This window comes from Vipera ursinii (genome assembly GCF_947247035.1).
Source record: "Vipera ursinii genome assembly, chromosome: 1".
NCBI lineage: Eukaryota > Metazoa > Chordata > Lepidosauria > Squamata > Viperidae > Vipera > Vipera ursinii.
The window spans coordinates 321,107,314-321,179,402 of record NC_139512.1 but is presented as its reverse complement, the minus strand read 5'-3'; the positions used below and the strand labels follow the sequence as shown (position 1 = coordinate 321,179,402).

The following is a 72,089-nucleotide window of genomic DNA, read 5'->3' as shown; positions in this document are numbered from 1 at the left end:
GGTTACATAGCTTGAAAGATTTCACAACAATAGTTTTTTTGTTTTTGTTTCAGGGCTTCTTCTTTTTTAGTATATTTTATTGATTTTTTAGAATATTTTATTGGACCTCTTTTGAAACAGTGAAAGCAAGAATAAGAATAGCGTAGCACAGCAGTCAACTAAAAATTCATAGAAAAGTTATGCTGAAGCCATGCAGAAAATGATCTATTAAAACTTCCAAAAACTGTTTTAAAATAAGCTATACATATGATTTAAGCATATTAATAATTAATCTGTACTATACATAATAATCTAACTTTAATTACACTACATCAGACTCAGTAAAGAAGAAAATTTAGCAATAAAGCAGACAAGGACAAGACAGACTAATAGCAGAAAGAAAACAAGTTTTTTTTTAAAAAAAAAGAATTAAATTTAATTGAAGTGAGAATGAAAGGGACCTGAAAGGGGATAAAAAGAAGGCCTGAAACAAAAGAAAACTAGCAGGTAAACTTGACAAGAGGTATTTCTAGTTAATAGGTTGATTATGAAAGTATAGAAACTAACTACTATTGACTGTTGTTAAATATATGAACCCAGACAACACGTTGTTTATTAAGCACTAAAGATTGTCATTCTAAAAAATCAATAAAATATACTAAAACAGAAGAAGCCCTGAAACAAAAACAAAAAAACTAGCAAGCAGACTTGAGAAGAGATAAATAAGGACTATACTGCATATCAGACAAGCAGACTGAGAGTTTAAGGAATGATGAAAGTGTTTGGATTTGGGAAAGATGAAGGATCACACACAGAGCAAACCAGATCAAGAAAAATCAACAGAATAAATTTCTGCCTCTCTTATTCTCTGTTTTCCAAAGTGACGCTTACTAAACAAATTTTAACAGAAGAATGAGACACAAGCCACAAATAGCACATTCCAAAATCTCTATAGGCAATGCAGAGATTATGAAGCTCACTGGGCAACTGTCAGAGAGTCTGCCCATGCTAATAAAATGATCTCACCCAGCAGTTTCCTATAGATGTTGAAATGGAGTGGGGAGATCATCAAGGCTGGAAATATTCTACAATTGAGGGGCCTAGAAAGCCATCTCTTCTGTTATGTATGCAGGCAACTGCATAGCAACAGCCACCAGGGGGCGTTGGCCTGAACGGTTTTGGCAGGAAACCCAGTTTCGGCGGGAAACCTAGGGCCAACCCCATTGGCTGTCCGCTTACCTGGCTAGGTATTTAAGGAGGCCAGGTAACCCTCATTCCCCAGTTCGCTACCCCCCTCCAATAAAGAGCTGAACTCACACACCAGCTGGCGTCTCTTCCTTGCGTTGGACCCACTACACAATATCTTCCCTCCTCCCTCTACTGACTGAAACTGCTCCCCTCCCTTAGCGCTCAGAGACAGCTCACAAGGATACCACGACTGATGATACTGAAAGCTGCTGAGAGATCAAACAGAACCAGGAGTTACACATGCCCTATCCAGAATGTATTGATTACATTCCAGAGATTCTTGGAATGTAATCAATGCTGTCTCCATGCTGACCATGAGTGAAACCTGACTAAAATGGGCCAGTAATTTGTTTTTCCCAAGGCCCTTTGCAGCCACCAGCCAATAATTTTCCCCATAACATTTTCTAAATGAAAAGTTGGAAACTAATCAATAATTGTCAATAATGACTATATTGAGCTATGGCTTGTTGAGAAAGGAGCAGACCACTACCTTCTTCAGAAAACATGGCAATGTATCTCATCAATGACACATTCACCACCTTTCTGACCCACCTTCCCATTAGCTCCCTGGAGGTTTTCACCCATCCAAAAATTTAGGTGTTTCTACTAGAGGTAGCTGAGGTGTTGCTGTAGAAAATCCCCATCTACTTTCTCAGGACTCACAGGGCCAAATTCATTCCAGATAACCTCACAAAATGAAGCCTAAGTCATCTCCTCTGGACCTGCACAGTTACCATGAAGATCTGAGTGAAACTGAATGTCTTTATCCTCCAAATACCTCAAAAACTCCACTCACCAGATCCTTAAATGGTGCTTCTGTCTACCCCAACACAAAAGATTTGGGTCATGTTCAAAAGAGCCCCTGAACAGCAACAAGTGGAAATAATAAGGGAAAAGAAATATTTACATTTCACTATTCTTGTTACCACGTGTGTGTGTGTGTGTTTGTGTGTGTTTTCAAGTCAGTGTTGTTTCCTGGTGACTGCTTGGAGTTGTCCCTGTAATTTTCTTGGCAACATTTCAGAAGTGGCTTGCCATTGCCTTCTTCTTAGGACTAAAAAAGAGTGACTGGCTTGTACCTAGCATACAAGACATCTCTTGACTCACTTCATTTCCCAGAGTTCCTCAGAAAACCAAGAGAGGCCAAGATTGGTGTACTGGGAGAGGAAATTTGGTTTAATCTGATAAACCTTCCCTATTCTAGCAGTTATGGATTCAGTGCAATTTGCCCACCATCAACTTGGGAAAGTCCCCAAGTACCCCTGGAAACCAAGTAGATATATTATACTCTTGGGGCAGACCAACCTGAGAGTCTGGTTATCTGGTCTTAGAGTTGAGGACAGAGGCTGAAAAAAGAGGGTTGTATCAGACAGACAATGCCTTTTCCCCAAAAGAGACTACCGGTAATTCCCACTTTCTCTCTCTTTTTGCCTCTTTAATGATGAAATGATGGAAGCTTCCTCAATCCTCACTTCTCCCCTTGTTCCCATTCCCTCCCATATTCCCATAGGGTTTCCTACTACTTAGCCATCCTATTTCCTCTGCATCTATCTCCACACACCCTCAATCACTTCCACTCCACTCCCCTGAACTTAATAATGACAGTGTTAATTCCAGTGCCACCGACCCAACTACCCTCTTCTCCTAGTCCCATTGTGACCTGGGAAATTTAAGAGGTTCACACTCTGGCCTTTCATTTAGCTCCATTCTGGCTCCACTCTCATTAAGGCCTACCAGGAGGAGTTTGATTCATTCCTGTCAACATCCCTTTCCCAAACAATTCAAGCACTTTTCAAATATCCTCTTCATTCTACCTTTTCCTGCTTCCCTATTTCCTTAGCATTCTGGGTAGCCAAACATACTCTCAGCTCTCCAGTGAAAGAGGTCACTAAATGAAGTTCTTGGAGAGACCTGAGAAACATGGAGAGCTGCCTATACCAAACAGAAAATTGATCCATCTATTGTCGTTGCCTATTATTTTTCCCAAACTTATGTTTCTATGATTTCAGGCAGGAGTCTTACCAGATCCTTTCTGGAAATGCCCTGAGTTGAAGCAAAGGCCATTGACATACTGTGGAAACTCTTATGGCCAAAACTCTGGTCCTTCTTCTTTGGATGTTCAAAGCCCTTGAGAGATCTGTTCTCCGCCAGCAATGTTGCAAAATTCACAAGCAATATAAGAGGGGCGATTCTTATGTAATTTTCTAAATGTTGCTGACCTTTCATTTTCTAGATCACCTGCCCTTCCTTCACACTGATTTCAACTGACAGCTTCCATGCAGAGTCTGGCACAAGTTATAGATGGAGCAGTAATCTTCTCTGTTGGATTAGTGGTTGACTACAGTCCCAGCTGACTATAGTCTTCCTTCATTACAATAAGGATATGACTACAATGTTTTGACATTTTTAAGCAATACTGCTGCTGTTCCTGGACCTACTTCTTAATCTGTGGGAGATAAATGAACAGAATTAGAAAAATCATCAGTGCTCATGAAGATGTAATTACCAGCAATACATCAGATGATCTTCTATTGTGTGTTTATAAAAGAACAGAGAAAGAGGTTATGAAATCGTCATAGTAGTTAATCCATTCTCTAAAAATGGCAAAAGAAAAAAATCAAGAAAGTGAAATCATGGTTTTGGCCTCTTATCTAGTAAGAGGAAAATGATGGGGAAAGATTATATAAATGACTGTTTTAAAAATAAATAAATGTTCTTACAGAATAGATCCACTAACACAATCTTCCCCAACCACCAGGAGTGCCAGAACTACAGTTCCCAGATTTCTCAGTCACTATGATACCTGGGAATTCTGGAGAATGTTGCTCAAACATAGCAGCAGGCTGTCAGGCTCAGGAAGGCTTCTTTTGGTTATTGTAACGCTGAAATTACCAAGAACATGGAGCTGCAGCTTTTATGTGCACTGCATGTAACATGTTATCTGGGAAACAGTTTAAAGAGGCACAGAATGGCAGCATTTTTTAAATTTCAGAAAGCTTTGCTGCATCATCCATTTTCAAGTCAGAGTCAGCGATTGCTTCTTCCATGCAATTCTGTCCCAATGGGATGGTGTTTCTCAAGCTCAGCAACTGTAAACTAAGTGGACTTCAGCTCCCAAAATTCCCCAGCCACCTGGGGAATTCTAGACGTTCACCCATCTTAAAGTTGCTGAATTTGAAAAACATTGCATTAGGCACATCTTCAGCTGAATTTCTGTTCTAGGCTTTCTCACATCTGGAGCTGAAATTGGTGCCTTTGCTGTAGAAGTACCATGTTTTATAGATTTCTCATACCAAGCCTTATAATTACCTTATCAGCACCAGATGGCAATAGCTTTTCTGGCCCAACCTTATAAACACATCCTGGATTAAAGTCATTTATGGCTTTTAAAGGTACATTCAGCTTGGAAGTGAATGTATTTATTCAGGAAGTCAGTGAAAGGTGTACATCTCCATGTGGATGTTGTACCATTGAGAATTACACATTGAGTATGGTTTGTCAGCCAGCTACAGATCCATCTGGTGGTGATGTTGTCTATTCTGCCTCTTTCTAGCTTACCAAGCAGTAGGTTGCTCCTCTTCTGGTTGCTACCAAACTCCAGGCCAAACTCTAAGCCAAGCTTCAGGCAGGAATCACACCACGGTGGGCGGCTTGCTGCTGCTTGTACTTCTGGCAATTAACTGAGAGCATTCTTGCTTGCTTGTAATAGTTCCCAGACACCACATAAATTCTCACACATCACTTTCCACATCCTTGTCTTGCTTGTTGTCTTCTCCTTTTTTTCTCCTGCATACACATACTCTTATAAGCTAAGGACTTGTGTGGGGTGAGGCTATCTATGGATTTTGGCAAGTTCATAAAAACACCAGAGTATGACTCAATTAGCATAGATGTTTGTGAGGACACTAGAAAAGGAGTGTGTGAATGAATGCATAAATGAGTCCATTTATTCTCAGGGTTTACAACCCTTTGAGAAACAGCAAGTGTTGAATTGAGCTATGCGGAGCTGAGCCGAGCCTTGGGGAAGTAAGATGGGAGGCATTTCTGCCTGGGTGCAGCTGCTTTCCCCAAATGCAGACAGTAACCTCCTCTTCATTCCCTCACAAGCTTGTCATAGTAATCTGGGTGCAATGCACAGGAAATAATGCAGTTGGGATGCTGGACAAAAGCATTTCTGCTTTTGGAATCACTGCCTGAGAATCCAATAGCAACTCATGATCCAGGAATATTTTACAATGCCTGCCTCCAGGCTAAAAAGGTAAAGGTAAAGGTTCCCCCGCACATGCGTGCTAGTCATTTCCAACTCTAGGGGCCGGTGCTCATCTTCGTTTCAAAGCCGAAGAGCCAGCGCATGTCTGAGGACGTCTCCGTGGCCATGTGGCCAGCATGACTAGACGCCAAAGGCACACAGAACGCTGTTACCTTCCCACCGGAGTGGTCCCTATTTTTCTACTTGCATTTTTATGTGCTTTCGAACTGCTAGGTTGGCAGAAGCTGGGACGAGTAACAGGTGCTCACTCTGTTACGCGGCACTCGGGATTCGACCCGCCAAACTGCCGACCTTCTGACCAACAAGCTCAGCGTCCTAACCCACTGAGCCAATGCGTCCAGCCTCCAGGCTAGACTAGCGCAAATGGAAGTCAGCTCCTCAGTGCTCTAAGTAGTAAATGGGACAGGACATCACAACTCAGTGTCTTCCTAAGGAGCCCGTCAGGATAGGATAGGATAGGATAGGACAGGACAGGACAGGATGGGACCGGACCGGACCGGACAGGACAGAACAGAACAGAACAGAACAGAATAGGAATAGGAATAGAGCTGGAAGGGACCTTGGAGGCCTTCTAGTCCAGCCCCCTGCTCAAGCAGAACAACCTATACCATCTCAGACAAGTGACTATCTAGCCTCTTTTTTAAAATATCCAGTAAATGGAGCACCCACGATTTCTGGGGGCAAGCTATTCCACTGGTTATATTCATATCTTCACTGCAGGAGTCCTTTGATAGAAGCAAAATGTAAAGCTCATAATTTAATAACAATCCACTCACTCTAGGAGCAATGTTTTATTTGACAACTCATAGATAATGTAACCTAAAGAATTTATTTTAATGTTGAACTATTGAAATGTAATATATGTTGACACGGGAAAAATAGCAATGTAAGATAAATGCCACAATTTTCTGAAAACTGCAATATATATTAATAAATGATAGTGTTATTGGTGTATCTATATCTGTCTTATTTAATGAGAGAACATATTTGAGGAATTAACAAGTTAATCTCCATTTGTCAGAATTTAGATATCAGGGTTATCCAGGGCTTTTTTTCTCATAGAACGCTCAGAACGGAGTTCCGGCACCTTTTTTGGATGGAACCTTGTACAGTAGGCAAGGTGGGTTGAATGACATGTGTGAGTTCCAGCACCTTTTTCTTTTACAAAAAAAGCACTGGGGTTATCGATTTGGCTAACATGTTGGGCTTTAAGTGACTCAGTTAAGCATCTCATAAAAATGCATCCACTAAGCCAAATCTAAACAAGCCATGCTATAACTTAGCACAAATAATAATAATAATAATAATAATAATAATAATAATAATAATAATAATAATGAAGAAGAAGAAGAAGAAGAAGAAGAAGAAGAAGAAGAAGAAGAAGAAGAAGAAGAAGAAGAAGAAGAAGTTGGAAGGGACCTTGGAGGTCATCTAGTCCAACCCCCTGTTTGCATTGGGACAGATGATGGGTGCTTATTTGGGAAACTCATATAACTGAGACTAGGAGAGATGATATTTATAGTTTTATTGTCTGTAAATATTAATTAATTTCAAGGGAGGTCAGTATCAGACAAGTGGATACTGCAACAGTAGGCAAAGAGATCTTCCCATAAGAGTTTATGTACTCCATATTAAGAATCAGCTGGAAAAGAAAGGGAATGATGAATATTGGGGATGAGTTTCATAGGAGAAAGCTATGGCCAGAGTATATCATTCTACATGTTTAGTCAAAATGCAGTTTGTTTAGTTCTGACATATGTTGTGTAAACCAGTCATTGCAGTTCTGCAATGCAACCATAGTTTTAGCCACTCAGCATGTTGTATGAACTAGTCAACTTTGGTTTTGGTTGATTCAGCAATCCGTATTTAAAGAAACCATGAGTTATCAGTAAACTCAATCTGTAAACTCTGAAACAAACTCAAGTGAGTAGTCTGGGAAGTGTGGTGGAAAATAAAATATATCCTTGCAAGCTTGAAGTATAGTCTAATAAGTCTTTGCTCTAACCTTATCTGTCAGACTTTGAAATATGGCTTCTTGAAAACTCCACCTATCAATGATGTTAATACATGTGTAAAAAAAAATTGAAATCGGAAATTTACATTTTTTTAAGCAGTACATGATGTTCTGGGATTGATCTACTTTGGTTATTTAATTAAAGATTTTATGAATGCACTTCCATTCTCTCTCTCTCTCTCCCCTCTCCCGTTCCCTCTCCCTCTCCCTCCCCCTCTCTCTCCCTAAACACACTGTTCCAAACAGCTAAGCTAATACCATTTATTATTCCATTAACAATTTGCCTTCATTAGACCAGGCCTATTCCTTTTTTTAATAATAATAAAGTCAACACTGTGTATATAAACTCAGGAAATTGAGCTTCTGTTCTGCTTATGATTGGTCCTTCATTAAAACATGTTTAAATAAGGTGATTGATTAAAAATAGTCAAGAAGAGGCAGAATATTTCTTGCAGATTGAGACTCAACCTGATTAGTAATGGATATGGCCCAGTTAATTCAACATTACTGTTGGTCTGTACTCTATAACCTCATTTATCCAAGTGGCCAGAGGAAACCTCTTATAACATTTGATTAGCCAAAGCTTGTTTACACAGTTACTCACCCTATGATAAGAACAAGCCAACCTTTGGATTTATTTTTTGAAGTATAATCAAGGAAGTGTGAAACATATGCATACATCAGGATGAGGGAAGAGAATAGAGCACCTTCCCCAATCTGACACCCTCTGGATGTGTTAGATTTCAGCTCCATAATGTTCAGCCAGCTTGGTTGCAGAAAGGTGAAATAGATGGTCTTGTCACAGACTGCTGGCTAGAGTAATTTTAAAAAATATTTACTTATAAGGACATCTCCCTGCAAACCCAAAAACAGCACAGGAGAAAGTAGACAATGATCTTTCCTCCAGCTGTGTTAAGTTTTGTCTTGTCCTTCATTGTAAAAGAGATCATGTAGAAGTCATCAAATAAAGTCACGGCCCACATTTACTACATTGCCTGATTCTGTTATATTATATTATAATATCACATAGCCCATGGCTTTTAGTCAAATTGACTGGGGATGATGAGAGTTACAGTCCAAAACATCCAGAAGGCTTCCAGGTAGTTTTGATTTGATCCCTAGGGATTCATCTTCCATTCTTAGAAGAGTGAGAGGAAGAATTTATTCAGGCAAACAATTCAAAACATGAAAATGTGAGTCAACGAGAGGCTGCCTCTAAAAGGTCTCTTGACTGGCTTGTTGACCAGGATATCCTATAATCCAGAGGCCAAGGCTACCTCTGCACAAAGTTTCTTATCCTGATCTCTGCTACTTATTTCTCTAGGACACCCTTGTGGAATGGAAATACAAATTGTATTGCTTGTTTTGGAGTTGCCCAGGCATGTTAGCACTGTCTGTTCTTGACTCCTGTGTGATATTATTTTTAAACAATGGTGAGGACAAGCAGACACATTACAGAAATAGTATCTTTTCTCATTGGCATTATTTTCTCATTCCATTGTTGAAACACAAGAACAACTTTTCAAAGCACTTCTGGGTTGTTGTTTTTTTTATCTACTCTTTCTACTTTAGGGAATGTCTAATCTGCCAAAGAGAAAGCAGATGGTACAGGAGAGGGTCCAACTTGAAGCAAAGAAGGAATTGGTTTATGGGAAAATGTGGAATTAGCTGCATGGCTAAGAATAAGAACTTATGAACCTTTTAATCCAAACTGCATGGGTAGCATTTCTGGCATATAGACTAATGAGGCATATGATTAGATCTTAAATTAAACCTGGATTAATCTCAGTTCAGATTATGACTGCACTATGTCATGTCCTTTTAACTACCGGTATTTTCCTTGTCCTATTTCCTTAACTAACCAACATCGTAGGAGTCTAAGAATAAAATGAAGAGAGAGAAAATGACCTATAGTTCCTGGTTTTCATATAAATCTTTGACATAAGTCTTGAATTATTAATTGCCTGAGTACATCTTAAACAGTCTGAGAAAGATGTTTCAGAACTGAAGACCAACACGCACAAATTACTTCTTTTCCATTGTTGCATTGTTTCAAAGTACAAAAGTGACCATATCTCTTGAACAATATTATTATTGTACACAACAAACAGTGGGGCTTCCTTCAGCCAGGAATCAACATTGACTTTGAAGGCACAAGTCAGCTAAGCAAATAACCAAAAAACAAAACAAAAACCCCATTCCCTAACATGGAGTGTTGCATCCGTCTAGAATAATTGCAACTTTCATCACTTCCTCATGTCCTTGGGCATGATGGGAGTTTTGTTCACCACATCTGCATATATGCTCTAGCTGAGTTTCATCCAGAGCTTTGAAACAAGGACATAGGAGGATTTTGCATTTCCAATCATGATCTCCGTAAGAACATATATTACATGTTTATATAGAGAACGTAATATACTTTTTTCAAAACACATTTTAGACACTCATTTTAGACCCAAGCATCTATGTGAGCACATCTCTTTAAATCAGAAAAAAGCCTCACAGAAGTAAAGTGACAGAAAAATATGTGAAAAGTCTCCTAGACTTTCTTTGGAAAGAAAAGTGGCGAACCTTGGTCCCGTTTTGCAGGATCTGAAAATGCGACTCCTTTTTTCAGAATCGGCTGGTCTTTTCCCTGTGGTTTTGGACATCATTCAGCAATGCATCAGCCTCTCGCCCACTTCACAACCAACCTCGTAAAAGGGAGAATATATATATATATAAAAAAATACCTGCCGATCAAAACTGGCAGCAGCAGCAGCAACATACAGCTTTCCCGACTAATGGGCAAGGCAGAAATAAATCTCCACCTCCTCCCGTTTTGAGCTGAGCGCTCCGCTGCATGTTCCGCAATCAACAGAATGCCGAGAAGGCAACGAAAAGGCGGAGTTGGTTATTGAACAAGTCGCAAGCTGGAGCGGCCCAGCTCCCGCCCAGCCCTCGAAGCTCAACTATAGGCGGGGACAGAGCGAGGAGTCGCGGGCGCACGCGGAGCTGCAGTGCACTATCCGTGGTGCTGAACAGCCGCACTTCCTTTCCCAGCGGTTCTCCCATCACCGCGACCGAGCCGTACAAGAAAAGGAGGCGATCCTCCCACCCTCCACCCCCCCCCCCAGCCGTCATTCATGTTTGGGACTTACAACTGCATGTTACAGAAGGACTCCGAACTGCTGTGAATAAAAGGACATGGTGTGTGTTGGCTTATGATTAGATTGAAGGGAGACGAGGTCGGGGTTGTGAGCCTTGGCGTGGGTGGCCGGGACTTTGCGAGCAAATGGCAAAATCAGAGCTACTCAAGCGGAGGTTGAAAGAAGAGTCCCAAGAAGGTAACTTCGCCTGAATCTAAAGAAAGGTTTAAAAAAGGCTGAAGAGTATGCTTTGGCAAACTACATCTTATTTATTTCATTTCCTTTTTCCCCCTATATTGTCATCTATATGGAATGAACTGATATGGGGAAGGCTATGCTGGGCGGGGTGGGGGGGGGGTGGGGGGAGGTACGATATCTGTCTTGATAAATTTCACCCTCTCATTTCACCCTGCTTTCTGTTATTCTCATGCTAAACTGTATATCCAGTGGTGATTGAATATATATGGGCAGGCAATGTTTTCCCATTTTAATTCAGATTTACAAGAGACAGGAATAACTTTACTGAGGAGGGGAGGGAGGCAAGTAATATGCAGCACAAACAAATGCCGTCTTGAATATTTCAAACTTCCAAATCTTTTATTGAACAAATATCAATTGGAAGTGTTTAGAAAAAGAGAAAGTGAGTTTATTCAGTGGAGATCTAAATGAAGTTACATGGGTGTTGTCTCATTGATTCAGGTTTTTTCAGTCATGAAGCTGATGAATACTCATCTAGTTGAAATACACAGAAAATGGAAAACGCTTGTTAGATAAAGCTATATTTAAACTGATTTGTCCAACCAGCCTTTTCCATTTTCTGTGTGTTTGTCAAGTGGTGACATTTGACTAAATGTCCTGAGCATTTACTCTCCTTTTTATAAATTGTGTTGAATGCAGCTTTCGTGCTCAGTCTTTACCTAATGTAGCTTTCCAAGTGTATTCAATATATGAGAATGCTACTTGCATAGTGTTTAAAGGACTCAGAAAAGAAGAGCAGTGCTGGTGATACATAACTGAAGGAGATTCATTGCAAAGTCTGAGGCAAGCATGAAAACGAAATGATGGGAGGTGAAACGAATATTTGGCAGGAGGAGTATATTTAGGAGGAGGAGTATCCTAGATTCTATTCGCCCTCTGTAGCATACATCAGCAACACTAATTTTGACTGATTTTTTTCCTCTCTCCACTAGACCTGGACGTCTTTGATCAGGATAAAGGCTAGACTACAAAGAACATGGACAAGTGCAACTATCTGAGATGGGAGAGAAAACCTATTCCTTACAAGCTACAGCCAATGCTTGGAAGTGGGCTTCAGGGGCAACAGAATTCCCCAAGTAGTTCTATGAAAATTGATATACCTAAGCTGATGTGGGGGAGTTCAGTGGAATACCAGTTAATGGAGGTCTGCATTGACATAAGCACGATGAGCCAATACTCATGACTCAGAAGGGAAACCCTTCAAAAGAAGGATCTTTCCCCCCCCATTGAATGCTTTAACTGGGTAATATCTCCATGCCAGTCTCCCCAATGAGGTGTTGGTCATTCTCCATCACCTCTGTGGTGCTGAAATTTGGATGATGTCTATCAGGAGACTTAAAGGCTGCTGCTGCATGTCACATTTCAATGAGGACAATGGTAGGTTTATCCTTTTAGCAGTACTCATTGTGGCATACCTGACTGCTGGAGCTACCATCTTCTCAGCCATTGAGAGCCCATCCGAAGCAGAAGCACAGCATCGTTGGAATTGGACTCTTCACAACTTTAGCCAGATCTTCAACATTAGTCTCCCTGAGTTGAAGGCCTTCTTAAGAAGCTATGAGGCAGCCATGGCTGCAGGTATTAGAGTAGATGCCCTCCGACCAAGATGGGACTTCACAGGAGCTTTCTATTTTGTGGGGACAGTGGTTTCAACAATAGGTAAGTCCTTCCTTCCTTCCTTCCTTCCTTCCTTCCTTCCTTCTTTCCTTCCTTCCTTCCTTTCCTTCTTCTTTCAAATACCTAATGTAGCCTTTCACAATTTGATATTCTCCAGAAAGTGTGAGAAAGTGTTGGACTAAAATCAGGGAGACCCAGTTTCAAGTTCACTCTTGGTCATGAAAACTCATTGGCCAAATTTAGGCCAGTCACTTTCCCTCAATCCCAAGGCTGTTGAAGAAAATGGAGGAGAAATTGCTATGTATGCTGCATTCAACTCCTTTAGCACAGGACAGATTATAAATCCAACAAATACGTAAATGAAAATATTGACCATGCTGACTAAGAATTCTATTGACCATATATCTGGACATACTGTATCCTCTTATTTAAAACTGAATCATTTCACATTTTATTTTAGAATACTAATTGTGTAGTTGAAGAGACATAATCCACTCCATCTTTGTTCTCTCCCATTTCTCTCCCATCTTAAATGAAAGATTGAATGAATTTATTTCTGTTACATTTAAAAATACAAATCTATAAGTATTCATAATTAAATGTCACTAATTCAAAGGGTTTACTTCAAAGACAATGGAAATAAATCTCAGTAATTCAAGATCTTCATATAGAGTATATTTAGAAGTAAACAGAAAGTTTTCCTAATCTAGTTTTCTCCAACTGCATTAACTCATTAGGATCAATACCATTGGCTGGAAATGCAAGAAATCGCTCCTCAGCACATGGAGGACTTCAGGTTAGGAAACAATGACAAAAACATACTTTGAATTTTGCTTTTTTTAAAAAGGGAAATAGTTATTCTTTTAAAGCCAAAGTGTCAAATCCATATTTTTTTATTCAAAATCACAGAGAAATAGCTACCCTATATTATTAAGTATACCAATGCAACAGTTTTTCTGAAAAGGGTATTTTCAGATATAAGATGAAAATCAGTATGCAAATCAGCCTTTAAAGCGAATAAAACTTTTTTAAAAATAATGCACAAATATATCCTTTTCTTTATTGCATCCTATGCCAATTAACCTCACACTACTATTGTACAAGAGCTGAAATGCACTTTTTGATAACATTCAAAAATGATGTGAAAGAAAACAATACAGTCAAAATACAAAGGAAGGCTCTACATGGGAAGGAGGAAACACATTAGGATATTTTTTGGCTTGGCTTTTTTTCTCATAGAACGCTCAGAACGGAGTTCCAGCACCTTTTTTGGATGGATCCTTGTAGGGTAGGCAAGGCGGGTTGTATGACATGTGTGAGTTCCGGCACCTTTTTCTTTTACAAAAAAAGCACTGAGTTAATATATTTGTGACCTTTCTTGATGACTTTAATTATTTTTCCAGAAAGAAACAAGATTTCAGTAACACACTATGTGCATGTTCCTTTCAAAGCTCAAGCAAACATAAACAGCTGGTATACTTTAATGAAGTAGAAAGGGCGAAGTTCAGAAGTGATGTTGTCTCTTTTTCTAGAAAGCTTTCCTAAGTTGCTATAGCAACTGAAGTTTGGAAAGTGATCTTAAAGTCAGGATGCCTCCATAGACACAACTGGTCTTGCCACCGTGGGCAGTTAACTGTGTTTTATATCTGAAGCAAGAGTAGAGAGAATGGGCTAAAATGGCCAGTTCCTCTTTCCTGCATTCCTGGTTTTGTGTCTGTTATCAATTTAATATTGCTTAAATAGTTCTGTATTTTTGATGACATATTTAAAATCAGACTGAACTAGATAGCGAGTATAGATTCTATGGAAATTCCTTCAGAATGAAATTTTATTCAGTACCAATGAATAGTACAGAATTTGGATTTTCTTCTTTTCCCTCATCACCACTTCCCATCCAGTGATAGGGAGTATGACATTTAACCTTGCATTTCATCAAAGTGAAGTAGAATTAAATGTCTATATTTAAAAGCAAGAACTGAATATGTAATAAAATGAGATATACATTACATTTTGAGGATTGCTAGGTTCCTTATATTTTAGTATCTTAGGAAAGTAGTAATGGTAAGAATTCTAAGAATTAATGTCCATAAATTACACAGAAAAATTTTACATGTTACATTTTCCATCTACATTTGATTGGTTAATTAGGTACATTAAATTAGTGTCAGTTTTTAGTGAACACATAGATTTCCTCCAGGACAATCTGTCCCCAGTCTGTTCTTCAGGTCTTCCAATAGCACACCCATTACTGCTGTAATTGAGGCCATTCACTTTGCTACTTGTCATTGTGTTCTCTTTCCTTCTACCTTTCCAAGCATTCCACTGAGAGTTAAGTGATGCTAAAAGTGGTACATAAATGATACTTTGCTGGGTGGGGCCTTCTACCTTCTAGACAGAAATGTTTGTTATATTACAGAACTTGGTGTTATATTACCAATCACATAGTGATGTACCAATAGATTCAGATTTACCTTCTGCCTATCCCTGTCCTAACTACCTACTGTACCTGGGAAGAGAATACTAGCAGATATGGCTGACTTTGTCACATACAGCTAACAAACTATTGAACCATGTTCTTTATTTTTTTTCATAAAGTATACCACTTTATGAACTAGCATAATTGCTCACAATCTACTAGACCTTCTCCCATGACTTGTTCCCATAGTGGTAATCATAATTGCTTTTTTAAAAAATGTCAATACACTCTCCTTCACAAATAAAATAATAGACAGTGCTATACTTTGAGATGTAAAGATTGGGAAATATTAGTATCGAAAGTTGCTTTCCCTGCCAACACTTCCCCTGGCCACACTTTTAACTTTAGCTTCTACTTTGTAGTACATATAGAAGAGGGTATTCCATTAAATCCACCTAAATATATAAATATTATGCTTATAGCATTAAAGGCACCTAGAGTCACCTCTGGCAAGATGGGCAGCATAAAAGTTTAAAAGTTGTTAAATCACAACAACAATTAATTCAGGGTGACGTTAGTATATGTATTGATTAACAAGAGTTTAGCAACCACTTCTTAGCAGCTGCCTCTATCTTTATAAGAAGAGATTATTTTCTAAAACCTCGTACTGTATTTCCCACCACTTTCCAGGGCATCTGCAAGGAAGGTAAAAAAGTGTCAAGATGGTTGGCAGGGTTGCAAAATCAAAGCCTTATTCTTTTTATGCATGTTACATATAAAAGAATAACGTTTTAATTGCACAAAGCTGCCATCTAGACTTTATTTTTTTAACCCTTACACCCTATGTCCTCTGACAGCCCTGAGCACTTTCCTCTTAACAATTATATTGAAAAAGGAAAGTTTTTCCAGTGCATCCTTTGGTCTCATTTAAGTCAAGAGAACACATCTTTGAATTCTTCCCTAACACCCACAGGACTGTGAAGTGGATGATAGATCACTTCTGAAGTGAGGTGGGAACGAGCATATTGGGTTAAGGCCAAGGATAAATGTATTTAAATCTCATGTCAACAATCAATTTCACTAGGTGACCTAGGTCCAGTCATCCATTATAAGTGGTGAAGAGTACCATTTGTACTACTCTGAGTTGCTAGGAGAATGATTACAATAAAATGAAAATAATTGTTGGATCCAGCTCTAAAACCTTCCTCAGTTTTGAATCAGATAGTTGCAAATTATCTTTCTGGCTTTTTACCCTAGGGAACTTCTTTTAACACCACTTTGCAACAGAGAGACTTTTCTCCCCCCCTCCCCATTTATATATTTCTTTTTCCACTTTACTTCTAGATCTTTTTCTTTTGCACAGCAACCAGCACTACCAGATACTGAGTTAACAGTGTACAACAGGGGTGTCAAACTCAATTTCATTGAGGGCTGCAACAGCATTGTGGTTGTCCTCAGGGGGCCAGGGGGCTATGACCATGGTGGGCGTGGCCTACTGGGTGAGCGTGGCTAGAGTGCATATGGCCTACTGGGTGAGCATGGCCAGCTCTACATTGTTCGCATCAAGGGTGCCTATGGGGGCCTGGGCAGGACTGGGACAGATCTGAGGGTCTCTGGCAGAAGGAGGGTCTCTGGGCCAGGGCCAAGGTAGCGGGGGCCGTTCCCTCACTGTTTCCAGGATGGCTTCATGGGCCACATGAAACCACTTTGTGGGCCGGATCCGGTCCCCGGGCCTTGTGTTTGACATGTCTGGTGTACAATATCTTCTTCTTGAGAAAGTCTGAGAATTGTAGTGTTGAGCAAGCCAGCAGAAACTCTGCACCAAGTTACAATTCCTTGGTATAGTTGAGTGAGAAGGAGCAGCTTCCTCAGCTTTAATTGGGTTCAGTTATCCACACCATCCAGTGAGAAGGATAGAAGTGACAGAAGTTCTAACAAGAAGCAGCCATCTTTGGTACCCGTATTTATCCTTGGCCTTAACCCAATATGCTCGCTCCCACCTCACTTCAGACATGATCTATCATCCACTTCACAATCCTGTGGATGTTAGGGAAGAAATCTAGAAAATACCTCTGACTCAAAAGGCAATATAGGATCCTACAATTTATTTATACAGTAAATATAAATAACACAAACAGAAGGCATAAAGGAACTGATACAACCATATAATCATGAGAAGTCTATTGCTGCTTGTATTACTATTCAGTGGACTTTTGTTAAATGTCAATTTTTGATTAAAAGAAAAAGAACTGAATGAACCCCTCAACCCACCATTTGTACCACAGCAAAATGCAGCAGTTTTTGTAAATTAATGCTTCCTGTAATATGCTCCACTAAAACTAAAAGGCACTTTTGCAGCTCCCAAAAGATTTGCTCATTCAATGCAACAATGGTTGCACATTAACTGAAATGTGCTGCTACTAATAACTATTCAAAGGAAGCAGCCAATTCAACTGAAAGGTGAATTCTGCAGTATATTCCAATTTACAGGAAAGGCAAGGAAGATTAAAAGAAGGTCGGTCAATCACTGGCTATTTGGAATGACTCCATCGCATTTTTATTTTATTCCACACTTCCCATTTTCCTGATTTCCTGATCAAAAAATAGTAATTGCTTTAATAGATTAGCCTGAAATGTTATCATTTCCACACTGGAAAGGGAATAATTTCAGAGCGCTAATATTGTTAGTTAATGGTTGTATCAGAGTATTACGGTGATTTTAATTGTTAGTTGTTTTTGATGCATGTCATTTTTTTGTTTTCATTTTAAACTTTATTGCGAATGTTTACATTTATGTTAACCTGGGATTCTGTAATTTGCCCCAAATATGTTCATATTTAGTAATATAAAAGCTTTAGTATACAAAGTATACAAAGCAATAAATAAATAAACAGACCTTTTCTTCTAAGGGTTCCTCCATAAAATATAATCACAATAGGTTGCCAGCACTCAGGAGAAATCTTGTCACACATCCTAAATTTACCTGGAGAAGTTTTAGCTATTTTACCAAAACTTCTCCCTTCAGCTCAGCTCTAGAAAAATACAACGGAAAGTTCTTTCTGCTTGAAGTCTAGAATTGCAGAATTTAACATACCTTGTGATGATCCTGAATAGCTATCTAAATATGTAGTCTTACACACACATACAAAAGTAATGGGATATTTCTTTATAAAACCAAATCTATAGGTAGTACAACTAGTTTCTAATTATCTCTTGAATAATCTCTAGGGTTTTACTCACGCTCACCTTAGAGCAGTTGGTTGGTAATAAATGAGTTAGGCATCCTATTTGAATATTCATTGGTAAGCTCTTCTTCTATTTCTTCTTTATCCTTCAATGAACATTTATTTTCGGTTTTGCATGAAAGTAAGTGTAAGCCAGTCTAATTGTTGCTTTGCTCAGTCAAGGATAATGATTTATTACTGATATCCTAGGTCTAGCCAGCCCATCCAAAATTATATTGGGGCTCAAACCTACCTTCCTTTGATGGAATAATAAAGGCGCACTCTGGTTTTCATCTGTTCTGCTTTTTTTGTAAATAATGTTGCATAGGAAACAGTCTTTGGGAAACAATTTTGAATTTCATGTATTCAGGACTCTCAGTATGCATTGTTACCAGATGCTTTGCTGGACACCATTAAACTAAACAACAAACAAGGGTGAGGGAGCACTCTATTTCAGCATTTTGTTTCCAATGTTAGTTAGGCCTTCTCTTCTAATCTTCTAGATGTGTTGGATAACAGCCTTGGGATGATGTGATCAGTGGCCCAATAACAGGAGCATGCCAGACTGAATAAGATTGGGCTAGTCAGATAACTCTAGGTGCTCAGAAAGAGGACCTGAAAGTACAGTAATAGTCTTTCATTCTGTCTACAATAGTTAATATTCAAAGCACTTTATGCCATTCTGTTTCCCTGTGTTCTTCTCTTTCTTAAATAATAGCTACTGAAAATACATAGTCTTTATTGGGTCATTGTGCACACCTCTCTATCTCTTAGGCATTTGTTCATAGTTCTGCAAATCTTGGAGTGGAATCTTATTTGAATCCTGCTGACCCTGTCCACAAGATATTGATTAATGGCCCTCCAAGAATTGCAGAAGTTAACACCTTATTCTCATTAGTATGTTGTGTCATTTTGACCACACAGGTATGGTATTCACAACCTGAACTTTACAAGCAGAAGGAATGGTGATTAGAATCTATAAATATGTAGGGATTTCATTGAAATTGTTCATATATCATATATCTGCTGGCTGGAGAATTCTGGGAGTTGAAATCCATGTAAGTTGTCAAGCTTGAAAAACACTGTTACAGATTCATTGCCATTGATACACAATGAACTTTCTTTTTTATCCACCTAAAATGCTGGAAGTTGTCCCCTCTTTTAGGAATTCTAATTCTGTGTTACCAGATGTATGGGATATGAAACTCCCAATTTTTGCATTGATTTGGAGTTCTAGGAATTGCTGAGCAACCTTATGAAGAGGGCACTAGATTAGTAAAGGTTGTTGCACCACATTTTATGTGAAGTACTTTTAAGCCTTTTGAGGGAGTCCAAGTCAGGAACAGATTCCACAACTCTGGCTGGTACTTGAAGGAGAAAATCCCCAGCAGAGGTGATGAGCGAAGACCACACAATCTGCTTGAGCCAAGTTTATTGAATTATGCAGGGACACAAAAAGGGTTCTACCCACTGAGGGGAAAAAGCAAAAGCTTATTTAGTGACCTTGTTTACATGAATAAACAATATCCCGCCTTCTTGGCAGTCCCCACTCCTTAGCCATAGAATTCCTCTTTGTATCAACCCTATATTTTTAGCCATTGGCTTTGTTTTGTCAGCAAGGTTTCAGTAAATGTCAAAAGACATCAACTTCACCTTTACCAGTAACTGATCTCTGGATTTGCAGTTTCAGACCCTTTAGTAAATTATTTTATATTTTTACTATTTTGATAATGTTGAAGCATACAGTACCTGAAACCATTTTGTTGGGCCAAACTTCTCTTGGTTGATTTTTCTCCTTCACACTAAATTTTATTGTTACAGACTATAGCAACAGAATCTTGAAAGTCTGAGTCTCCACTTCTTTCTCTTTTATACTCCAGTAAATTAGGGAGGAGTCAGTTTTAGTTTCTTTTCCATGCTATCTTTACTTCTCAGCAAAGCTTTTTTTCTCATAGAACGCTCAGAACAGAGTTCCGGCACCTTTTTTGGATGGAACCTTGTAGGGTAGGCAAGGCGGGTTGTATGACATGTGTGAGTTCCGGCACCTTTTTCTTTTACAAAAAAGCACTGCTTCTCAGCTTAAACCATGTTTTTGTAACTGCCATTTCTGCCTTCTTAGGTAATCTCTTTGGCAGAAGAGATGTCTCTGAGCAATGATGTGGAGTATTCATCTATTGCAAAACTCCAAGACTTCCAACTAAAACTGGATATTATGATTCTGTCTTGTGAATTCTTTATTTCCATTATCAGGTCCAATTCAAAATTTTGGCTTCAGCCAATAAAGCGTCATATGATGTGGGTTCTGGATAATAAAGGTAAAGATAAAGTTTCCCCCGCACATGTGTGCTAGTCATTTCCAACTCTAGGGGCTGGTGCTCATCTCCATTTCAAAGCCAAAGAGCCAGCATTTGTCTGAGGACGTCTCTGTGGTCATGTGGCTGGCATGACTAGACGCCAAAGGTGCATGGAACACTGTTACCTTCCCACCGTAGTGGTCCCTATTTTTCTACTTGCATTTTTACGTGTTTTTGAACTGCTAGGTTGGCAGAAGCTGGGACGAGTAACAGGCGCTCACTGCTACGTGGCACTCGGGATTCGACCTGCCAAACTGCTGATCTTCTGATTGACAAGCTCAGCGTCCTAACCCACTGAGCCACCACGTCCCTTATTCTGGATAATAGAGAACCCCATGATAAGATTGTCCCTAAGTGGCCTCTCTCTGTTGACCAAGTTCAAGGGATTCCTCAAAGAGCTCTAGGAGATGAAGCAGCAGAAGAGACAATGGTAGAGAATTTGTACTGGTAAAGAAAGAGCAGAAGTGAATTTGATTGAGCATGGAGATCTCTGTCTGAGCTTACACTATGGCAATAAGAACAGAAAAGCTGTTTTTTGTTTGCCCTAATTGCTACGGTAGACTATGCCACCACTATTTACTCTAACTTACTTCCTTTTATGTGGTGAGGCACAAGATCATTCTGAGAATCACTATGGAATATGCATACTGGCAAAATTGCTTAATTGAGCTCGGATTTGGAGTCTGTATGGAAGAGATCTGAGGAGGGGAAAGAGATAGCATCTTGCAATGGTATATGAGATTCATTTCAGCTTCTTCATTCTTAATTCTGAGGAAGATTATGAAATGAGCTTCCTCACTAGTGAGTTTGGCCAACTCAGCTCTTTCATGAAGCTCAGGAAGGGAGGAGTTGCAAAGGTGGTCAATCTTAGGAAAAGCAGAGCTGACCTGAAGGACTCTTAAACTCTTAAAGATGTTTTCCCTGTACATGGCCATATTGAAGAAAGGTGATGCAGCTTGTGACCTTCCCTTTTTAGAGAATTATACCTCTCTTGTCTTTCAGACTTGTAGGCAGCCTTGAATATCATTGATCCTGGTACCCTTCTGGAATGCCTGTGTGTTTGGGGGGTTTATAGTGGTTTGCTATTCCCTAGCCAGCTGGTTTCTATTCACTTGTTTTAGTTTCTGCATTCATACTAAATTTTATTCAACATATATACCTATTAATTTCTAATTTCTATTGGAATATATTTTAATGTATTGCCTATTATTCATGTTATAAATAGAACTGTGTAATAGTGAAATCTGTTTCATGAGGAACTCTAGGAACAAAACAAACAAATAATGGATTAGCCAGTAGCACCAAAGATCACTGAAAATGTACTTTTGCTAATGAAGCGCAAGAAAAGTCTAAAGCAGACATGTCAAACACAAGGCCCGGGGGCCAGATCCGGCCCGCAAAGTGGTTTCATGCGGCCCGCGAAGCCATCCTGGAAACAGTGAGGGAACGGCCCCCACTGCCTTGGCCCTGGCCCAGAGACCCTCCTCCTGCCAGAGACCCTCAGATCTGTCCCACTCCTGCCCAGGCCCCCATAGGCACCCTTGATGTGAACCATGTAGAGCTGGCCACGCCCACCCAGTAGGCCATACGCACTTTAGCCACGCCCACCCAGGCCACACCCACCCAGCCCCTTGAGGGCAACCGCAATGCTGATGCGGCCCTCAATGAAATTGAGTTTGACACCCCTGGTCTAAAGAGTAATTTTGCTAGAATGTAATCAAAACCTTTAAGGAATCCTACCAGATATTTTTACTAACTAAAATATTATTGTCAAATTGAGATAATGATGAACAGTTACAAAATTATGTTTTGACAATCCTGGGAGAGAGAGAGAGAGAGAGAGGAGAGAGAGAGAAAGAAGACAACCGTCTGCTGTTCTATTGTTTTGCGAGCTCCTGCAAGTGTTTTTGCCAATCAAGAAATTCATCCCTCAGATGCAAAATATGTTGATGATTATGATTTTGCTCATTAATATTATATCATTATTATATTCTTAACACTGCATAATTCATTTCTGTTTTTCAGCTAGATACATTTATAGCCCAGGGATGCATACTGTAAGTTAATTCCAACTAAAATAAGAGACCTGATAGTACCGCAGTAGTTAATAGCTCTACAAAAACGATCAAAATGTGTTGGTTTTATACCAATACACATAGCACCAAACTCTCAAAAAAATGTCATGTCATATTGAGGATTTTATGCAAATCCTCATATTGACAAAGACAAAGTAGTCCTGGATTATAATACATATCTAATCTAGGATTTTTTTTGTGGGGGGGGGGAGAGAGAGGAATCTCTAATGGTGTGATTTGGTTGACATTCCCGCCTCCTATTCTTTTTTTGACCCTTATTCACCTCCATTTACCCCCATCATAGAAGAATGACAACTACGATGACAACAGAACCAAAATGCTCAAGAAAGACTCTTTCACTAGTCCTTCATATTACATGGATGGGAAAAGGTTGGGTTTTGCTCCCTGACATGGCTGACTGAGAGACATTACAAAAATGACCTCTTAGGGTTATTTCACTGGATCACTTTATCTGGGTAAAAGTGTTTGCATGGTATACTAGCCCTATCTCTTCACCTAATCAAATGTGCCATGTAAACAGGACTGTACTATATTTCATTTTGATAGAGGAGGGATCCGCATTTCCCCTCCCCTCAGTGCAGGTGCAGTTCTTCCATCAATAGATGGAAGAACTGCATGGTATTTGGAAGCTGACTGAAAGTGGGTAGTTCTGTAGCATGAAGCAAGCCTGAGGCAAATATACCCTACTCTCCCTCTTTTTCACACACTCGCTTGCAAATTTATGTACTTCCTTCTTACTCACACATATAGAAAATACCAGGCTTCTCCCAAAAATGTTGTGTAGAAAGTGAGAAGCTTTCTAAGCAACAGTGCCTGTTCAAATAGCCAGGAGAGATGTTTATAGATCATGAAAATGGAGATTTATCCCCATATCGCTTTAATTTGTGTTTGGTTACTGGTGTTATTTCGCTACCTAATTACTACATTTTAAGTCACTTGATTCTCATCAACTCCCAACATTATTTAAAATTTGAAAATAAATATTCATTTTGCAATGCTACACACTGGAAGGTTTTATTTACCCCTCATTCATACATGAGTTTGTCCACTTGTAACCACTATAACTGCTCCTACCACAGTCAAGTGTTTCAGTATGTTGTCCTGTGGCCCAAATGTATAGAAGAACAAAAAATGTTGCAGCCTGGTTTGTGAATTCCCCTTGCAACGGTCCTGTGAGATATCTTTGTGCCCTCTTGCTGGTAGAGCCAGCCAGTCTTCCTTACTCAGTGCCAGTGAAATGCTGGTTGAAGCTATGGACACTTCCTGTATTCTTTTAAATGTTTCTCAGCATAGTGGTGTCCGCTGCCCAGAAACACTGTGAGAAAATGAAGAAGGAAAGACAGAGTAAAAGAGAAAGAGATGTTAATGACATTACATACACGTGATCCTAGCATTTTCCTGACCATAGTAATATTGGGCCTAACAAGACATATTTCTACCTGACCATAAAGACTGATTCTAGGAGAATATATCTTTTCAAAATCAATTTATTAACATAAAGTTTACATCAGACTTGGAAAAGAATTCAAGTGAATGGTTTTGGTTTTGAAAACTGGTTTACTTAACCCCCTAAATTCCAGAAAAAAATGATGCTGATAAATATCTAAGCTTATTCCTTCTTTCCTGTTTCATCATTTTCAAAGGAGGCCACAAAGGTATATATGATTATTCCCCTATCTTCATAAAAATCCTATGGATTTACGTAGATTAAGCTAACAGAGAATAACAAGCTCCATAATAATAGAACCAGTTTTTCAGAAAAATGATGGGCAACCTTTCAAGTGGAAGCTTTGATTCCTGCACTTAGCTGGAGGCTGATAGCCTAAATGGCCCCTTTCAAAGCAATATTTGTTTCACATCTAATCATCCTCATAGATAGATGGAGATTTAAGTTGGGCCTTTTCTGATTCTCATCTGACACTCCAAGCTCTACAAAGTAGAAAAATTCCCCATTCTTGGTATCAATTTATACAGAAGATGAGCCCCTCAGGTTGGAAGGTGTCCAATATGCTACTGGGGAATAGCAGAGGGCCAGTACTAGTAGTGCCAGAAAGAATGAAGCGACAGGGCCAAAGCCAAAAGGACACTCAGCTGTGGATGTATCTGGTGGTGAAAGGAAAGCCCAATGGTGTAAAGATCTATTCCCCATAGGAACCTGGAATGTAAGATCCATGAATCAAGGCAAGCTGGATGTGGTCAAATAAGAGATAACAAGACTAAACATCAACATCTTCAGAATCAGTGAACTAAAATGGACAGGAATGGGTGAATTTAATTCAGATGACAATCAGGTATACTACTGCTGACAAAAATCCCTCAGAAGAAATAGAGTAGCCTTCATAGTCAATAAAAGAGTAGGAAAAGCAATACTGGTATACAATCCCCAAAATAACAGAATGATCTCAGTGCGAATCCAAGGCAAACCAATCAATATCACAGTAGTCCAAGTCTACCCCCAAATCACTGGTGCTGAAGAGAATGAAATTGACTGGTTCTATGAAGCCCTACAGCACCTGATAGACAGAGTGCCTGAAGAATTATGGACGGAGGTTTGCAACATTGTACAAGAGGTAGCAACTAAAACCATCCCAAAGAAAAAGAAATGCAAGAAAGCAAAATGGCTGTCTTAGGAAGCTTTGCAAATAGCTGAGGAAAGAAGGGAAGCGAAAGGCAAGGGAGAAAGAGAAAGATACACCCTATTGAATGCAGAATTCCAGAGAATAGCTAGAAGAGATAAGAATGCCCTCTTAAATGAACAGTGCAAAGAAATAGAAAAAAATAGAATAGAGAGGAACAGAGATCTCTTCAAGAAAATTGAAGATGTTGCATGCAAAGATGGGCATGATAAAGGAACAAAATGGCAGGGACCTAACAGAGGCAGAAGAGATTAAGAGGTGGCTTCCGGTTCACGTGCACAGCGCTTCCGGATGTGCAGAAACAGTCTGCTTCCTGCCATCTGTTTCTTTCTTTTTTGGAGGACCCTGAAAAGGGTCAAAAATCACCCTGGAGGGGTGGTTACCAAGAGGAGGACTTCCCTGTGATCGTGAAAGGGTGGCAGCTCTCTGCTGGAATTCGGGATCATCTCCGTTGCCCTGAAGAAGAGACCGGCCATAAAGATGGCTGATCACTAAGCCACTCCCTGCCGAAAGCCAAAAGCACTACCTAGCACTAAGAAGCAATCTGGAGAACCTCGGTGAGCTTTTACCTTTTCTATTCCCTTAACCATTTTCCTGTGGGACTTTCCTGAAAATCTCCTTCCCCATTTTTTGAGAAAACAGTGAATATCTACTTTGGGAACAAATCTTAAAGCCTCAAAGTTACAAAAGAAACTCAATTAATTTAGCAAAGAAATTAAACAATTTCATCTGTATTTACTAAAAAGCTTCTATTTGTTGCTGGGGATCCACTATCCTATCTTCTCTCTGTGAATTAAGGAAAAAATGTGGACTAATCCTACAAAAGTTCTATATTAATTTGAGGGGGAAAAGAAAAGAAAATTCTTGCATTGCATGTTATATGTTATTGATGACATCTTGTAGCGAAACTTGGTACAGCAAGTAAATTTCCTTTTTCTTTTGTGAGAGCTGACTGAATAACAGAGCTGTCCTTAACACTATGCTTAAAGATAAGTGTGGGAACACCTAGCACTGAATACAACTCTTCAGGAGGTGGAAAATCTTTGACTATTATTAAAACAGCCTCCATGGTAGATTTAACTGCAAACAACAATGAAATGGATGAATACATACCACCACTTGATTATAAACTGATACTAGACACGATTTTGGCAATGACAGAGCAAATTAAAGCCAAACTGCAAGAAAAGTCTGACAACGTAAAGCCACCAAATCAAATTTTGACTTTAAATGAGGAAAAGATAATTCAAAACCTAATAGAAATGTAAACTAACACTAAAATAGGAGATCTCAAAGAACAACTAAAGCAACCTACAGAAAACCTTAAAGTCCAAACTTTAATGGTAACTACAAAACTTACAAGCCAAAAAGCAACAGCACCTGAAGAAAGCAACACCAAGAGTGAAGACACTGAAGGCCTTCAAATACACTATATTGAGAATTCAATCAATCAAATGACAACCATAATACCAGCTACTACTTTCTACCTAACCCAGATAGAATTGGAAGAACAAAAAGATTTGACTGATTTAATGACAACTATCAACCATCAAAAACTAAATTATCAAAGCAAAAATACAATGGTTACAAAGGGGACATCTTCCTTGCAAAACTGACATTCGGATACGCTCCCTGGATTCAAATAAGGGGTATAGGAAGAAAGGAAGATACATTTGAGAATTTAAAGATGCCAAGAGGGAAGCATGATTGGCACAAAAGGAAGGCAAGAGTTAGATTTAAAAAACTGAACTTGTTTGTCTTTTGGGACTCCTAAAGATAGACTATAAAAATATCTTTCTATGGATTAAGGGGAATCTCTAAAAAAATATAACTGATTTTACATTTAGCTTTTAGATCTGTAAAGGAAAACAAAAGTAAGCTTTTAGAATATAACTCCGAACTATATTATAGAAATAACATATCAAAAGATAGCATTTTAATAATTGATGTACAGTCAAGATGACTTATAGAATATTCAGTGGTTACTTTTGAACTATAGTATAGAATCTAGAATTTTATTTATAAAAGATAGTATTTTAATAATTGTTGAACGGTTAAGACAAAAAATATATTTCTAATAACTGGTGATTTGTTAAGATGAAAACTAGACTTTAATGGTAAAACATAAGAATGTTTTGTAATGAACAATGTAAGTTTTGTAGACAAAAGAATTATTCTCCTCAAAGAGAAAAAAAATCATATAAGCAAGAAACACCAATAAAAAAAGTGATGAGAAGTATTTAACTTTGGAGACTAAATCTATATTATTATTATTATTATTATTATTATTATTATTATTATTATTATTATTATTATTATTATTATTATTATTATTATTAATAATAATAATAATAATAATAATAATAATAATAATAATAATAATGTTGGAAGGGACCTTGGAGGTCATTTACTGCTAAGTTTGTAAAGCCGCCCTGAGTCTTCGGAGAAGGGTGGGATATAAATGGAATTAAAATAAATAAATAAATAAATCTAGTCCAACCCCCTGCTAAGGCAGGAAACCCTATGCCATTTCAGACAAATGGCTGTCCAGTCTCTTCTTAAAAACTTCCAGTGTTGGAGCATTCACCACTTCTGGAGGAAGGTGGTTCCAATGGTTAGTTGTTCTAACTGTCAGGAAGTTTCTCCTTAGTTCTAGGTTGCTTCTCTCCTTGACTAGTTTCCATCCATTGCTTCTTGTCCTGCTTTCAGGTGCTTTGGAGAATAGCTTGACTCCCTCTTCTTTGTAGCAGCCCCTGAGATATTGGAACACTGCTATCATGTCACCCCTCACCCTTCTCTTCATTAAACTACACATACCCAATTCCAGCAACCGTTCCCTATGTGTTTTAGCCTCCAGTCCCCCAATCATCTTTGTTGCTCTTCTCTGTACCCTTTCTAGAGTCTCGACATCTTTTGTACATTGTGGTGACCAAAACAGGATGCAGTATTCCAGGTGTGGCCTTACCAAGGCATTGTAAAGTGGTATTAGTACTTCACGTGATCTTGATTCTATCCCTCTGTTAATGCAGCCTAGCACTGTGTTGGCTTTTTTGGCAGCTGCAGCACACTGCTGGCTCATATTTAACTGATAGTCCACTAGGACTCTGAGATCTCTCTCACAGTTACTACTATCGAGCAAGGTACCACCTATACTATACCTGTGCATTTGATTTTTCCTGCCTAAATGTAGAACCTTACTTTTTTCACCATTGAATTTCATTTTGTTAGATAGTGCCCAGTATCCTCTTGTATCTTAAGCCTATCTTCTGGAGTATTGGCTATTCCTGCCAGCTTGGTGTCATCTGCAAATTTGATGAGTTCCCCATCTATCCCCTCATCCAAATCATTAATGAAGACATTGAAGAGCACTGGACCCAGAACAGAGCCCTGGGGCACCCCACTACACACTTCCTTCCATGTAGATGCAGTTCCATTGAGGACCACACACTGAGTACGGCCTGTCAGCCAGCTACGAATCCATCTGGTGGTGATGCTATCTAACCCACATTTTTCTATCTTATCAAGTAGTAGGTTGTCCAAGTAAATTAAATCTACAGCATTCCTCTGGTCCACTAGTTTTGTCACTTGGTCAAAGAATGCAATAAGGTTTGTCTGGCATGATCTGTTTTTGACAAACCCATGTTGGCTTTTAGTGATAACTTTGTTCGCATCAAGGTGTTCGCTGATTTGTTGTTTGATTATCTTTTCCAGAATCTTCCCAGGTATTGAGGTCAGGCTGATAGGTCTGTAGTTTCCTGGATCTATTTTTTTCCCTTTTTTGAAGATGGGAACTACATCAGCTCTCTTCCAGGCCTCTGGTAGTTCCCCAGTGCTCCAGGATCTTTGAAAAATATAGTTCAGTGGTTCTGAGATCACGTCTGCCAGTTCCTTGAGAACCTTGGGGTGTAATCCATCTGGTCCTAGTGATTTGAACTCATCTAGGCTGGACAGGTGCTCACTTACCATTTTCTTGCCTATCTTAACTTGCATTTCTATTCTGTTTTTTATGGCACTGGTTTGGGGAGGTTGGACTGTTTTTTCCCTTTGTGTAAAGACAGATGCAAACAACGAATTAAATAGTTCTGCTTTCTCCCTGTTGCTTGTCACCTTCTTGCCACTTTCCCCCACTAATGGACCAATCATTTCCTTAACTTTTTTCTTGTTTCTTATATGTTGAAAGAAGCTTTTTTTGTTATTTTTGACTTTGGTTGCAAGCCTTAGTTCATTTTGAGCCTTAGCTTCCCTCACTTCATCTTTGCAGGCACGGGCTGTTTGCTGATATTCTGTCTTAGTTATGTGCCCCTCTTTCCACTTCTTATACTTGTCCTTTTTATCTTTCAGTTTATCAGAGAGTTCTTTATGCAGCCATGCTGGTTTCTTTTGAAAGCTGTTATTTTTCTTCTTTGTTGGTATTGTGCTAGACTGGGCCTTTATTATCTCACTTTTCAAAATTTCTCAAGCTTCTTGAGTTGTTTTCCCCTTTAGGATTCTCATCCATGGAATTCTTCCCAAGGTCTCTCTAAGTTTATTGAAATTAGCTCTTTTAAAGTCCAAGACTCTAGTTTGGCTGTATTCTATTGCTTGTGCTTCCATAATGTTGAATTCCAATATTGCATGATCACTTCCCCCCAAGGTTCCTGTGGCTTTGACACTTTCTATCATTTCATCTCTGTTAGTGAGAATTAAATCCAATATGGCTAATCCCCTAGTTCCCTTCTCTACTTTTTGGGAGAGAAAGTTGTCTGCTAGGTTTGTCAGGAATCTGTTAGATCTTCCACTTGGTGCAGAATTTGTCTCCCAGTTGATATCGGGGTAATTAAAGTCCCCCATTACTATTGCGATGCACTTCCTACATACCTTAGTTAACTGACTAGCAAAAAGTTCATCTATTTCCTCTGCTTGGTTGGGCGGCCTATAGTATACACCTAAGGCAATGTCATTTTTTCCCCTTTTATATTGACCCAAATACATTCAAGTTTATAGTTTTCATCATTGTTGTGCTCTATTTCTGTAGAGATAAAGTTATTTCTTATATATTAGATTTAGTATTTATATGGTATTTATATGATATATAAATATATTATTTATATACCACATAAAGACCACACACATAATAGCCCAAAGCACACCTTCTGGTGAGAGAGAAGTTTCCTGAGGATGGGCTCCAGCACAAGTCCGAAAGCTCAGAAGACTAAACTTCTGGTCCTGGTGATCAACCCAGATTGGTTCCTGCAACATTATCTTGGGATATGTATAATCTCCTTCATTCGTGACTAAATCTATAATTTCATCATCATCAACAACAACATGTTCCAAATGATGATAAAGGGAAGGTTTTTTTAATTACCTTACCAACCAATTAACATTTTTATATGAGGTTGATGTTTGATGAAGTTTGGAATAGAGTAGTCTTCCTGCAACTTGGAAGAAATTTAGAAAAGAAAATTAAACTCAGCCAAAGCAAATTACCAGTGACTATTTTTTTAATTATTTGATGGCTAATCTGGCTTTGATAGGCACTTGGAGACAGAGGAATGGTACCTCCAAAGAATATAGTTTTTCTTTATCTTTAAATATATGTGTAGTATACCATTCCTCTGTGTCCAAGAGTAATGATGGAGGAGGAGGAGGAGGAACCCACCCAGACACATAACTTTTTATATGAATAGCTATGGTATCTGAATCAAAAGACTCAGTGTCTAATTTGTATTTTGAAAATGAATTATTTTGCATTAATCATGAGAGGAGCCTGCTCCACTTACATATCCTGAAAGCTTTCTTCCTGTCAGTCGATCAGTAAAAAGAGCTCCCACTGAAATGATTGCAAACATGCCTTAAATCAAAATTAATCTGAGTAAGTTTGACATGACCCCTTCCTAATTATTAATTCTCAGAAGCTGTTACAAATGTAGTGACTTCCTATTCAAAGCTAGTCATCTCTCTCTTTACTCATAATGACATCAAGAGTGGAAGTACACATGTCCAACCCAGTATCCATTGTCTGAAAGTAACACAGAGTACAAAGAAAGAATCAGGTAAATGGTTGGAGAGATATTTAATCCCCACAACTCCTTCTCCATATTTGTCTCAATTATTAGTGAGAAACCCATTTCAATCTACCCATTCCATGCTATAAATGCATTTGCATAAATACACAAATTATAATATGCAAACACATTTGATAGTCATGTGATTTGTGAATTAATGTGCTGCTCCACTTAAATAATAATAAAAACTGGGGACACATTGGAATGCATTGTCAGCATTCCTTATTTTTCTTTCCATCAAGGTAACACAAATCCAATGGAATATTGTTGCCTATATGGTAAATGAATAATCTGTCTCTCATTATAACTCTTGTTTCATTTTACACTTATTATTTTGGCAAAGAGAACGTGATAATTGTAATTCTTGCTCCATTCTTAAAAGGCACAGATACTGACAGGTGTCTCAACCAATCTTGACTGGGCTCAGAAGCTTAGATGAGTAGATTTAATTAGTATTTGGACAAATTATTATAGATAATCCTTGATTTACAACCACAATTGGGATCAGAATCTCTGTTGCTAAGCAAGGCAGTTGTTAACTGAATTGAGTGATTTTGTTTTACTTTTTTGCCACAGTTGGTAAGTAATCACATGGTTATTAATGCAAATCATCTGGTCATTAAACAAATCCAGCTTTTCCCATTGACTTACTTGTCGGAAGCCTGCTAGGAAGGTCACAAATGGCTACCGCATGACCCAGAATGCTACAACTATTGTAAATATATGCCAGTTGCCAAGTGCCCACATTTTGATCACATAACTGTCTGGATGCTGCAATAGTCGTAAATGTGAGAGCCAGTTTTTTCAGTATTGTTGTAACTATGAATGATTGCTAAACAAATGATTGTAAATCAAGAACTACTTGGATTAGGATTTATATTTGAACATCCAGAGAAATCCAGGGCTGTAGATTAAGCTTGAAAGTTTAAAAAAAACTTGAGAAAAAGTCAGTAGAATATCAACTCCATATTATTGCCAAAACCCCATATGGACATGTCTATGAGCTGCATCTAAAGAAGCTTTCCATGTTTAATTGTCTACTGGCAACTACCGGGTCTTCCCTTCTGTGACCTGTAGTTAGGATTTTTCAGATATCTCAACAATTCTGCCTTGTGCATACCTTTAGCATAATACTGTTAAAACTCATTAATAGAGACTTCTAAGGTGGCAAAATAGATTTTTATCAAGTCACACCACAGGCAAGAATTTTGCACATCTGAATGCTGCTCTGGAAACTCACTGTTGATAGAAAAATAGAAAGAATGGGAAGAAGATGGACCTGAATTTTTCTTCCAAATGTGCTAACAGTATGGATGATAAAGTTTTCTCTGACAAGGAATTCTTTTAAAGTTGCTTTTTACCATCTCAGAATTCTCACTATCTCATTTTACATGCATGAGTAGATCGGGTCAAGAGACAATTTCAAATGTGTCTGTGTTTTGAAGTGATTTGTAGCTAGACTCCACAAACTGAATTAATAATCAGTCTGAAAATTACTCGCTCTTACCGACATATTTCTTGCACCAATCTTTGTTAAAAAAGAAAAAAGAAATATAATTACAAGGATTCAGCAAACATTTCCACCAACATACTGTGGTTGGCATACAAAACAATTTATAGAAAGTTATGAACTATAAGGCAGTATATTTATCATGAAGAATAATGAAGGATTTTTGCAATGATAGCAGAATCTTAAAAAGGAATTATAGCCGCATCATTTAAAAGATAACAAAAAACAAAAAACCGGCAGGCAAAGAAGAAGAAAAATGAGATAGAAAAATGTTAAGTATTTGCATCTTTGCTTTCATGCATCTAGTAATACTAAGGGGAAAAATGGAATTGTAGAGAAAGTCACAATTGGTTTGAAAGAGAAAGGAAAGAAAGCTTGTATCAGCTTGTATTCCAGGCCCATCAATATTTTATCAATCAAAATAATGCTAAAAGAACTACAATTAAATACTATTAATTTGGGTTTCCAGCCCAAAAAACATTGCCTTTTTCATGATTGATAATTCCATTCTCTAAATGATTTTCCAAGCCATCCCACTATTAGTTAGCATTTGTGTCTATTAATCATATCCAGCCTCCATTATATTATTTTGGGAAATAGTTTTCTTTTCTTGTTTTCTAAAATTTAAAATAAGTTACTTCTAGAATCATACAGTTGAAAGGTAGTCAAAGATAATCTAAGCCAACACTCTCTGTAAAGGAACTGCTGCTAGAATACCTTAGTAAGGAGCAGAAATTCAATCTCTGGTTTAAAATATGTCTTGTGAAGGAGAAACCTCTAACTTTTGAGACAATTTTAATCATAAAATCTCAGTTCAGATTGTCAAGAAATTCTTTCTAACATTTTCTTTATATATCAATTCAATATTTAGATATTAATATCTGCATATTCCATCATTCCTAACCATTGATCATGTTGACTGTGGCCAACAAAAGGCACCTCAAAACAGAAAAACTAGTTCCAGAGTTTTTTGGTTTTCATGGTTAGAAGGATAGGGTAAAATAGCTGGCAATCGAAAGTTCCAGTTATGACTTTAAAATGGTACCTTAATCTGGCAGAACCTCCCCTAAATCAAATTTCCCCAAACTTCTATAGCCCTGACCATTAACAGAACATTTAATATCCACTCTTTAACTATAGTTGTACCTTTACAATCTTAATTGTTCATTCTGTATCATCAACTTTATTCCCACATTCAGTGTTACCTGTTCCAATACACACCAACAGTCTTCCGACATTAATCATATGTAGCATTATTTAGCCATCACTTTAGCATTATATAGCTTGCCCTTTTAGTGATATATCCCTATAAATGTTGTCGGATGACAGTATAAATCACCAGTATGGATATCCTCTATGTTTAAGGCCGATTTTAAGATCTCTTTTCACTAACATTATTTCACATATTTATTTACTTATTTTCTGGAAAAATATAAATTTGAGAAATAAATATATACATAAATTCAGCTTGTCATTCGTTCAGCCTTAAATATACAGAGTAAGGTACAAAAGTACATTGATGATCCTTTTCCATAATTCTCATTTTTTCCTCATTTCAGCTGTTCAGGTCCAGATAAGTTTTCCAGAATCGAAGAGATTCTCACTACCTGCTTGTTGTCATTTTATTTATTGACCTTGCCACTAGCATGGCATTGTTTGGGACAGAGATGAGTAACCATTTTCTGTTTGGAATTACTGGAGGCCACCTAACATGGAGTAGCAAGAATAGGAGCTAAAGAGGTGGGGGAGATGTTGTTGTTGTTAGCTGCGAAGTTGTGTCTGATTCATCGCGACCCTATGGACAACGTTCCTCCAGGCCTTCCTGTCCTCTACCATCTTCTGGAGTCCATTTAAGCTCACGCCTACTGCTTCAGTGACTCCATCCAGCCACCTCATTCTCTGTCGTCCCCTTCTTCTATTGCCCTCAATCTTTCCCAGCATTAGGCTCTTCTCCAGTGAGTCCTTCCTTCTCCTTAGGTGGCCAAAGTATTTGAGTTTTAGCTTCAGGATCTGGCCTTCTAAAGAGCAGACAGGGTTGATGTTCTCTAGGACTGACCAGTTTGATCGCCTTGCAGTCCAAGGGACTCGCAGGAGTCTTCTCCAGCATCATAGTTCAAAGGCCTCAATTCTTTGGCGCTCAGCCTTTTTTATTGTCCAGCTTTCACTGCCATACATTGCAACTGGGAAGACCATAGCCTTGACTATACACACTTTTGTTGACAGGGTGATGTCTCTGCTTTTTATTGTGCTGTCTAGATTTGCCATGGCTTTCCTCCCAAGGAGCAAGCGTCTTTTAATTTCTTGGCTACAGTCCCCATCTGCAGTGATCTTGGAGCCCAGGAAAATAAAATCTGTCACTACCTCCATTTCTTCCCCATCTATTTGCCAGGAATTGAGAGGGCCGGATGCCATGATCTTGGTTTTCTTAATGTTTAGTTTCAACCCAACTTTTGCACTCTCCTTCTTCACCTGCAACAAGAGGCTCTTTAGTTCCTCTTCACTTTCTGCCATTAGAGTGGTATCATCTGCATACCTTAGGTTGTTGATATTTCTCCCAGCAATCTTAATTCCAACTTTTGATTCATCTAGCCCTGCCTTTCTCATGATGTGCTCTGCATATAAATTAAATAGGCAGGGTGACAGTATACAGCCTTGCTGGACTCCTTTCCCAATTTTGAACCAATCAGTGGTTCCGTGTCCAGTTCTCACTGTTGCTTCTTGGCCCACATATAGGTTTCTCGAAAGACAAATAAGATGGTCTGGTACGCCCATCTCTTTAAGAACTTGCCACAGTTTGTTATGATCCACACAATCAAAGGCTTTAGCATAGTCAATGAAGCAGAATTAGATGTTTTTCTGGAACTCCCTAGCTTTCTCCTTGATCCAGCGTATGTTGGCAATTTGATCTCTAGTTCCTCTGCCTCTTCTAAATCTTGCCTGTACTTCTGGTAGTTCTCGATCCACATACTGCTGGAGTCTAGCTTGTAGGATTTTAAGCATAACTTTACTAACATGTGAAATGAGTGCAATGGTGCGATAGTTTGAACATTCTTTGGCACTGCCTTTCTTTGGAATTGGAATGTAAACTGATCTTTTCCAATCCTGTGGCCACTGTTGAGTTTTCCAAATTTGCTGACAAATTGAGTGTAGCACTTTTACTGCATCGTCTTTTAAGATTTTGAATAGCTCAGCTGGAATACTGTCACCTCCACTAGCTTTGTTGTTGCTCAGCTTTTCTAAGGCCCACTTCACATTCTAGGATGTCTGGCTCGAGGTCAGTGACCACCTCATTGTGATTATCAGGGACGTTAAGCTCATTCTTGTATAGTTCTTCTGTGTAATTTTGCCACCTCTTCCTAATCTCTTCTGCCTCTGTTAGGTCCCTGCCATTTTGGTCCTTTATCATGCCCATTTTTGCATTAAATGTTCCTTTCATCTCTCCAATTTTCTTGAAAAGATCTCTGGTCCTCCCTATTCTATTGTTTTCTTCTATTTCTTTGCACTGTTCATTTAAGAAGGCATTCTTATCTCTTCTAGCTATTCTCTGGAATTCTGCATTCAATTGTGCATATCTTTCTTTTTCTCCCTTGCATTTCACTTCCCTCCTTTCCTCATCTATTTGCAAAGCTTCCTCAGACAGCCATTTTGCTTTCTTGCATTTTTTTTTCTTTGGGATGGTTTTGGTTGCTACCTGTTGTACAATGTTGCAAACCTCTGTCCATAGTTCTTCAGGCACTCTGTCTATCAGATCTAATTCCTTAAATCTATTTGTCACCTCTACTGTATATTCAACAGGGATATGATTTAATTCATACCTGAGTGGCCTAGTGCTTTTTCCTACTTTCTTCAGTTTAAGCCTAAATTTTGCAATGAGAACCTCATGGTCTGAGCCACAGTCAGCTCTTGGTCTTGTTTTTACTGACTGTATAGAGCTTCTCCATCTTTGGCTGCAGAGCATATACGGTAGTCAATCTGATTTCTGTGTTGACCGTCTGGTGATGTTCATGTGTAGAGCCGTCTCTTGGGTTGTTGGAAAAGAGTGTTTGCTATGACCATCGTATTCTCTTGACAAAATTCTATCAGCCTGTGCCCTGCTTCATTTTGTACTCCAAGGCCAAACTTGCCTGTTATTCCGGTTATCTTTTGGCTTCCTACTTTAGCATTCCAATCCCCCATGATGATAAGGACATCATTTTTTGGTGTTAGTTCTATAAGGTGCTGTAGGGCTTCATAGAACTGGTCAATTTCATCCTCTTCAGCACTCGTGGTTGGGGCATAGACTTGGACTACTGTGATATTGAATGGTTTGCCTTGGATTCGAACTGACATCATTCTGTCATTTTGGGGATTGTATCCCAGTATTGCTTTTCCTACTTTTTTATTGACTATGAAGGCTACTCCATTTCTTCTGAGGGATTCTTGCCCGCAGTAGTATACCTTATGGTCATCTGCATTAAATTCACCCATTCCTGTCCATTTTAGTTTGCTGATTCCTAAGATGTCGATGTTCAGTCTTGTCATCTCTTGTTTGACCACGTCCAGCTTGCCTTGATTCATGGATCTTACATTCCAGGTTCCTATGGAGAAAAAATCTTTACAGCATCAGACTTTCCTTTCACTACCAGACACATCCGCAGCTGAGCCTCCTTTCGGCTTTGGCCCAGTCACTTCATTCTTTCTGGTGCTACTAGTACTAGCCCTCTGCTCTTCCTCAGTAGCATATTGGACGCCTTCCGACCTGAGGGGCTCATCTTCCAGCGTCATATCATTTTGCCTTTTGGTACTGTCCATAGGGTTTTCATGGCAAAGATACTGGAGTGGGTTGCTATTTCCTTCTCCAGTGGATCACATTGGGGAGATACCCATTCTCAATGTGACATCCCCTTTTCTTTCTTTCTGGTGATCATCTTCTTTCATTTTTTTTCTTTAAATAGAAGACTGAGAGGAAGGGACTGAAAGAAGGTCCTCAGTCAAGGGATGAACAGGTCTCTTCTAGAGACTGACACTGTTATGAAAATAGGCTGAGGCCATAAGCTACAATAGCATCTCATATTATTGTGGTAGAAAGTAGGGATTGTCACTAGGGACAGGTCATTTTTCTTCCACAATGCAGCTACAGACTGGTCAATGAGCCAATGCTCTGCTCCCAGGAAAGACCTGAAGACACCAAGTTCCTCAGAGCTTTGCTATGCCAGACATTTTCCTGCTTCATCAGATATATAGCTCTGTAGGGTACCCATTTGTTGTCAGTAGATCTTTGATGAAAGGTAGATTCTATGGACATCTTGCCCATAATACCTTATCCTAAGAAAAGAGGCCTATGTGTTGGAGGTTCCGGTGGGCAAGAATTAACATGACCAAAATATTAAAAAATAAAGATTGAGGACAAGGATGTGGATGTGGGGAGGACAGTAGAATTCACATGGGAGTTCAAAGTTGGCAAGATGGCAGGCAGAGCATTGCAGTGCAAGTCCCACTTTTGTACTGTGTCAATATTGCACGTGTGTTCAAAAAGGGCAAAGTTGCACTAAATGCTCTGTCTGCAACTTGCGAATTTTGATCCCTTGCTGCAGATCCTACTGGGATAGGGTCAATATGTCATGAGAAGGCATCCTAATCCATTGTCCTTTGCATTAAATGTATATATTTTTAAATGTAGAGTCTTATTATCTAGTTTGAAAAGCAGATAATAAAAAGAGATTATTGAGAAGACTGCAGAGGTGAAAGAAATGAGAAGTTGTTTGCTGCTCATGGATGAAAATCTTTGAAACTAAGCCAACATTCCCTAGGAAATGACAGTCTCAAACAAGATGAACATTCATTGCTTTTCAAAGACATTTGAACAAATTCAGAGCAAAAAAAAAAAAGAATGCTGATGTGATATTTAAAAAGTACTCCTGACATTTGAAGTTATCTTTTCCCCCCTCTCTACATAAAATTGAATGTTTTGATTCCTGCAATCCAGTTAAGAACTTTTCTGGTGGTGGTAAAATCTATTTGCAGAAAATATCCACTTTGCTCACTGAAGACAAACTGCAGTACATCTGCCAACACTAAAAATGTCATATTATTAATTAATGCAGTCATTCCTAATCACTGTTTTCCACTCAGGGAAAAAGAACTTTTCTTCTCTGGTAGTTTCTTTCTTCAACTGGATCTTTATCACATTGTCTTCTGATCCCAATACCCAAAGCAGACAGGAGTCATCAACATAGCATTCTCCTCCTGTCTTGATAGAGGCTTTGCTCATCCTGACATACTTCACCGACCAATGGTGACTCCTAGGCTTGACACCAGCCCAGCATCTATCAGCCATTTTATGGCTGGCATGCCTCTTCCATTCTGATCTCTAGGTATTGTCTTCCAAAACTTCCTCCCTCAGGCAGTGGAAGAATAATAGAGTTGGAAGGGATCTTGGAGATCTTCTAGTCCAACCTCCTGCTCAAGCAGAACACCCTATATCATTCTGGATGTATGGCTGTCCAGTCTCTTCTTAAAAAGCTTCAGTGATAGAGCACCTGCAACTTATGGAGGCAAGCCGTTCCACTGATTAATTGTTCTGTCAAGAAATTTCTCCTTAGTTATAGGTTGGATCTCCCCTTGATAAGTTTCCATCCATTACTGCAGATGTTTTGGAGAATAAAGTAAATCCCTCTTCTCTGTGACAAGTACAGTATTGCCCACAGCATTTCGCCAGTCTACTAATTTAGTCACTTTGTCAAAGAATGCAACAAGATTTGTCTGGCATGATCTATTTTTGACAAACCCATATTGGCTTCTAGTAATAACTTTGCTTGCTTCTGGGTGTTCACAGATCCCTTGCTTGATTATATTTTGCAGGATCTTCCCAGGTATTGATATCAGGCTGATTGGTCTGCAGTTTCCTGGATCTATTTTTTCCTTTCCTTTTTTTTTTAAAGATAGGAACCATGTCAGCCCTTTCTCAGTCCTCTGGTAGTTTTCGAATGTTCCAGGATCTTTGAAAGATATGGTTCAGTGGTTCTGAGATCATTAAAAGAGCCCAGTTCTTTCAACATGGGCTTCCCGGGATCTTCAAACCAATCCCTGGCTCAAATGCTTGGCTCAGCCTGTATAACAGCTGATCAGTAGGCCCAGCAGGGGTGTTTCAGGGTGAAATAAGATGGGGGCAGAGGAAAGCAGCTTCATGGTGCAACTCTCGCTGTGCCACTTCTGAAATAGGGCTAGATCTGTTTTCAAAAGTAGGCCAATTATCAATTAATATCAACTGAAATTCAGGCTCCTTTTGAATATAAAACACTTGTGAAACAATAGTTACTAGTTTTGACAGGTAGTTTAGCCCACTGGTCTGCCAAAACATCTCCCCCAGTCCCAGCCAAAATGTATGTTAAGGAGATTGGGGAATGTTTCCTATTGACTGGTGATATTTGGTGTGAAGAGAGGGAAACAAAACGGGCGTAATCCACCAGTTTCTACAAGTACATGACTTGTATTCTGTAAATAAAAGTAGCACTAATTGTTAGGACAACAGCCAACAGTTTTGCTGTAATCTGATACTGACAACATCTCATGATGATTCTGCTATGAGTCTACAAACTCCATTTTGAGATGGCTTTGAAACATTTCAAGCCTCCTCATGGAAACAATTCATTGCTGGTACCCCTTATTTATTTTCTATTGTCTATTTGTTGCTGTTGTTATTTTGTAACATCTTGCTTGATATAAAATTCTGGAGAATTTGATAGTTTGCACATTCTTTTACATAAGCTTTTGCTCAACAGAATCAAAGCACCAATAAGTATTACAAATTGTATTATTTTTCCATAGGACATTTTTGCAACACTTACTTTCTATGAGCCATGGAGAAAGATAGTTTAAGATGTGAAATTATTTAGATTTTTTTTCCCAGGTAATTTCTGGGTGTTGTTTAGAGAAATGGCCAAGCAAGAAGAGGAGGGAAAGGATTCATGAAATAACCCTTCCACTTCCAAAGAGAACAGCCTGCATAAATTGGTTTGCACAAGAACGCAAGATTAAAAACAAAAGTCAGAGATGACTTTTTATTTTTAAAATGAAAGTATAGTAAATGTACATTACTTTAAAAATAAAATACAAATCCAATAGTATTTAGTAGTCTTGTCAAATACAGTGCCAAAGTAGATTTTTCCAAGACTCTGAGACTAAACTAAGTCTTAACTCGACTGTCTTGACTGATGTTTGAAGATCTAATTTTCTCACTTTCCTTTCTTCCACAAATGACTGGACACACATATACAGCCCATCCTCTGAAATTGTTTAAATCAAATGAAACTAAGAAAAGAGGAAAAAGGAGATGAAAAGCAATGAGAATGAGTAGGAGAAAGAAAGGAAAGGAAAGGAAAAAGAAGAGATGCCATGCAAGGGGAGTAGTGGAGTAGTAGAACTTTTAACATATATTCGAAGACAAAAAGGATAGAATATTAATACAGTACTCATTTCTCTTTCTTTTTCATCTATTTTTTAAAGAAATAATACACTCATTCTTAACCTCCCACGTGCCCAATCATGCAGATTTTCCCCACAGCTCAAAAAGTTCTAGTTGCTAATTAGAATATATTCCTAATGACTTACCATCCAAATTCACTATGGACTTGGGCAGTTTAATTAATTAATTAATTAATTAATTAATTAATTAATGAAAAGCTCAACTTCTCCATTTCTTTTTTAAAAAAGGAATAATCTAAACTGGAAGAATTGTACACGCAATATTCTGGTCCCTCTTCCATTTCTTTTAAAAATGTGCTCATAAATCTTCTTGTTCTGCTTCTGTCTGCTATAAATGCTGCAATAAATCTTCTTTTCTGCTCCTCCATGTGCTTTTGTATAATAATTTTATTAAGCATTGCAATTTAAAAGATAAAAATTACTATAAACTAAGGAAAATAGTAAAGAAAAAATGGAAAATATAGAAAATTGTATATGTATATGTATGTTTGTGTGTGTGTGTGTTTTCTTATATGTGTAGGGGAAAAAGAAAAAATAAGAAAATCAAAAGAAATAGAAATTTGATGATCAAAATTAATATGGGATTATAGAAGTAATGTAGACTATTATTAACTTTAGAGTAAGAATTAGATGTATTTTATCTATATCTCTACCAAAAAGAGCCAAAAGCCATTCTATTTTCTTTACTTTTTTTCTTTTTCTTTCTGCACTTTTATCTTGCATTTTGTCTGATTCTTTTTCCTCCATTTTATTTTTTCTTGTTTGTTTACCTTTCAAGAGGCAACTTGAAGAGATTTATCTGTATCCTCAGGGTCACCTGAATAGTGCAAATGGGTGTGGAGCCTTCTTGGAACTGCTGAAAGGATTGTGTTGTCATTTCATCCTGCAGAAACACTCTGCAGAGAGCATAGCTCCACAATGCAGTCCTTTCAGCAGTTCCAGGAAGGGTCCATACCCATTTGACCCTGAGGATACAGACAAACCTCCAACTGGCCTCAATGACTCTCTAAAAGAATGCAAATGACCAGCTGTCTGCAAGGAATATAAATCCTTCCATTCCCCACCATCCAGTCAGAACTGAAGCAGCTTCTTGCATGAGAAGCAAAATGTCTTCAAAGAAAAACAAGAAAATCCAATTGCCTCTTGAAAAAGCACCTTTGGGATAACCATGACCTGGATGACTGAGAATTTCCATAGACATTTATTTCACTAAGGATTGAATGAAATTTGCCCAGTGTAGTAAAACTTGCTGTTCTCAAAATTCTTAGTATCTTGAAAAGCAGTTAACAAGCCATTTCCAAAGTGATTAAGAATGGAAGTATGCGACCCCTGCACCCACAAAAGTGCCAGCTGCAGTTTGGACAACATAACACTCCTTTTTCTCCCAATGCTCTAAACCTGATAGAGACCACTGTCTTGCAGTCTCCTTCTGAGGAGCCACTGTCTGAAGCAAATGGGGGTGATCCCAAGTCCTTTCTTTGCCCAGAGTGGAATCCCAAAGAGTTCAGTCCATTTGCCAGATCTTCATTCTGCCACTGTCATCAGCTCCACTCTCAGTAGGACTGTCTTCAATTCATTGTTTTGTCCCCAGAAGTCCTCTCCTTCTCCATGTTCTCATGAAGACTTCCATGAACTCTGGTATGCTAGGCATAGGCCCTTTTCATTTCTTCTACTAAGCTGCAAGCATCCATTTTAGTAGCAGTACTTTGTCAATTTTTTTTTTTTTTTTGCCCAAGATGGCGACGGACGCAACCTAAGCTTCGGGCGCTTTTCGAGGGCTCCAAGGAATTCGCTTAGGGAGGCCCACGGTGTGGACAGGCGACTCTGGGGGTGGGGGAGTTAACAAACAGCTGCTGGGCGCTATTCTTTGCGGCGCTGAGGCCCCCCCTCCAAACTAGCCGACCTGTCGAGCTCTATTATGGCGCCGAACGCTGTTGCAGCGCCGTGAAGCCCGGGACGCCTTGCCTGATTTTTCTTTTCTGCCGGCTTGCCGAGGTGACTCTGGGGATTGGGAGGACTCTGGAACAGCTGCTGGGCGCTGCTCCTCGTGGCGCTGAGCCCCCCCCCTCCGAACTGTCAGCTTGCTGCTCTGAACTGTCGGCTCTTGAGAACTGCCTGCCTGTCGATCTGCCGAGCTTCGCTATGGCGTTGAGCACTGCGACAGCGATGTGAAGTCCGGGATGCCTTCCTTGCTTCCCTCTTCTGCCGGCTTGCCGAGGCGTCTCTGGGGATTGGGGGGATTTTAAAACAGCTGCTGGGCGCTGCTTTTTTGTGGTGCTCAGCCCCCCCCCCAGCTAGCGGCTTCTGATTTGAACTGCGGCGTTTGAGACTTTGCCTGCCTGCCGACCTGCTGTTCTCCGCTATGGCGCCGAGAAATCCGGGACGCCTTGCCCTGCCTTCCTTCTTTCTGCCTGTTCGCCGTGAATACCCTCTGCTTGTCGGAGGGGCAGCGGCGACGATCCCCACCGGTCAGAGATCTTCTTACGATCACCAGCTGGCTGGCGCCGTTTTTGGCGGCGCGGAGCCTTTTTTCTCCTCCCGGATGGTGGCTGCAGATGGTGGGCCTGGTCATCGGCCCCGGCGGACATGTTGGCGAATTCCCGGACTTAATACATCTGCTGGGATTGCCTCTCTCCGCCGTTAGAAGATTGTCTGGACTGGCGGATGGGTGTTTGGGAAGAATGTTTCTGTTCTTTCCCCCCCCCCGGACTGGTGGCGCTGGCCGGAGATCCGAGGATTGACAGAGGCCTGGCCTGCCTGTTTTTATTTTTCTGGCTGACAGGCAGGCATTATGGCTAGCTCCATGCCTGATGGGAACTAAGATCCCTCCTACTGATAGTCCAGTGTGGCTGGGACCGGACCGTGGTGGGAGGACGGTTTTGGACTGGCCAGTAACCACCTCACTGGTGTGAGAGACCAGTTGGGGTGGCCCTGGCTCAGGATCCCCTTTTCTCTCTCTGCTCCTGATTGGACTCCTCAGCCGGAGTGAGAGGACGACTGAGGTTGTCCCTTGGATTTCCATCTCAGGTGAGAGCTGAGATGGCTTTGCAGACTAGGAGAGGTGCCTACTGGACTTTTTACCATCTATACACCATCATTGAGCGATCCTTTGGACACAACATCTGCCCTAAAAGACTATCTCAGCGCAGTATGATTTATTATTACTCCGAAGCGGACTTGTATGCCCTTAGGGCAGTTCCTGCCTCATGGGCGCGACCTGTCGCCTGTTTCCATACTCCCCTTAATGACGATCCCAAGCTTTGGGATTCCGAGAGGTGGCTGGGCTTAGATAGGGGCCTCGAGTCAAGACATGCTAAGAGGCCCCTGATAAAATTTTTAGCCGGTTATTTTAAGAGGTTAGGGAGGGGGAGGGAGGGGGGGGTAGGGAGGGAATCTTTAACCGGCACTCAGTCTGGTCCTGTTAGAGGTCCGGACGGGACGGGGTTGGGGGAGGTGGCTGCTGGTTCTGGGAAGGTGGGGGTGGGGCTTCAAATCCCCACGGCGATAGGGAATGGCAGCAGGTGTTTGCGCGGAGGGCCATATCAACATCTGGGATCGCGCCCCCGCTATCTCCGAGCGGTGGCGCGCTCCGACCCTCCGGTTAGCACCCTCCTACCCGGGGATGAGGGTGATCAGGCCCCTGAGCTCAGGTTGGTCTATTTTAACGCTAGATCCGTAGTTAACAAAGCTCCCCTCATCCGTGATCTGATCGAGGAGGAATGTGCGGATCTGGCGTGCATCACGGAAACTTGGTTGGGTTTGGAGGGAGGGGTGCCTCTCACCGAGTTATGCCCGCCAGGTTTCCGGGTGCTGCACCAGCCACGGGCTCAGGGCAGGGGTGGTGGGGTGGCAGTGGTTATTCGGGAGACTTTGTGTCCCCGGGAGGCCACCATTGTCCAGATGGCCGGGAGTGAATCCCTCCTCTTGAGATGTGGTCCTCGGGTTCAGTTGGGCTTGTTGCTCACATACCTGGCACCCAGCTGTGTGGCAACAGCCCTGCCTGAGCTGCTCGACACCCTCTCAGGGTTGGCGGTGGAGTTCCCCAGGCTTATAGTCCTGGGTGACTTCAACCTGCCATCACTGGGGGGGTCGTCGGAGTTAGCTCGGGAGTTCATGGCTTCCATGACAGCCATGGGCCTGACCCAGGTTATTGAGGGCCCTACTCACGAGGGGGATCATACTCTCGACCTGGTGTTCCTGTCTGGACAGTGGTTGGATGATCTGGGGGGGGTTCTCCGTCCATCACCCCTCTGTCATGGTCAGATCATTACCTCCTGAGGCTGGTTTTCCGTCATGCCATCCCCCGCCGCTGGGCGGCGGAACCGACCAGGTGGTTCCGCCCCAGGCGCCTAATGGACCCGGACCGGTTCCAGAGGGCGCTTGGGCCGATACCTATCACCCTTACCCACAGCCCAGTCGAGGCTCTGGTGGAGGCCTGGGAAACGGCTGCCACCAGGGCACTCGACTGTGTTGTACCCATGCGACCTCTGACTCGGCGCAGATCCCGTTGGGCTCCATGGTTCTCGGTGGAGCTCCGGGAGATGAAGCGTCGGAGACGAGGTCTAGAGAGCGGTTGGAGGTCCAGCCAATCCGAATCCGACCGATTGCAGTTAAGAACCTTTATAAGGTCTTATCTTGCGGCGATAAGGACGGCGAAGTCTAACTACTTTGCCGCCCTTGTCGCGTCCGCAGATAATCGCCCGGCCGCCCTGTTTAGGGTGACTCGCTCCCTCCTTAACCAGGAGGTGAGGGAGGATCCCTTGCAGGGACGAGCCGAGGAGTTTAGTCATCATCTGACGGACAAAATCGCTCGGATCCGGACCGGCTTGGACTCTGACTGGGCAGAGTCTGATGTGGAGGAATCAGGCGGTCTTGAGCATGTTATCTGGACTGAGTTCGACCCTGTTTCCCCTGATGATGTGGACAGGATCATGGGGAGACTGAGCTCCACCACCTGTTTGTTGGATCCGTGCCCCTCCTGGCTAGCTTATGCGGCTCGGGAGGGAACACGAGGCTGGTTCCATGCAGTAATAACTGCTTCTTTGAAGGAGGGTGTCTTCCCTGCCGCCTTGAAGGAGGCGGTGGTGAGACCCCTCCTCAAGAAGCCTGCTTTGGACCCGGCTGTTTTAAACAACTATCGTCCAGTCTCCAACCTTCGCTTTCTGGCGAAGGTTGTTGAGAGTGTGGTGGCGCATCAGCTCCCTCTGTTCCTGGAGGAAACTGATTATCTGGACCCGTACCAATCGGGCTTCAGGTCCGGACACAGCACGGAGACGGCATTGGTCGCGCTGGTGAATGATCTCTGGAGGGCTAGGGACAGGGGTTGCTCCTCTGTCCTGGTCCTATTAGATCTCTCAGCGGCTTTCGATACCATCGACCATGGTATCCTGCTGCGGGGTCTCAGGGGGTTGGGAGTGGGAGGCACCGTGCTACGGTGGTTCTCCTCCTACCTCCAGGGCCGCTCGCAGTCGGTGTTGACAGGAGGGCAGAGATCCGCCCCGAGGTCTCTCATTTGTGGAGTCCCTCAGGGGTCGGTTCTCTCGCCTCTCCTGTTCAACATCTATATGAAGCCGCTGGGCGAGATCATTCGTGGTTTTGGGGTGGGGTATCACCAGTACGCTGATGATACCCAACTTTTTCTTTCCACCCCAAACCAACCCAGTGATGCCCTCTCCGTGATGTCCCGGTGCCTGGAGGCGGTTCAGGTCTGGATGGGGAGAAACAGGCTTCGTCTCAGTCCCGCCAAGACTGAGTGGCTGTGCATATCGGCGTCTCGGGTTAACCAAGTTATTCCACCTCTAATGATGGGGGGTGAGGTGTTACCCCCCGTTGATAGGGCTCGCAACTTGGGCGTCCTCCTGGATTCACGGCTCAATTTTGAAGATCACATAGGAGCCGTGACCAGGGGGGCTTTTGCACAGGTTCGCCTGGTGCGCCAGTTGCGTCCCTATCTGGACCGAGACGCCCTACGCACAGTCACTCATGCGCTTGTGACCTCCCGTTTGGACTACTGTAACGCTCTCTACATGGGGCTGCCCTTGAAGACCACTCGGAGGCTTCAACTGGTGCAGAATGCGGCTGCGCGAGTTGTAATGGGGGTTTCCCGATACTCCCATGTAACACCTCTACTCCGCGAGCTGCATTGGCTTCCGGTTGCCCTCCGGGTGAAATTCAAGGTGCTGGTTATTACCTATAAAGCCCTACATGGCCTGGGTCCGGGTTATTTGAGGGAACACCTGCTGCCGGCATCAAACACCCTTCGCCCAGTGCGCTCCCACAGGGAGGGTCTGCTCAGGGTTCCGCCGGTGAGAGATTGCCGGCGGGTGACACCCAGGGATAGGGCCTTCTCAGTGGGAGCGCCTGCCCTCTGGAACCAGCTGCCGGTGGAGCTGAGAACTGCCCCCGACCTCCGATCATTCCGCCGGGGCCTGAAGACCTGGCTCTTTGAGCTCTCGGGCCCAGGCTGAGGAGAATTTTTTAATTGGGGTTTTAATTGTGTACAGGGTTAATTTAATATTTTTAATATGGTTTTAACTTTTGTATATTGGATTTTTTAATTCCCTGTAAACCGCCCTGAGTCCTCAGGGAAAGGGCGGTATACAAATGCAACTAAATAAATAAATAAATAAATAAATAAATATGAGCCAGCAGTGTACTGCAGCTGCCAAAAAAGCCAACACAGTGCTAGACTGCATTAACAGAGGGGTAGAATCAAGATCACGTGTAGTATTAATACCACTTTACAATGCTATGGTAAGGCCACACTTGAAATACTGTGTCCAGTTTTGGTCACCACTGTAATGTATTAGGCTTGCTTATTAACACCACGTGGTAATGGCTGGTAGGCTGCTGGAGCAGGGAGCTAGCTAACGGCTCCCAGCATCTCAGACAACCCGTCTCCAGTGCTGCCATTGGTTGCCCCTAGGCGGCAATAGGTTGCTTCAAACCTATTGGTCGCCGCCTAGGGGCCAGGGTATAAATTGCTGCATCTGCAGCCCTGTTCTCTAGTTCAGATCCTGCAAGCAATAAACCATGATCTTTGTTGAACTCACTCGCCTCATCTTCATTCCTGCACAACGAACCCAGTACACAACACTGGTGACAAAGATGGTATCCTGCTTCTCCGTTGAAGCTGAAAGTCACTAGGGGAGAGGCAGCATTTGCCTAGCAGGAAAAGCAAATCCCCCCCCATGGTCGGCTAGCTAAGCCACGCTAGTGACCACGCACTCAGAGGACCAGTCCCTGGGCAACGGAGAGGCAGGATTCGAAGACACTGAGATCCAGGCACGAAGACCAGCAGAATGCCCAAGGTTGGAAGGCTGTGAGAATTCAACATCAAGGAACCAGAAGGATGGCCATCGTACCTGTCCCAGGTCAAGAACTACCTTCGGGCGAACCATGTCATGTGTGTGGCTCAGAGATGTTCGATCTGGCCGAAAACCTGTTTGCACCCACACCGTTGGAATCTGTCTCCTATGCCGAACTAAGAAGAAGCTTGGAGAACATTTCCAACCAAAGATGTCGGTGATTGCATGGCGCTATGCCTTTGAACAACGAATACAGTAGCTGGGAGAGACCGCATCCAAGTACATTGTGGCCTTGAGGCAGGCCGCACGTCTCTGTTGATTTTCAGACGTCGAAGAGCAACTTCAAGACCAGCTTGTCTGCAGCCTCCGCAACCAAGAGCTACAGCAGAGACTTTTTTCCAGAGAGGTCCTGTCATTCGCAGATGCCCAGAATGAAGTCATGGCGGACGAAACTGCTAGTGGAGCCGTCCAAGCAATCCGGCCCGCCAAAACGACACAACGTGAAGAAGCCGTCCACCACGAGGACGCAGAACTCACCGAGGACTCAGAAGAAGATGCCAAAGTCGACAAGTTGCACAGACAACCTGACCAGCAGCTCCACAGTAGCAAGCATCAAGAGACTACTTACAAGGCAGATCTCTTGCCTAGATGTCCAGGTTGTGGTGGCCACCACCAACACTTGGACTTCAGGTTCCAGACAGCCACGTGCCGGGCCTGTGGAAAAACCGGCCACATCACATCAGTTTGCAGAGGTCACCAGAGGGACTGGCCATCGAATTGCCAGTTGGAAGATCCGACCAGGAGAGGTACCAGGGCCCCAGGACCGTTCAGCATGGGGTTTTGCTCAAGCCATAGAAGTGTCTGCCATACCGGGCCCCGACACCCCCTTAAACCCAAGTATAGACTTCAGGTGGAGCTGCAAGGGGTCCCCTGTAAGATGGAGCTGGACACAGGCTCCGCCGTTTCCATTATTTCTCTGGACACATTTAATTTCGTGTGCAGTCACAGTACAAGATAGGCCAAGCTAAAGCCCTCTGTCATACTTTTAACAGATTTTCAGAATGCAAAAGTTGCAGTCAAGGATGAAGCCACCTTGGCCGTTAAATTTAAGGAGTTTTCAGGGCACCTGGATGTTGTCGTAGTAGGGGGCCAGAGAACAAGCCTAATTGGGCTCGATTGGTTTGATGCACTAGGCATCCAAATAACCGGTATCAACCAGACACAAGTCGCAAGTCTAGCATCAGTTTGTGAGGACTTTGCAAACGTATTTGATTCAGCCCTAGGAACTTACACAGGCCCTCCAATAGCATTTAAACTAGACCCAAACATGGTTCCCATTAGGATAAAGCCTCACAGGGTCCCCTTTGCCCTCAAGCACAAAACAGACACAGAACTAGACAAGTTTGTGGAACAGGGCGTTTTGCAACCAGTAGATGGTGGGGAGTGGGAAACTCCTATTGTAACACCACTTAAAGCCAACAGGGAAGTCAGAATATGCGCAGATTATAAATGCACAATTAACCGGGCCCTTAAACAGCATGCATACCCAGTCCCTGTGGTGAGCCACATCCTGGCATCTTTGCAGGGTGGCACCACTTTTGCGAAATTAGATTTGGTGCAGGCCTATCAGCAACGACCTGTTGATGAGGCCACGGCTGCAGCACAGACAATTGTGACCCACAGGGGGGCTTTCAGAGTAAAGCGCTTGCAATTTGGAGTCAGTGTAGCCCCGGGCATTTTTCAGGGAATCATGGAATGCACACTCAAGGACATTCCAGGGGGTTGCCCCTATTTTGATGATGTGCTTATTGCTGGAGAATCCACAGAGGTGCTAGCAAGGAGGCTCAGAGCTGTCCTGCAGAGGCTGCATGAAGCAGGCCTCAAACTAAAAAAGAGAAAATGCAGTATCGGGGTTCCCTCAACTGAATTTTTGGGGTTCTGCATTAATGCTAATGGCATCAACCTGGCTGAGTCCAAAGTGAAGGCCATTCAGATGGCACCTAGCCGTAAAACAAAAGGAGAGCTGCAAGCTTTCTTGGGCCTCCTCAACTTCTACCACACGTTCCTTCCTAACAAGGCCACAGTGGCAAAGCCGCTTCACAGGCTCTTAGATAAAAAAGCTTCTTGGAAGTGGACCAGCATTCACAAAAAACATTTTCAGGACCTGAAGGCACTTCTGTCGGTCAGTTCCACTATCACTCATTTCAGGGAGTCTAAACAAGTCTGTTTAGCATGTGACGCAACCCCATACCAGGTGGGTGAAGTCTTGAGTCACTTAGAGAAAGATGGAACTCAAGTTCCCATTGCATTTTATTCGAGGACACTGTCCTCTGCTGAGTGTAACTATGCTCAAATTGACAAAGAGGCATTGGCCATGGTAGCTGGAGTTAAAAAATTCCACATCTACTTATATGGCAGGGAATTCATGGTCTTCACAGACCACAAACCACTACTGGGGTTATTCACCACAGACAAACAGACACCCCATATATTATCCCCTAGAATGCTGAGATGGTCTATTTTTTTATCAGCGTACACGTTTAAGCTGATTCATAAACCTGGCAAAGAAATGGGCCATGCAGACGGCCTGCGTAGGCTTCTACTGCCACAAATCGAACCAGATCCGGCCCCAGTGGCCCGCATATTGTCCATTCAGGACTTGACAGAGTTTCCCCTCCACGCAGGGGACATAGCTGCAGAAACAGCAACTGATAAGACACTAAGTAGAGTGCTTTCTTGGGTGCACACAGGGTGGCTGGATAAAAGCCCAGGCCAGAGTTATTTTACTAGAAGACATGAGCTATCAGCTCACAAGGGTTGCATCCTATGGGGGAACAGGATCATAGTCCCCCACCTCACTAAGAGACAGGGTCTTACAATCACTGCATGAAGGTCATCTGGGTATTGTCCGTATGAAAGCTTTAGCTAGAAGCTACTTATGGTGGCCAGGTTCATACAACGCCATTGAAGCCCAGGTGCATGGATGTTACACATGCCAACAATCAAGGCCTGAAATGCCGCACACTCCAGTTCACATGTGGGAGGAGACTCACACTCCCTGGTCTAGAATTCACATAGACTTCACTGCACCCTTTCAGGGACAGCTCTTCCTTATAGTGGTTGACAGCCACTCTAAATGGCTTGAAGTAATTCCAGTCGCTAACATGACTACTGCTAGGACCATCCAGGTGCTTAGGAAACTCTTTGCCATACATGGGCTGCCAGACGTCATAGTATCCAACAATGGAGCCCAATTTACAGCAGCAGAATTTCAGGCATTCCTGAGAGCAAACCTCATCAGGCACGCAACATCGGCCCTGTTTCACCCTTCTTCTAATGGTCAAACTGAAAGCATGGTCCAGACCACAAAAGAGTCACTGAAGCGTATAGTGACTGGGGACTGGCATCACAGATTGGCAGATTTTTTACTTTGCCAGCATTCCATGCCCTGCACGGCTACAGGGAAAAGCCCAGCAGAGCTGCGCTGGGGGAGTCGACTGATCACGAAACTGGACAGGCTGCATCTAGATAGGGTGGCATCAGAAGTTTCCCACCCAAAACCCCGGAGGGGACTGCGAGTGGGTGATGGGTTGCGGGCCAGGAACTATGGGCATGGGAATTTGTGGGTGCCTGGAAAAATTACTAAAATGTCAGGCCCCCTCTCTTACAAAGTGGGGCTGGAGGGCAGGCAAGATATCCAGCGCCACATCGATCAGCTTAGGAAGCGTTTCCCAGAACAGCCACAAAGCAAGGTCTTCATCACAAGTCCTTACCAAGGTCCTAAAACTGGCAGCCAAGCCGGCCCGTGCATAGACTCTGAAAGCTCACACATCCCAAGCAATGAGGAGTTGGCCATAGAGGAGGGGAGCCCGGACGTCCAACATGGGTCCCCTGCTGGAGAAAGCCAACCTGATGGCTACAGCCACTGTGCTAACTCTGCTGAACAAACTGACTCGGGGTGGGCCAACCTGGAAAGGCCAGCCAGAGAGCACCGAGCCACTCTGAATCACTTGAACTAAGAGACACTGGTCTACCCAGCCCAGCAGGCAAGCTGGTAGGCCAGGAAGTGCCTGGATCCCCCATGTGTTCCACAAGGTCATGCAAACCTCCTGCTTATCTGCAAGATTTTGTTCTGAAATAATAAAGCTATAATGTTGTATGTACCCTTGTATTTAATGTTGACCTACAAGATTGTAATGGACAATGGAGCTATAATGTTGTAAGTAGTCATTTGTGCTGCTAAGTAGAACCTACTCACACCAGTGTTAAGTCCTTGTAAAGTGTATTGCTGTAATTACTTTCTATTGTTGCTATAATGTTGTTTGTTCTAAGGGGGAGGGGTGTAATGTATTGAGCTTGCTTGTTAACACCACATGGTAATGGCTGCTAGGCTGCTGGAGCAGGGAACTAGCTAACGGCTCCCAGCATCTCAGACAACCCATCTCCAGCGCTGCCATTGGTTGCCCCTAGGTGGCAATAGGTTGCTTCAAACCTATTGGCCACCGCCTAGGGGCCAGGGTATAAATTGCTGCATCTGCAGCCCTGTTCTCTAGTTTAGATCCTGCAAGCAATAAACCATGATCTTTGCTGAGCTCACTCACCTTGTCTTCATTCCTGCGCAACGAACCCAGTACACAATAACCACGATGTAAAAAAGATGTTGAGACTCTAGAAAGAGTACAGAGAAGAGCAACAAAGATGATCAGAGAACTGGAGGTTAAAACATCTAAAGAACAGTTGCTGGAATTGGGTATGTCTAGTTTAATGAAAAGAAGGACTTGGGGTGATATGATAGCAGTGTTCCAGTATCTATTGGGTTACCACAAAGAAGAGGGAGTCAAGCTATTCTCCAAAGCACCTGAAGGCAGGACAAGAAGCAATGGATGGAAATTAATCAAGGAGAGAAGCAACCTAGAACTAAGGAGAAACTTCCTGACAGTTAGAACAATTAATCAGTGGAACAACCCGCCTCCAGAAGTTGTGAATGCTCCAACACTGGAAGTTTTTAAGAAGAGACTGGACAGTCATTTGTTTGAAATGGTATAGGATTTCGTGCCTGAGCAGGGGGTTGGACTAGAAGACCTCTCAGATCCCTTCCAACTTTATTATTATTATTATTATTAGTAGTAGTAGTAGTAGTAATAGTAATAGTAGTAGTAGTAGCAGTAGTAGTAGAAGTAGTAATAGTAATAATTGTAGCATTAAAGTCTGTTAAGGAAGTTTGTGAAATCCAAACCAATCTCCAATTGTAGGTTATAACAAGTTATCAGAGCTCAGAGAATGTGGGTTTATCCAAACAAGGTCCAAGCAAGCTACCTCACAGGCAAGCAGTGTAAATCTACACCAGAAGCATGCGGTTATTAAGGGGAGGTTGGGTTAATTGAATAAACCACAACTTAGAAACTCTACCATTTTAAAAAAAGGAAGTATTACTGTATATCAGTTTTGTTTGTCTAGATTGTTCCTCAAATGTTTCACCCACTAAAGCTGAATTTTCACTGACAATAACTGGACAGCAAAGTATAATTAAAATTAACCTTTTGAGTATTTCTGTGACATGTTTTCAGACTTACTCATAAAGAGATATGTTGGTGTATGACCATAATAAAGATTTGATTTGATTACTCAAAATGAGCAGTTTCAGTTGAACAGTTAACATTTCAGCAATTAGATTTCTCCCTGTCAGACTGCACACAGTTGGGGAAGATCACAGAAGCAAGAACCACAGAAACCTCAGTAAAATAGCCGTCGTACTAATCTGTAGGTAAATACAGAGAGTTCTGGAAACTGTAAGAGGAATTTTCTAACCTCATTTATAGCGAGGCCGATCTCTTTGAACGATCTACAATGTTTCTTCCCAGGATTTCTTGCCATTTAAAAGATAAGTTACCAAATGATTCATGTTCAATCTCTTAGGGGTTTTTTTAATGAAACTTTAATATTTATTTATCATCTATCATATTATAAACATATAGTTACTCTATTTTTCAAGCTGATAGTAAAAAATAAATGGATACAGAAAAGTGAGACACTGGAACAAATTCAAAAGGTATAATAAAAATCTTAATAAGGGAGAACTTTTAATAGTTCATTTTCCCTTTTGTTATCCCTAGCCACTAATCATAATTAAGGATTTATATGTTTCTTGAAATATTGCTTATATTTATATTATTTGTGTTTATTTAAACAGTGTTCTCCAAACTTGGCAACTTTAAGATGTATAGATTTCAACTCCCAGAATTGTCCAGCTAGCATCTTAAATTTGTCATGTTTGAAAAACACATTTAAATAATTTCATCTGCCCACTTAATTTTTTCTTAGAAATTATATTCATCTTCTACCTTTTAATTGTTTATATCCACTCTCCCTTTTATTTAATTTTCAGACTTCTTAGAAATGTTACTCGCAAGAACGCTATATTATGGAATGGAGAAAATGGATTGAGTTTATCCAGAACAAGTATAGGGTTAAGAAGTTTTATGTAGCATTTGAATAAGTCTTCTTTCTTTTTTTTCTTTTTTTTATTTTAGTTTCTTTATATATATTTAATATTACTAAGGCTTGTTTTATCCTATATAAGCTAGAGAGTGATGGATTTTAGAGTTTATAGTTGTTAGTATATGATTGTTTATGATTGCTTTTTATATATATACCTTGTATTTAGCTCTGGGAAGTCGGGGGGGGAGGGGGGGAGGGGGGAGAGGTAGTGGGGGAGAAGGGAGGGGGAGGGGGGTTTTAAAGGAAAATTGTATGTTAAAACTTTTCAATAAAAAAAAAGAAATGTTAAGTAAAGGTAAAGGTGTGCTAGTCGTTTCTGACTCTAGGGGCCGGTGCTCATCTCCGTTTCAAAGCCAAAGAGCCAGCGCTTGTCCGAGGACATCTCCGTGGTCATGTGGCCGGCATGACTAGCACAGAACGCTGTTACCTTCCCACCGTAGTGGTCCCTATTTGTCTACTTGCATTTTTACGTGCTTTCGAATTGCTAGGGTGGCAGAAGCTGGGACGAGTAACAGGCGCTCACTCTGCTACGCGGCACTCGGGATTCGACCCGCCAAACTGCCGACCTTCCGATCGACAAGTTCAGCATCCTAACCCACTGAGCCACCGCGTCCCTTGTTACATATAACCATTTTCATTCTCTGCAGTATCTTTGAATAAGTAGCTGCCACTTTCTTCTCCCGCTAATCTTACATTCTGTTGTTAGTTAGCCAACAGTTCTATAATGGCTAGAAATCACAGCCCCAGAATTCTTTTGGTTTCACAACCTGATAGCTCATCTTCCCATATACTCTAAATTAAAATATAATTTATTAATTAGTAGCAGAATATAGTTTGTACAGACCTAAAAGGTACCATTTGAGCAGAGAAGAAATGTGACTTGGTCTCCTGATCTTTCAAAGGTTATTATTAGATCATCAGTGGAAGAGATGAAGCGACTTTTTTCAAACCATTTATTTTCACATTGGAAACCATATGTTGAATGGGAATGGGATATCAGATTCCACCAAAAGGCAAAAGTACCCTCAGATTTTAAGGAATTTTAAGGAATTTTAGAAGTTTAGCTTAAGGGTGAGATGATATGATTGCTTCCTAAGGATATCCCATTCCCATTCAACATATGGTTTCTTTCATTAGCACTACTGGAAGATTTCCTGTCAATAAAACAGAATTTTTAACATACAAATACTATTTAACAACATGTATAACTTGGCCTTGAACTGCAAAGCTGGAGGGTAGGGGAGAATCAACCGCCTTAAATGGGAAAATATATAGCAATGAAGTTTTCCATATGTTTCATGGCCTGTGAAAGGGAAACAGATGCTGTGTAGGTCTTTTCCAGCATATCATCAGCATCTCATAGTCAAGTAGAAATGCTGAATTCTTAGAAGCAGTTCTCATTATTTTCTTATCAGACAATAAAATTTTTTGGTGATAGCCATTAGCCTATAATAGATTTCTATCCAACCTGCTTTGTCCAAGCTTTCTTTGACCAGAATCTTTAGTAATTAAGAGAACTGTGAACTAGCAGCAAGCTGAGGATGGAGTTGGTTGCTTCCACATTCAAAGCATTTCAGTGCATAAAATTTACTCTTTCAATAAATAAGAACATGAGATATAGCCTTGCTCTCTGGTTTGCAGAGAAAAAATATTCATTGTCTTTTCAGGTGATATTTTAAAAGTACTGTGGCTTCAATTTTTACTTTCCCACAATCAATAGACCCTGTTCTTTGCTCTTGTTTTCCATGCCCCTAGATTATTTCAATTCCTTTCCAATTTTAATTCTTTTCAATTATTTAATTATTTTTATTATTTCATTTTCATTCTGATTTTTTGCTTTTTTGAAATAAAGATCCCTACCCTGTACATAGTTCACCTGATTAGCATATTATTTCCTGTGACTTGGAAATTATTTTCTATTAATGCAGTTTAAAAGTTCATTAGCCTTTTCTACAATGGCACCAGAATCATGACTCCAGTTCAGCTTGAGATCAATTACAATCTTGAAATCCTTTTAATATGTGTTGTGCCAAGCAGATATGCCCAGTAGCCTCCTCCACCACCGAATGCTAGACCTGTGTTTTGTTTTTTTAATAAGGAGCCTACCTAATATTAACTGCTAATATGTCAATATAACTTCTATTTGAAATTTCATGAGGTCTACCACACACAATGTGTATAAAATTGATAGATCCCTCAGCAGATTATTAGGAATTGACAGTGAAGCAGCAACGATATTTCTCAGACCATTATTTTTTAATAGGCTGAGTCTGATTTTGTTCCAATCTGTCATGTTTCTTTTATCTACTTGCTTTACATTATCCATTGATTTCTCCTGGGTTTTCTTGAGCTATTTCTGGCCACAGTTTCTACTACTGAACATAATTCCCCTCTAGACTTATCTATTATATTCTGCAAACCTTATTTAGCATCCCCAGGATTCATTTAGAAAACTTGGAAGAACAATTTGGAACTAAAGAAAGCCTGGAGTGGGGACAGCAGGTAGGGTGGAGAGTTGAGGCTCTCAGAGTTGTAAAATAGATTATTGTTACAGCGCTAGTCTAATTTCCAAGAGGTGGTAGTGTGTTTGGTTGTTATGGAGATATTGTGTTTACTTTGCTGTTATTGTAGAAAGAGCAAGAAACAGAACAGTGTTTATAAATTGGGAAATGGATGCTGGGTGAAGTTCTACAGATGGGAAATGAAGGCAAGCAGCATATTTACTGTTAAGATCCATCTGTTATCTGGGGGCAGTTGTAATTTAATAACTGGAGGAGTTTATACAATGTCAAGCCAATATTTTCCTCCCCTAAAATCCTATCCTAGCATGCAATCTTCCACTCCTTGATCAGATGAATATTTTGCCCACAAATAATATGTAAATTTGTGAATTTTAACAAATATTTAGATTCTTGATTGCCCTCTTTCTCTTGGATTTAAATATGTTTTAATAATCTGATCCATAAACTTTGAAATTTAAGAGGGTTAGCAAAACCCATATAATTACTGTATAATATAAAGGAAGCAGCAACTGCAAACACTGTAAAACTGCAGTAACTAATTTTGTAACTTTGGTAGTTTTGCTGTTAAATATACACAGGTCTTAATTCCTAATATCAAAGCAGGCAACCTGTCTTTCTTCTGTCCAAAAGAAGGATATATTAATAATAATTTGGATGGATGACAAGTATATAGAGAATCCTTGAAGCTCACCTCAATTGTCCTCAAATAATTTCTCTTTCATAAATAAATTCTACTGAACATGTACCTGATAAAAAAAACTGCACCCAAACAAACCTTCAGGAGTTTCTGTGAGAAAACAATGAGGGAAGAATACATTTTACTTTTTTAACCATGACCTTAAGAGAAATGTAAAGATATCAATTGAGATATTCAATTACGGATGCTAAATTGTTGGTAAACACTCATCCACTTTTCTGCAATTAACATAAAATGTTGCCTTAGATTAAAGTTGAACATTGAGCTACCAAGTGCTAGGCTGCATAAACAGAGGGATAGAATCAAGATCAGGTGAAGTGTTGATACCACTTGGTAAGGCCTCACTTGGAAAACTGCATCCAGTTTTGGTCACCACGATGTTGAGACTGTAGAAAGAGTACAGAGAAGAGCAACAAAGATGATTAGGGGACTGGAGGCTAAAACATGTAGGGAACGGTTGCTGGAATTGGGTATGTCTAGTTTAATGAAGAGAAGGACAAGGGGTGACATGATAGCAGTGTTCCAGTATCTATTGGGTTGCCACAGAGAAGAGGGAGTCAAGCTATTTTCCAAAGCACCTGAAAGCAGGACAAGAAGCAATGGATGGAAACTAATCAAAGAGAGAATCAACCTAGAACTAAGGAGAAATTTCCTGACAGAACAATTAATTGGTGGAACAACCTTGGTTGAGCAGTGAGCTAATGCCTCCTTAAGTAACACCAGCTGCCTGCAATTAGTGCAGGTTTGCGTCCCACCAGGCTCAAGGTTGACTCAGCCTTCCATCCTTCTGAGGTAGGTAAAATGAGGACCCACATTGTTGGGGGCAATAAGCTGACTTTGTAAAAATGCCGCTGGGGGGGGGGGGCGAAAGCCCTAATAAGCAGGCATATACATAGAATGAAGGCTATTGCTAAGCACATTGATTTGTGCTTCTTAGATTGTAAGCCGCCCTGAGTCTTTGGAGAAGGGCGGGATATAAATGGGATTTTAAAAAAAAAACCTGCCTTCAGAAGTTGTGAGTGCTCTTTAAGAAGAGACTGGACAGCCATTTCCTGCCTGAGCAGCGGGTTGGAATAGAAGACCTCCAAGGTCCCTTCCAACTTTGATGATGATGATGATGATGAAGAAGAAGAAGAAGATGGTGATGATGATGATGATGTCTTACCACATCCAGGATCTTGAATCTATCAAGTCTAGCTTTTCTGGCAACAATTTCCCAATATTTCTGACTAAACTTATCAGCATTACTTAATTTAGTCTGAGGAACTAAATCTTAGAAAGAAGCTTGAAAGGTAAGGGCCTTCAAATACAAATCAAAATATCAAAAACAGTCCTTTGTTTAACAAGGAAAGACAAAATATGTTTCAAGCACAGTTCATGCAAAATGTGCCAGGAGTAAAGCTTTATCCAAAAGTTACATTATGACTGTAGCAGAAGATGAGGGATAAGTCATGAATCACCTTTTTAAAGTGGAACACATGACCTAGAAAATAAAACTTAAACAAAACTTGAACAAAATCTGTTCCAACTAGCCAGATTTGTGGAAGCAAAGGTAAATGAAATATTTTAGCATTTATTTTTTATGCTATCTATTATAAATGTTTTTCACTTGATTGAAGTAGCAGAATCTAAACAGCTTACCAAAGCTAACAATAGTATCAACAAAAACTAATCAATACAAAAAAATGCATATAATCAATCATTATAATAACAAGAACAATCAACTGTTCATTTTAGTTGCAATAAAGAATTTTTATTTTATCCCAGAAACTTCAACCGAGTCTGAGTCCAGCAAATAAATTAGAGTCAGGTTTATGGCTGAGACCTTAGTCTACAACTTACCCTAACTGGAGGACAGCACAATAGCAAAACTTGAGTCATTACTGAATCATTGATCTTGCTGACATTTAACTAACACAATTACCCAAAAAAATGTGACAGATATAAAACATGTAGACTACTTAAATCCTTACAATTAATTTAAAATAATGATATAACTATCCTTGTAATCTGAACATTTTATATCTTCCAATTTGAGCCTGATTCCTTAGAGGCTGCTTACTTGTCTCCCTTAATTAAACTTCTTGGGTGGGTGGATATTCTGTCATTGATTAAAAAGCACACAAAGAAATGTAAAGTGCAGCTGGAAAATGAATTGGACATATTATTATTCTAGCCTAATTGTAAAGATATATTGGCCATTAAACTATCTCAGCACAAATAGTAATATGACAGTCAATGCGAAATTATTCCAGCCAATTTAAGGAACCAAGCACAGATTGCATTGGAAGGGCTTTATGTTGAGTAACAATGATTGGAGATGCAGCAGAGATGGTGGATATGTTCCAATAGAGTGAAGCATTCCATTTAGATTATATCTATATGGGGAGAAGGGACAGAAAACAGCAGAAAGCTCTAGGAGGGCAGTTGTGTGTGACTGAAATTTGTCCTGTATCCTCTAAACTAGGCAGTTATCTTAGGTGCAGTAGCCAATGTTAACTGAAGTATAATTCAGTTGCCAATCTGGTTAGGTAAATAGATTCGCAGGATGAGGGAGTGCCTTTTTGCCTATAGTAGTGAAAAGTCTTGGATTACTCCTATAGGCAAGTTAACCATTGTAATCTAAAGATTGTGTAGATTTAATAGAGCCACATTAAGCTTCAGTTAGAAGACTTGATTCAAAGACAATTTGAGCAGAATTTTGAATCAGATAGATTTTGCAAATAAATCGAATCATAAATGAAATTGGAAATGTTCAAATTACATCAGTGATTTGTAAAATTAATTCAGTTCAATCCGATTCAATACTTAAATCATAGTGTCAGGATTCCAGATCGCATAATTCCTTAGCAAGAGACCTAGCTTGGAGCATTTAAACAACTGTATCATTTCTTAAGAATAAAACAAACATTTTGTTTCATGCTAGATGGTATGAGCTGCTTGGCACTGAGTTAAGTTTATCTTCTTTATCTTTTCCAAAAATATATGAAAAAAACAAATTAGTTCTGACAGCTTGTTTTCCATAGTAGAGATATTTTCCATAAAGTAGAATTGGGAAAGTCAAAGCAGAAAAGATTTTGCACTTTCTTATCAAAAGTTTCTATAGTATTACAAACCTGAAAAAGATGCAGCTCACATAAAATTCAATTACTGGACTATTTACTAAGACTATTATATTTGGGTAGCAAAAATAGACACTGAATGACTCTTTGTTGCCATTTAGTTTAGTTTAGTAGCCCAAGTAAAACAGCCCAAATAAATCCAACACTAATCCAGTATTTATGAAAATAGGTATTACCAAATAAATATTTCATAAATATTGCCGTCAGAGGTAGTGGTTGTTTTTAATTTATAAAAAATAGATACTGAAGCACAACCAATTAAGGACATAGCACAACCTTCCCTGACTCTTCATCACAGGATTCTGATTCTCTCTTCCTGTCAGAATCCATTTATATCACATTCATAAATGTATGTTTAAAACATTATCCCCCCCCCCCGGATTCTGCCATCTCCCGAGGAAGGAGGAGCGCATGTGGATTCAGCCTGCCTTAGGTTATTTCAAAGACCAAGGGAACCTTTTGTACTGGGAGGAACAAAAGGGAGAGTTAGAGAAGAAGGCATCTGGCCTATGTCTTCATTAATTCTGTAGAGGAAGAAGGCAATAACCATAAAGATTCAAAGTTCCTTTTTTCCCACGAAAGGGATGACACGAAGTAAAATGATGGGGGCTGACCAAATGGGATTGAGGGAAAGGGGGTTGAACCGGGATCCCTTTATAGAGTTTCAATTTGTAAAACAATACTAAGTCCTGTCTTGTATTTCCACAACTAAGCAAGACCTAGTAAAAATTCCTTTTGGACTAGAACTGACTCCAAGAGTTTTTGTTTTCCTAAGACGTGGATTGGGGTGGGTCCTGACACTTCCCTTCTTTCTTAGGCTTCAGTCCTGTTCCTTCATTCTGCTTCCTCTAACTGCCTGGTTGGACATACAACTTTGCTGAGAGAAAACAGAACCAAACTTCGAGCTGAGAAAGAAATTTAGAACTGAGAAATGAGCAGAGTTCCCCAATTATCAATTCACTCGTTTCTCCCCCCAAAAAAATTTTTCTCTATCCAAATGGTTCCAAAATCCTGCAGGTGTTCATTTGAGTCAGTGTTGACTCCTGGTGACTCCCTCGACTAGTCCCTGCAGTTTTCTTGGCCACATTTTTCTAAAGCAGTTTGCCATTGCCTCCTTCTTAAGGCTGAGAAAGGGGGACTGGCCCAAGGTCATCCAACTGGTTTTGTACTTAAAGCAGGACTGGAACTCATAATCTCACAATTTCTCTGCTGATGTCTTAACCACTACATCAAGCTGTCCAAAAGCATGCATGTAAACTATTACTGTGAAGTGAATCCATATAGTAGCCATGGCCATTTACTAAGTTCCACTGAGCACCCTAATGATCTTTTTCCCCTTGGACCTAAGTGCAACACAAACATACCTGGGCAATGTATTTTTTTTCCCTTCTGTGGCCCCTTGGCATTATCCAATAAATGATTAAGATAACCTTGAATTATCCTTAGCTGTGCAGATGTTTTTATACCAACATCACCAACAGCCTCTTCACATGTAAATCTGTTAGATTTTATGTCTCATTATCTTGGAGAGAAGTCAAGTGACTGGGAAAGAAACTAACACCGGAAACAGCAAATTTCACACCGGTATAGCTTTCTCTAGATTCAAGGATACAGGGATACTACTTCCACTCCCAAGTAGGGAAAAGCTCTAAACCTCCACATTTTGTTTTGATTTTTGTTTCCTGGTGGCTCTGTAAAGTTAATCTACTGTGCCTTCATTCTAACAACTGGCCCACCAACAGAGGTCTGCTTTCCCATGCTTATAAATTGCTCGTGTTGCCACACAGCATGTTTGCTATTTCTAAAACGAGCCAATGAGTTGTGTCTAATTCTATGGTGGTCAGACTGATTTTCCTTCAGAATCCCCATGGCTAACTTAAAATGCAGAAGATGTTTCTGACCTTACCTTACATTGATGAAGAAAAAAATCCAATTTCATATGATTAAAAAAAGTAAAACTTGCAATAAAATAAAAAATAATAAAGGCTAGTCTTGTTTGAGTGTTTCTGATTGTGAGTTAGCAGTTCCATTTATAAAGAGTTTAATTCACTTTACTTGTTATTAGTTACATGCATAACAAGCTTATTTATTCCACTTCTTGAATATTAACATTTTAATTTGTACTGTTTAATTTGCAATGCAGTGAAGGTTCTAAGAAATTTTTTTTTTCAGCTTGCTACCTGGCTTAGAGAAAGTTGCCTTACATCGAATCAGAAGTTGTAAACTGTTTAATTGGTTTTTCTGATGGTTTTCATTTTAGTTCTTTATTTGTACTATAATTGGGTTTTCTTGTTTTTAATTGTATGAGCATCCAGAGTCATTCCTGTGAGATGAGTGGTTATATAAAATAAATACATAAATATCAGGCAATCTATTTCACTATTTTTCACACAGTGTAACAATGACTCCCCCAGGGCTGTATCCTTATCTTTCTCAATCTTATATACAGGTGGCAGGGATTAAACCCAGCACTTTCTACATGCAAAGCATGTGTTCTCTCACTGAGCCATATAGCTACATAGCAACATCCCCGAATTTCTCTAGGGAAGTGGAGTTCCCAGTCAATCAGCTAACATGGTTTAACATTGTAGATTCATGGAAGCAAACATAATAAAAGGCATTCATCCCATATGATATACAATATGATGAAAACAGTTATCATAGAATCAGGATTTACAGACATGACTCCCTGCTTGCAGTGAAGTACTGTGTGAACTTAGAGTTTAAAAACCAATAACTACTAAAGGCTTATTATGTGATACCTGTGCTATGACATGCAGGCTTTTGAAATTTCAAATCACACTGTAAACAAGAATATTGTGATCCTTGCACTGTATGGAGGGCAGATGGAATGGTCTTGAAGGACAGGAGGAAGCGTCCAAGGCAGCAGTCAGATAAAAGGGTTTCCTAGTCTGGTCAAACCTGAAGGGTAGACACACCACCAAAAGTGTGAATCTGCAATGATTTGAGATGGAAAAATTGTGCTTGCCTCGCAATATTGTCAGAGACTTACACAATATCATTCCTTCTTCCAGCTGAAGCGGTCAAGCAGCAAATTCTCTGTGGTTTCCTGTTCTTAGAATCCATTCTTGAGTTCATCATGAAATATAAAGCTGCTTTGGAAGACTTGCTCTATGATTTACTGGTGAAAGATTCAAGAACATAATTGACAATGCCCTATATTTTTTAATGTTCTTCAGTTGTTTAGGCCACAGAAAAGAACCTTATTGATGTAGAGTTCAAGCAAGGGTATAATTTTTCTCCCCACAGAGCTCTAAATTTCTACAGCTGTGGACTCCCTGGTAGTATATTATCATAGCTTTGCTTCTTCAATACAGGGTTAGCGGCACATTTTGATTCATCCACTACCAGTGTATTATTAAAGACTTCCCGTTTCTCCACACAACAGCTACACAAGCACAAAGAACCCCTTGCGTTAAGCATTTGGATTTCACTATTTAAAAAACACAGCAATGTTACCAAACACAAATCTAACTGTAAGAAATGCTGCAGAGTGATGTCTGATGAAATTTTGAAAAAAGGATCATCCTTCACTATAAATGTTACATCTTAAAATGCAGGTCAAGCAATACCTCTGAGGGATCTAATGGATCAGAGTTATAATTCTGGCTTGTTAAAGATTTGAATATCTCAAAAGTGGCACTTTTCACACTTTATTTTAAATCTGGAAAATCCCCAAAGCCTTCCAAATAGTAAAACTTTTCCCAAAAGTTTCTGAATGTGTTAAATCCTTAAACTAATCCCTGTTGACTAATACTTATAATTACAATATACAGCAGAAGCCACTTACAGGGATGTGAATTACATACTCTCAGAATTCCAGATATATTCACTGTCCCCATAAAACTTGCTTCTCTTGACTTAATAAGATTCATGGGCTACTTTAATGAATGTATTAATCCTCTCAAATCAATTGCAATAATTTATGTCACTGAGGGAGGGCCATAGTTACATGATTACATAGACAGTTTGCCTTAGATGCTATAGTTTTAGAATACCATTAAATAGCAGCAAATCACTTTTCTGTGATTAAAAAAATAAAACAAAATAATGAACTTTTCAGTCTCAACGATCACATTATCTTAGTTCACCTCTGTTTCTTTAGCTTCATTATCCTCTTATTTTTCCAGGTTTTGGGATGTCCACACCAGCAACAGTAGCGGGTAAAGCCTTCCTTATCGTTTATGGTCTCTTTGGGTGTGCTGGAACCATCTTGTTCTTCAACCTTTTTCTAGAACGTATTATCTCACTTTTGGCTTTGGTCATGAAGGCTTGCCGTGAGAGACAACTGAGAAGAAGCGGCCTTCTACCTCCTACCTGCCAAAGGGGCTCTGCCATGTCTGATGTGGACAGCCTGATTGGGTGGAAGCCATCAGTCTATCATGTGATGCTAATTTTGGGAATCTTTGCCATTACTCTAGCTTGCTGTGCCTCTGCCATGTACACAGCTGTGGAAGGATGGAATTACATTGACTCCTTGTACTATTGTTTTGTCACCTTCAGCACCATTGGATTTGGTGATCTGGTGAGCAGTCAAAATGCTGTCTACCAAAATCAGGGATTATACAGATTTGGGAATTTCACATTTATATTAATGGGGGTATGCTGCATATATTCTCTTTTTAATGTCATATCAATTGTAATCAAGCAGGTTTTAAACTGGATGCTAAGAAAGTTCCGATGCAGATGTTGCCCAGATTGCAATAAGCCAGCTGCCCGCCTTGGGCGGCGCAATGCCATCACACCCGGATCCCGCTTCCGCCGGCACAATTTCTCTATGGAAACAGATGGACAATATGATAGTGACACAGAAGGGAGAAGGCTTTCAGGTGAGATGATCTCCATGAGGGATCTCACAGCTTCTAACAAAGTCTCCCTGGCACTTCTGCAGAAGCAGTTATCAGAGACGGCCAATGGCTATCCCAGGAATGTCTGCATCAGCACCAGGCAAAATGATTTTTCAGGCGGAGTTGGAGCTTTAGCGATCATGAACAATAGACTGGCAGAGACAAGTGATTCTAGGTAGAAATTTTGAAATTATTTTCTCTAATGTGAAGACTTTTTCTTATTCTTTATTTAATAAAATGATATTTAAAAAAATATTATGTCCATCTCAAGGGCAAATTCCTGGAAGGCTTTATGTTTTGCTTGTTTCTAAAAGCTGATTATTTAAGATTTTTAAAGAGGCCTTTTGGGGATGTAGTAGTATTTGCTCCTTAAGTTTTTATAATATTTTAACCAGTAACGTCAGGGACACAATCATAATTGGCCAACTTAGCAGGTAACTAGCACATACCACTGATATTGCAGAGCACTCAAGAAGCAAAGAGAAATCCCAACCTCAGTCTTAGCCAGTGGTGCTGAAGGTAGGGGGGGCCTCAAATAACAGCATGCAAGTATGCAGTTTCTAACCCAGCCAGCCTCTCACTCTGAGAGCACAGACTACTGCAGAAAAAGACTAGTCAGACAGCAAGCACTTGAGTGCACAGTGGTAAAGATACAGATGCTCCCTTGCCTATCCTTTGAGGCATTCTCTAACAAAGTCAAGAGGGTATCTGTGAAAGTGCAGTCAGAACTTCTCCTGTCTTAATGTGAATTAAAACAAGCAGAGATTCAATCACACTGTTGTGGCTGCCATCTTGAGTTTTTGACCATGCCCTGCCTACATCACTGCTGCTACTTATAAGAAGGAGGTGGGTTTTCACTTTTATTTCCCACTTCCAGCTAATTACTGCTAGACAAAATATAAAGTTGATAGAATTAAGTGCATTGTTGACTAAGGCAAATGTAGTGTAGTGTTAAGCTAACAAAAAGCGTAACTGTCTTAAAGGATGGAAATGCAGTAACCATAGTTCAAAACGGTTGCAATTGTATTTTCTTCTGTGTTGACCTCATGACCTGGAGCAGCAAAGAAATATGGATATGAGCTCAATTTATTTAAATACTTGTTAAAAAGGAAATAATGTATAACAATTCTCCAAGACAATTCCTTTTTCATCCTACATTATAGATTAAGAGTTGCAACTGAAACTCAGGAAGTCCAAATTCCAGTCCTGCTTTAAATCCACTGAGCAAAACTATCTTCTATATGCACATGTCTAAAGGTTTCTGGTTTTCTGTTCCATTAGGATGGGGCCAAAGAGCATTTATCACCATTTTAAGCAATAAGACGAGTTTCACTGATTTTATTAGTAGTAACTAATTTACTTTATGCTAATTCCAAAGTAAATATTAAAACTAGCAGCCATTTGGCACAACATTCTTTTCATGCATTGTCTTCAGTAGCAAATGCTCACTTGATCTTCACAAACTACATATGCTAAGACCTTATGTGTTTACTGAACTAATAATGTGGTTATCCTATCCAGTCAGTGGGTACTCTTGATAAAGGATGAATGTGTTTCACATTGTCTATTTCAAACTGCTGAGATTCCAAACAACTGTTACAGAAATCAGATTTTTCCAGAATAGTATTTAAGATATTGTTTTGACTGCCAGGCACTGTGTATCCCATGTCTATCAACCAGTGTGATCTATTTTATCTTTCCCAATATGATGTTCTCCAGATTCATTGGGATTAGATCTCCCAATATATTTTTAGCCATGTTGCTTGGCTCTAATTATAGGTTGGGGGGGGGTAGTTGGTTAGGAAAGACTGATTTACTTTCCCTAGCATATAGATAATCCTTTTGTGCAGAACCCACCTATGAGAAATGAGCATTTTTCTACACTAACTTGGCAATATCATCTGGGTCATGTGGATAATACTGATGATATTGGACCTCAGACTAATGGATGACTTGACTCAGCAGGTTCAGATAGATATTAAACTGAAGGAGAAAGTACATCAAGTCCTGAGGTACTCTAAAAGAGAACAGGCCATAAATACAATACCTCCAATCCAGTTCACTCAAGGTCATCAATAAGCAAGACCAATGTTGCCTCCCTACTGTATTCTGGCCTGAAACCTGACTGAAATGAGTCCAGATAACTCATTATTTAGATGGGTCCATTATAATCCAGGATGATATCTAGAAGTGTTGGATACAGTAACACTTTCTCGAGGATGGGCTCACTATCTTGAGGATTAAGCCAGTGACTTGAATGAAAAATGTTGATACAGGAAACGGGTGCTGCTGAGAGAGGAATATGTATTAAAGCTACTGCAGTGATGAGAAAACTCTGGGTCTTTGACCAAAATACAATTCATCTCATCTTCTTTGTGTCCGGGCTACCATTTCCACCTTCCTACTGTATTGCTTGGCAGCTTTGGGCCTCCTTTTCTCCTAAGTAGTGTTCATAGCCCTAATCCAATGCTCTCAACTCAGGATTGATCCATACATGCTCAGCAGTTTGTGCCCATCCTGGCTGAATGATCCTTTTCCAAGAACAATGATAAAGTTTATATTGGAGGCCATCTCATCCAGGCATCTCAAGACACATCTGCTTCCGGCATTTAATATTTTTTAATATTTAATATTAAACATTTAATATTTAAAAAATATTAAACATTTAATATTTTTTCCTTGGTGGAGCAGTGGGCTAATGCCTCCTTAAGTAACACCAGCTGCCTGCAATTAGAGCAGGTTCGCATCCCACCAGGCTCAAGGTTGACTCAGCCTTCCATCCTTCTGAGGTAGGTAAAATGAGGACCCAGATTGTTGGGGGTAATTAAGCTGACTTTGTAATAATGCCGCTTGGGGGTTTGTGTGAAAGCCCTAATAAGCAGGCATATACATAGAATGAAGGCTACTGCTAAGCTTGTAAGCCGCCCTGAGTCTTCGGAGAAGGGCGGGATATAAATGGAATTAAAATAAATAAAATAAAAAATAAAATAAATAAATTCTCTAGACTTCTACTGCTTATAGTTTCTCTACCTTTCATCAACTAACAAAGAGAACATTTAATGCCCTGTGACCTACTTTCAGTTTTTAAATGGTATAGAATTTTTAAAAATGTACAGCCTGAACTAATTGCAATATAATAACAATATATTGAAGAATATCACTCTAATAATGAAATCCATTCTCTGAGCAGTAGCATAAACAATAAACAGAAATAGGATCATTCCCAACATGCATGTCTATTAAATCTTACAAACTTAATAAATGTAAGGGCTAGAAAGCTTAGTTGTTTTTAAATGAAAACCAATTATCAATATGTGAATACCCAAGGCCCAGTTTGGCATTTATACAAAGCTTGCATTCAGTTGGAAAACCTGTATATCAAGATAAGGGGTACATTACAAACCAGGGATAATGATATTCAAGCAGCCTATAATTTCATGAAGGGCTTTATAAAAATCCAGGTATGGGGGAATGATTTGTACTGGGCCCCTAGCATCATAGGCTGCTCAATGACTAATTGGGACCTTTGGTTTCTACTATAGTCCCAGATTGTGGATTTCATTTCTTGTACAGCTTTCCAGGGTGCCTCCGGTAAGGGAATGCCGACTGGTGGCCCCCAGGGGGAGGGCCTTCTCTGTGGGCGCTCCGGCACTTTGGAATCAACTGCCGGTGGAGCTCCGGATGACATCAGACCTCCGAACCTTCCGTCGCGGCCTGAAGACCCATTTATTCGAATTAGCTGGTCTGGCCTGATGGGGGAATATGGGTTTTTAAAATTGTTGTTTTTATTATTGTATTATTGTTTTTATTTGGGCATTGGTTTAATCTTATTTTAACTTTTGTATCGTAATTATATATGCCCTGTGAACCGCCTTGAGTCCCTAGGGAGAAGGGCGGTATACAAATTAAATAAAACCTAAAACCTAAATAAACCATAACATAAGAAATCTTTCCAAAAATGCCTTGTAGATTGGCCTGCAACAACTGTTCTACTTTTAATGCAGTATGTTACAAACCTGTAGGCTACAAATTTTCTCACTAAGGTGACTGCTCCAGGCACCTGTTGTCTTCATTAACTACTCCTACTGCCAATATTGATGGCCCCATTTTTCACTTTGACAGCTACAGAAATCCAGCAGCGTGTGGAACCTTTCATACTGAATATAAAGCACACTGACGTTAAAAAAATTACTAGCTACAAAACAGAAATCAAAATTATTTCACCCAAACTGAATTTCTTGACATAACACAAGATGTATTTCTTTCCTTCCAGAATATTTGAAGTATCTGTTTGATGGATTGTCTTGAAGTTGCTGTTTCATGCTTTGCACAGCAGACAGCATTTAAAGAATGCAAGAAATCTTGCTGAGATTACAAAACACCAATGACCTAAACTTAACCAGATATGTAATGCAATTAAGTTCTAGGATATTAGTAATTTTATCTAGAAAATTGTTATTGGTATGTGACCATTAGTTTGTCACTGACAACTATCTTGTAACAGGTCCAGCTATTTCTCTATCCAGCATAATATTATCAACACAAAGGAATCCACAAGAAGGGACAAAAATACTGAGATAATGACTATAACCATCAGTGTTCAGATCCCATCCCAGTTTTATCTGTGTCACACATGCAAAGAGATTGACCCTACAGCCTCTTTACATATTAGGATTGCCCAAACCAGAGGGATTGTTTAAACTTTGGTTTAGCTTCTTAAATTTCTACATACGGTATTTATTTAGAATAAAAAAAATTCACTACAGAAGAACTTTGTCTCAATCTCCAGGGGTAAAATATGGTAAGAGATGTTAATAAATTACATGCATATATAACCATCACTCTACATTCTTTAGTTTTAGCAATGTGATGTGAACAGCAAAAAAAGAGTAAGAAATAATAAAAGAAAATGAAATGAAAGGCATATGATTGCCCTTTGTTTTTTTAAACTTTTCTTCTCTCTTTTTTTAAGGATCTCATCTTCTCTTATCTAACCACATTTTTTCAGTCTTCATCTTCCTCTCAATTCATTCACTTTACCTTCACTCAGAAAAGTGAGTGGCCAGTAAAAGCGAGGATTCTTTGGTCTTACAGGGAATATTACTGAATCACAAAACATTCTTTCTATATGACCAAAACACTTCAAAGTACTTTTTCATGCTGATCTTTTTTTCCTTTTGCATACAATCATTCATACAGCACCAATGCACCTTGTTTCTTGTTTTAAACACTTCTTCAGACCCCATTCCCAATGCATTCAGTGGGAGATGCGATAGATGTCTTCAAGTATCTGGAAGGCAGACTTGTTTAGTATTGCTTCAAAATATGAACAATGAGATTTCAATCCGAATTCTGTCAAACATTCTGCCAGGCATATTTAACAAACTAATTCTTCTCTAAAGTTTGCATTCGCTTTATCTATCTTTCCCTTATTAACAGAGGGAAAAAATTCTTCCCATCTGCAGTAATCTTTGCGTACATATTAAACAAGTTGCATAGCTAGAGTATAAGCACACTATGTGTTTATATTTTAACATTTCTCCAATCTAGATTTAATAACAGATTTCATGGTTGAATTAATTTTATAAAGGGTTTTTTTTTAGCATTTTCCCACAAGTGCAGGGTCTGCATTTTTTGGATTAACCAAGTGTTGATCCATTAGTTGTGACAAAAATTGATTGACTGGCTTGTTTCCTGAACTTGACTTTATGGGTTGAGAGAGAGTGACTGGCTTTCATGCCTAACACAGGACTAGAACTCACAGTCTCTTGGTTTCTAGCCTGGTGCCTTAACAACTAGATCAAATTTGTTCTCC

General features: G+C 40.2%; 1 protein-coding gene across 1 annotated transcript; it reads left to right on the top strand.

Annotated features, from left to right (window-relative positions):
* Positions 1–12,213: 12,213 nt before the first annotated feature.
* Positions 12,214–66,453, top strand: KCNK12 (potassium two pore domain channel subfamily K member 12; the record flags this gene model as incomplete). Its single annotated transcript, XM_083353192.1, has 2 exons — positions 12,214–12,556; positions 65,558–66,453. The coding sequence occupies 2 exons, from the start codon at positions 12,214–12,216 to the stop codon at positions 66,451–66,453; spliced, it is 1,239 nt and encodes a 412-aa protein (XP_083209318.1).
* Positions 66,454–72,089: the final 5,636 nt, after the last annotated feature.